Source organism: Cornus florida, unplaced genomic scaffold, assembly GCF_030987335.1.
Source record: "Cornus florida cultivar Cherokee Brave unplaced genomic scaffold, ASM3098733v1 CherokeeBrave_3.0.0_Hap2_Chr03, whole genome shotgun sequence".
Taxonomy (NCBI): Eukaryota; Viridiplantae; Streptophyta; class Magnoliopsida; order Cornales; family Cornaceae; genus Cornus; species Cornus florida.
Window position 1 is genome coordinate 38,119,641 of NW_026775573.1, and position 68,016 is coordinate 38,187,656.

General features: G+C 35.9%; 5 protein-coding genes across 5 annotated transcripts in view; 3 read left to right on the top strand and 2 right to left on the bottom strand.

Annotated features, from left to right (window-relative positions):
- Window positions 1–3,431: 3,431 nt before the first annotated feature.
- LOC132301464 (disease resistance protein RUN1-like) lies at window positions 3,432–5,059 on the top strand. The gene is made up of 3 exons (XM_059798713.1): window positions 3,432–3,716; window positions 3,765–3,895; window positions 4,051–5,059. The coding sequence occupies exons 1-3, from the start codon at window positions 3,432–3,434 to the stop codon at window positions 5,057–5,059; spliced, it is 1,425 nt and encodes a 474-aa protein (XP_059654696.1).
- Window positions 5,060–22,368: 17,309 nt separating this feature from the next.
- On the top strand, window positions 22,369–24,259 carry LOC132301465 (uncharacterized). The gene is made up of 3 exons (XM_059798715.1): window positions 22,369–22,500; window positions 23,364–23,627; window positions 23,717–24,259. The coding sequence occupies exons 1-3, from the start codon at window positions 22,369–22,371 to the stop codon at window positions 24,257–24,259; spliced, it is 939 nt and encodes a 312-aa protein (XP_059654698.1).
- Window positions 24,260–30,180: 5,921 nt separating this feature from the next.
- LOC132301466 (TMV resistance protein N-like) lies at window positions 30,181–30,573 on the top strand. The gene has a single exon (XM_059798716.1). It carries the CDS (start codon window positions 30,181–30,183, stop codon window positions 30,571–30,573), a length of 393 nt encoding a protein of 130 aa, XP_059654699.1.
- A 32,635-nt stretch (window positions 30,574–63,208) lies between these two features.
- LOC132301467 (G-type lectin S-receptor-like serine/threonine-protein kinase At1g67520) lies at window positions 63,209–64,878 on the bottom strand. Its single transcript, XM_059798717.1, has 5 exons — window positions 64,808–64,878; window positions 64,016–64,064; window positions 63,847–63,900; window positions 63,550–63,760; window positions 63,209–63,447 (listed from the first exon to the last, which is right to left on the bottom strand). The coding sequence occupies exons 1-5, from the start codon at window positions 64,876–64,878 to the stop codon at window positions 63,209–63,211; spliced, it is 624 nt and encodes a 207-aa protein (XP_059654700.1).
- Window positions 64,879–66,520: 1,642 nt separating this feature from the next.
- LOC132300298 (uncharacterized) overlaps window positions 66,521–68,016 on the bottom strand; it is an 8,837-nt gene continuing 7,341 nt past the window's right edge. The window contains exon 7 of the mRNA XM_059797321.1: window positions 66,521–67,320. The gene's annotated coding sequence lies outside the window, so the exon portion shown is untranslated. The remainder of the gene's footprint in view (window positions 67,321–68,016) is intronic.

Here is a 68,016-nt window from a genome sequence, read left to right on the forward strand (position 1 = left end):
CTGATTCACTAATATGAAGACAATTATTGTGAAAGATATTAGCCAAAAATAAATAGTGGATTATTTGACAAAGTTGTATTTTCTTACTCCCTAAAACAAGCCACTTCAAAACTAATACTCTTACTACACAGCAAAATATACGGAGTGCATGATCTAAACATAGTATTTTTCTCTAGGAAGACATATTACATAGGTAATATCAACAAATCAGGGCATACTGGCTCTTTTACCCAATTTGTTAACAAGAAAATACGCAAAAATGAAAATGTGTATGTAACATAAGTTAAGTGGACAGAAATTATATGACTATAAACCAAATTTATAGACACTAACATTATAATCATATACATGTGACAAATTTTAAATATAAACAAAATCATCACCAAGAAAGACCAAAGCAAATTATGCTCAAAACTCAACTGCAGTGAAGATAAGCAATTTAATCACTAAAAAATTACGAAATCAAATACATTTATGATTTACGATGTCGTATGTATGTTATTGCACACATGTGAATGCAAACATCAGGCACCTCATCTACTATGCTCAACACATTAGGCAGCATTATTAAACTAAAAATGGCCAATTCACACGCACCCAACTACAGAACTTCAGACTTTTGAAACATCCGCTTACTATTGATGAAAGCAGGACTCCAAATCAACAATAAATAACTTCTGCACTTTGTGGATTTTTAGGGCGATCGGTTATGAGGTCTCTTTAATCACCTAAAAGGAATGAGGAAGAAAAGGTCAGACAGAGGCTTCGGTTTTCTTGAATCAAAGAAAGAGCAAGAGAGGTTAGGGTTTTCTTCAATGTCGCAATGGTTCTCTTCACAGACCCAAGCCTCATATGCAGAAGAGAGGATAGGGTTTTCTTCAAAGGAAAATGTTAGGTTACAATTTACAAATAATTTGGGATTTATATTACGAAAATGTTAGGATGTACATTAGGAAAATTCTGTGACTCACTTTACAAAAATATTGGAATGCAGATAAGGAAGAATTTGGGATGCTTATTAGGATGAATTTGGGATGCAACTTAGGAAAATGTTGCGATACAAGCCCAACGACCAAACATTTTCTTAACATTGTAACACTCTGAAACACTCTTTTTGCGCCACACATATACTCTACAAATTCTTCCATTTTTTATCCTCACAAACAAACACTCATACCCCTAATAACTGCATACTAAAAAAGCCATCAATTCAAATTCACCAATAATTTTCTATTTCTGGGTTTCTTACCAAAAATGTGTTTATATATTCTTACTAATTATATTTGTTTCTTATGGAAATAAAACGATTCCCTTCAAAATTAAATCTGAGAATTACGATTCATACCTGCTTAGGTTTAGCAACCAAAATTTGGGTTCATTCACAGAATAATCGCTGCTTCCGAATTCTATTTGGAAGGAGAGGTTAGGGTTTCTTACCAAAAATGTGTCTATATATTCTTACTAATTATATTTGTTTTTGCCATTTAGTTCTTATGGAAATAAGACGATTCCTTTCAAAATCAAATCTGAAAATTATTATTCGTACCTGCTTAGGTTTAGCAACCAAAATTTGGGTTCATTCACAGAACAATCGATGCTTCCGGCTTCTATTTGGAAAGAGAGGTTAGGGTTTTTTTCAATGTAGGGATGGTTCTCTTCACAGACCCAAGCGTCACATGCACAAGAGAGGTTATGGTTTTCTTTAACTATAAAAGGGCAACACAGGACCTTCTTCTTTCTTTCTTCTTCGCAGACCCACGCAAACCTTCTTCACGCAACAAAGCACCTTCTTCCCACGCAAACCTTCTTCCTTCTTTCTCTTCTTTGCATTCTTTACAAATTCTGTAAAGTAAGGGCTAGGGGCTAAATGGACAATTCTATACAAAGTAAGGGCTAAATGGACAATATGACGTATAAATATAACCTATACCATATTATTACACAAATATACAAATTATTACACACATTTAATACAACTTCAACAGTGTGCAGTTACTTTTTTTTAATCCACTTTTTTAAGTGATGTGGCCAATTCTCCTCCACTCATTCCAAAATGGAGGAAATTGTGCACTATGCAACTGGAGCTGATTTTCCCCCATTTTGTTTCTACCCTCTTCTTCGTTATTACCAAAGGACCACTGTAAGTAAGTCAAGGATATTTTTTAAATGTCATGTCAAATGGATAGACCCAATCTTCTTGGTGTTGATTTTCGCTAAATTTCAAGGAAGCCTGAAAGAAATTATGTCTTGGTCCCCTTAGATTATTTAGTAGAATATAAAAAATTATCTAACATTTTGAAATTTTAAATTCAAAGAACATATATGAAATAATGTGAAATATATTATTTGAAAAAAAAAAATGAACTATTATTCTGGTATAGATAAAAAAGAAGAACATGACACTTATTTTGGCACAAAGAAAGTATTAATATAATCTAAGCAATATAATTGACGCATATATAATATTACAAAATATGAGATGAATTGGATTTACTAGTAAGAGAATTAAGAGAATTCAAGTTTGTGTTTGAAGAGTAGTTGAAATTATTATGATCAGTGAAAATTATTCTTGTTTTTTTAGAGATTATTTAGTGCAATACTTTATTTAAAAATAAAAATTATAGTCCAATACATAACATGCAATAGCTAAATACGTATAAAAAAAATTATTATTTTACAACCATACAAGATGAATTGAAGTTACAAGTAAAAGAATCCAAGTTCGTACTTGAAATTGTTATGATGAGTGAAAATCACCTTTACTTTTGTATTATAAACTTTGTTCCCTTTTCGTTGTTTTACCAAATTCAAGAAATATTTTGTAAGTATCTTTATCTATATTTGCTGATCTAAATTTGACACACTTTCTTTTATGTCTTATATTGTGGTTAAATATTTGTTTATTTTTGTCATGCTCCTGAGTTCAGTACAATAATAAGTTCATTCTATGATTTAATCCCACCAGTGCACCTAATGCAATCTATTACTTAAAATTTGAACAGTTAAATTTTACCTTTCCAAATATTCAATAATCAACTTTTAGTTTTACTAAATAACCCACTAATCTTTCTGTTAGAATAGAATTACTTACTCTATGGGTGGGAGATATTTTAAAGCATTTCCATGTCATTTCCTTGACATTTCTTGTTGATTCGAGATGCTACCAGCCAAGAAGTCAAGTGGGCAAACATTCATCTTTTTCCAAAACGAGTATTAGTGGCTCCACACGTATAGTGTGTGTGAGACTTTTATTATGTGAAGTCTTTTCAATTAATAGATGCTTGGAAAAATAGGATATGAAACTCATTTTCTGATCTATATATAAGTCAGGGCTATGCCCTCTCTCAAGCACAAACCCGACCTTTCTTTTCTTTCCTTTTCCTTTTCCTTTCCTTTCTTTTGATTTGATCAAAGCTGTTTGAGCTTTAAAAATGGCAGCTTCATGTGTTCACGATGTCTTCTTGTCTTTCAGCGGCCTTGATACTCGCAAGACATTTACTGGTCACCTCTTGGCTGCTTTGGATCAGCATGGTTTTTACACATTCAGAGATGACACTAAACTCCCAAGAGGTGAAGAACTTGGTCCTGAATTGTTGAAAGCAATTGAGGAATCAAGAGTTTCCATTATCGTATTCTCGAAAAACTACGCATCCTCAAAATGGTGCCTTGACGAGCTTGTCAAGATCATGGATTGCAAGACGACACTCAATCAGATTGTTATTTCCATCTTCTATGACGTCGAACCTTCTAATGTTTGATCACAGAGCGGTTGTTACGTAGATGCGTTTACCAGTCACAAAAAGGAGTACGACTTGAAAAAGGTTGAAATTTGGAGGTCAGCTCTAGAAAAGGCCAGCAATTTGTCCGGTTACGTCCTACAAAATGTGGCCAATGGGTACTTAAATTCTCTTTATTCTCTTCAAAAAAGCATGCTAAGTCATTTACCTGTTTGATCACTTATTTATTTTGAATTTTCACCTCTCTGTACGGTAAATTTGCTTAATTTCATTTTTTTATTTTTGTTTTTTCTTAACAATAAAAATTGGACAGGTGTGAGTCAACGTGTATTAAGTCGGTTGTTAAAGCATTGGCAGATAAATTAAATCCTACAGGCTTAAGTGTACCAGAGTATCAAGTTGGAATAGAGCATAGTGTTGAACAAGTGACTAAGTTTCTAATGTTGGGGTCAAATGGTACTAGTAATGATGTTAGGATTGTTACCGTATGGGGGATTGGTGGAATTGGTAAGACTACCTTTGCTAAAGTACTTTATAATCGCATACATCGTTTTCATCCATTTGAAAGTAGTAGCTTTCTTTATGATGTTGGACAAACTTCTAGGGATACCGACGGTGTTGTTAAATTACAAAAACAGCTTCTGTCGGATCTCCTAAATGATGAAAATGAGAAAATAGAATGCGGGGATCATGGAATTGAGGTGATAAAATGTCGAGCATGGCGTCGAAGGGTTCTTTTTGTTCTTGATAATGTGGATAACGACAACCAATTAAGTGCTTTGGCTATAAATTGTAATTGGTTACGTCCCGGAAGTAGAATCATAGTAACAATTAAAGATTTGTCTGCAATAAAGTCACTTCGAGTGGATAAGGTGTACAAGCTTGAAAATTTGAATAGGGAGGAATCTCTTCAACTCTTCAGTTACCATGCCTTTAGAAAAGACTGTCCTCTAGAAAGTTATGAGAGCCTCACTGACGCATTAGTGTGTTATGCGAAGGGACTTCCTTTACTTCTTAAAACTTTAGGTTCTTTATTGTCGGGTAAAGCGGTACCTAAATGGCAAGCTCAATTGGAGAAGTTGAAAAAGATTCCTCATCCTAAAGTTCAAGATATACTAAGGCAGAGCTTCGACTCACTTGATGATAAACAGAAGGGTTTATTCCTGGATATTGCATGTTTTTTTGTTGGAATGGACCATGATTTGCCCATCAAAATACTAAAAGGCTGTGGTTTCTTCCCGGGAACTGATATTGATGTTCTATCTCATCGTTGCCTTGTAAGCATTAAGCAGAATCGGTTGTTGATGCATGATCTAATTTAAGACATGGCGAGAGAGATCATCCGTCAAGAATTCCCTGAAGAGCCAAGTGAACGTAGTAGATTATGGTATCATGAAGACATTCTTGATGTACTGAGAAATAACATGTTAGAGCTCAATACCTGAATTAATTATACATCATGTCACATATATATTTTTATATTCTTATACCTACAACTTTTATTTTCATCAGGGGACAAAAAAAGTTCAAGGCTTAGTCTTGAACTTCCCTAAATCAAAGGAACTACAACTAAGTTGGAAGGCATTTACAAAGATATAGAGGTTGAGACTGCTTCAACTCGATTTTGTCCCTATAAGTGGAAGTTACGAATGTATCTTTGGAAGACTTATTTGGCTATTGTGGAAAGGATTTTCTTTAGAATGTATACCACCAAGCTTAATTATGGATAATCTGGTTGCCATTGACTTGAGCTATAGCAAACTCAAACAAGTTTGGAGAGGAACAAAGGTATGATCATTGATACTACTGTTTTTTTAATCATCTGCTTCAAACTACTTAAATTATACAATGACATGCTTGAAAATTTATTGTCTCTTTATGTTCCTAACAGTTTTTGTGCAAATTGAAATACCTCAATCTCAGTTATTCCTATCTCTTGATTAAAACTCCGGACTTCGCTGGGCTCACCAGTCTTGAGAAATTATTGCTTAATGATTATAAAAAGCTGGTAGAGGTTCACCACACTATTGGACGTCTCAAAGATCTTATTGTCTTGGACCTGAAGAATTGCAAGAATCTTAAGAAGATTCCCTTGAGCATTTTCAGGTTGAAGTCTCTCTCTAATTTCAATATGTCCGGTTGCTCCAAATTAGAGTGCCCAGCATTTTTTCGAAGATCGCCACCTGAATCAAGCTTTTCGTTAGAGCTGCAAATGAGCCGAGCCGAGCCGAGCTTTGGGTTACTCGGGCTCGGCTCATCATTCCCAGAGAGGTGCTCGGGCTCGGCTCGGGATCAGGCGAGCTTGGCTAAGCAAAGCTCGGGATCGGCTCGATAGATTTTTCAGAAGCTCGGGCTCGGCTCGGGCTCGATTACATGCACCTCCAATTGTTGTTTCCTAACTCTGCATAACAGGAACTAAACAAACAAGCTTTTCTTTCACGATATCAAATCTCAATCTCCAAGAAGAAGAAAAAAGAAAAAATATAGAAGAAAAAAATAAATAAATAAAGAAGTTAAAATTCCAAAGTTGTAGAATTAATTCCCGATTCAAGAAAAGAACTAAACAAGCTCTCTTTCACGAGATCAGATCTCAATCTCCAAGAAGAAGAAAAAAGAAAAATTACAATAGAAAAGAAACAAATAAAGAAGTTAAAATTTCAAAGTTGTAAAATTAATTCCCGATTCAAGAAAAGAACTAAACAAACTCTCTTTCATGAGATCAGATCTTAATCTCCAAGAAGAAGAAAAAGGAAAAAATACAGAAGAAAAAAAAAAACAAATAAAGAAGTTAAAATTAGATCTTATATGGTTTTTGCCTTCCTCTGATGACAGCAGTGAGTGGAGTGATGAGTGACTTAGGGAGGGATGCCAGCATTGGAGTTTATCGGAACTCTGTTGCTTGTGAGGGCTTCCGGAGCGTTTATGTGGTGAAGCTATGAAGATGGATACGTGGTGAAACTGCCTTCTTTAGGGTTTATTCTATCACTTAAAAAGTACCAAAATCAACGGCTAAGATGCAACCTTAATTGATGATGGGCTAATGGTCCTTGGGCCTTATTAATGAAAGGATGTAAATTGGGCCAAACTAATGTATTATATGGGCTAACACTTCGAATATAGAATATGGTTTGTTTGTTAACATAAATGGGTTAGGTCTTTAAAATGAATATGGGCCATTTTTTTTTAGGCTTTGTTATTTAGATTATAGTAATGGTTTTCAAATGGGCTTATCATGTATAATTGTAATGGTCTCATATATATGGGCTGGATCAAGAACTTATAATTAGCTACTAAACGAGCCTTATACGAGCTTTGTTCACGACCCTAAACGAGCCTTATACGAGCCTTGTTCACGAGCCCATACGAGCCGAGCTTAACATTGTTCAGGCTCGGCTCGTTTACTAAACGAGCCTATAAATTGGGCTCGAGCTCGGCTCGTTTACTTAACGAACGAGCCCGAGCCGAGCCCTTAGCGAGCCGAGCCCGAGCTGTTCATAAACAGCTCGGTTCATTTGCAGCCCTACTTTTCGTCGTTAAAATTGTCAAGCAGCATCAGGAAATTAAATATGGAAAACTACAATATAACAAATGTGCCCAGTGAAATTGGAAGTTTGGTGTCCTTGGTATGTTTGGATCTTAACGGAAACAAATTTTCTAACCTACCAGCTACCATCACTAGCCTTCCACGACTGGAGGATCTCTATGTAGAGAAATGTACTCTACTTGAATCATTTCCAGGCCTTCCAGTAAATTTAGAGTTTTTTAGGGCAGACGACTGCACATTATTGCAGAGCGTGTCAATTGAATCAAAAGCAGCAGGTTATCAATTCATGTATTTTCAGCGTTGTCCCAAATTAGTCAACAACAATGCTGCATATAATTTTAGAAGAAATGTTCTCAGAGATCAGGTACAAATGCAATACTCTCTCCCTATGCTATGTGTGTAGTACTATAAGAAACCAATTAACTCAGTTCATGGGTCTAATGTAGGTACATCAAGAAAACGCGTTGCATTTTTGTATTTCCGGGGGTGAGGTTCCGAGGTGGTGCAACTACCAGAGTGAGGGATACTTTATGCGTTTTCGAATGCCTCAGCTGGGTCGGATATTACAAGCGATTATTTTTTGTTGTGTTGCTTCTCATAGAGAGGGAGTTGATAGACTCCCAGACGAGGCGCCATACGTGGCTTACTATTACATTTTTAATAAAACCAAGACGTCTCGTGGACCACATTGTAAAGTAAATGTAATTTTGTTTGAACAAATGTGCCTCTCCTACATACCAATGGCCGACCTTAAACTTTGTTGGTTGGAAGATGGAGATGAAGTGGAAATGACAATTAGACAATGGCCACTAGAAGGTTTATTATGGGTGAAGAGGTTTGGGGTTAGTCTGATTTACGAGGGCGATAAGAAGAATCCAGAGTCATATGTTGCCTCGCGTCACTCGGTCACTACTGCCTTAGATATTATTCATCCTCCTTCAGATGACATTGGTGAAGTAGAATCTTGAATTTATAAAAGATTACCTTCAGAAACAAAACATAATAATAATAGAAGAATTTATAAAGAGAATCTGAAGAATTTATAGAGGACCTACTCTTACAGGGTGGAACTTGGACCGGCCCAACGGATTATTGGGTTGGTTTTTTTATTTTATTTGTTTTGTTTTATTTTGTTTGTTTTTCATTTTTTTAAGACCGTAGATGACCCATTTGAAGGCTTCTAGAGTGAAAGGTTGAGAGAAAGTGTGTACTTCAATAAAAAGAATGAATTTTTTTTTTTAATGGAATGAGAATTATATATATTAAGACTGGAGTGTAGTGACCTGACTTTCCTAAAATTACATTGTTGTAATGGATCCTACAAATAGTCAGCCGATTGTGAGAAGACACGGGGAGTGTCTTCTGTTAATAATATGGAAATCCATAAACATAAAAATTAAGAACTCACTCTAAAAAGCATGAGAAAATGGCTCCAGAGTACTAATGAAGAAGCAACTACTTATTTCTGGAGTATGTAGAACACAACTTTTTACATTCCTCAAAATTATTTTAAATGCTGATGATAACTTCTATTTTTTTCTTATTTTCTCTTTTAGTGTTGCAGAGTGCCTTACTAGACAAAAATTCTGTCCCTAAAAAGCCAAATTTATGCAGTATTAATAATATATTGATATAATTAATCCATCACTTCACTTTGTTTTGTGCGCTAAAATTATATACCACTGATCAAGGGGGAAAAAATGTACAGCAACCATTCTGTATGTCAGTTTAGTAATGTAAATTATATGTGAGAATCTTAAAGAACAAATAGTAAAAATAAATGTTTGTAAGTCATCTTTGCTCTTTTTTGTTGTGGTTTTGTGGAGTCGAGAAAGATTTAATTATTTGGAAACTTCAAGAGTACTGAATTTTAGGAAAAATTCAGTTTCCTAATCTATTAGGGAAAATTCAGTTTCCTAATCTGATTTGACTTCCTTATTGGTTTAAGGAAAATTCAATTTCTTAATCTGATTTAACTTCCTTATTGGTTTTGAATTCTACAAAAGGAAAATTCTTATAGGACAAGTTTGGGGACTCTATAAATAGGATGAGAAAGTTAGAGAAAAAGGGTGTGCCAATACAAGAGAGTGCAATTGAGAGAGAATTCTCCTTGTAATTTTTCATCTTTTTCATAATGAATTTGTTCGGTGTGCTCCATGGACGTAGCCCTAAGATTTGGGTGAACCATGTATATCTTGTGTTCTTGTGTGTAATTTTTTTTCTTTGTGATTGCTTGATTATTCCTCGAACAACGTGCGTTGTTATTTTGCATTTCTGCCACAACAACTGCAATCAAATTCGGTTGATTGTATAGTACAACTGGTATCAAAGCCTTTGGTTAAGAACCTAGGGCACAGAAGGTGTTTGACAAAATTCTGAAAGTTTTTTGATTAAATCTATCCGTTCGAGTGGGAGTAATGACATCAGAAGATAAGACATCCACATCCATGATCGAGAAGTTCGATGGCACAAACTTCAGTTTCTGGAAAATGCAAATTGAAGACCTCTTGTTTCAGAAAAATCTGTATCAACCTTTGGGAGATAAGCCAGAGGATACAAAGGATGCAGATTGGGAATTATTTGATAGGAAGGCTCTTGGCACCGTCAGATTGACATTGTCAAAATCAGTCGCCTTTAACTTCAAGAATGAGAAGACGATGATGTCTCTCATGGTAGCCCTTTCTAATATGTATGAACAGCCATCTGCAACGAATAAGGTGTACTTGATCAAGAAGTTGTTCAACATGAAGATGGTCGAAGGTGGTAAGTTCAACAAACATCTAAATGCGTTCAACGAGATAGTTGGGCAATTAGAGTCTGTTGATATCGACTTCAAAGACGAAGTCCGAGCACTGCTAATTCTAGGGCAGTTACCCGAGAGTTGGAATGGCACAGTTACAGCGATCAGTAGCTCTATAAGGAAGACCAAGTTGAAGTTTGATGAAATTGTGAGTATGATTCTGACTGAAGAAATCAGAAAGCAAACAGCAGGGGTTTCCACCAGTGGTTCGGCGTTGAGTATTGAAAGCAGAGGCAAGGGTTCAAACAAGAAAAAGGGTAACAATAATAGAAACAGAGGTATATCCAAGTCAAGGAATGGAAGGACACAGTCTCAAAATTTCAGGAATTCCACAGATCTCAATGACGTTGAGTGTTGGAATTGTGGAAAGAAGGGACATTACCGTGTTGATTGCAAACTTCCAAAGAAGGGAACTGAAAGAAAAACTGAAGCAAACTTTGTCTCAGAAGAATCAGATGATGCATTGATATGCTCTTTGGAGAGCAAGGTAGAGTCATGGGTTTTAGATTCTGGCACATCATTTCCTGGCACCTCAAACAAAGAACTTTATAATAGTTATGAACCGAGTAACCACGGTAAGGTGTATCTTGGTGATGATCAGCCTTGCAGCGTCGTTGGCAAGGGTGAAGTGCAAATTAAGTTGAATGTGTCAGCTTGGAAGTTAAAGGATGTGAGACACATCCTTGACTTGAGGAAGAATCTGATTTCGGTGGGACAATTGTCAGATGAAGGTTTTGTTACAACCTTCAATGGAGACTCGTGGAAAGTTTCCAGAGGCACTATAACCATTGTACGTGGTAAGAAATCTGGTACTCTCTACACAACTACTAGTGCTTGTGGGTCTATAGCAGTTGCAGAAAACAGAGAAGATTATAACCATTGGCACCAAAGACTAGGTCACATGAGTGAAAGGGGGCTCAAGATTATGCACTCAAAGGGGAAACTATCAGGCATACGGGCAATTGATATTGACTTCGGTGAGAGTTGCGTGATGGGCAAGCAAAAGAGAGTCAGTTTCAAGAAGAGTGGCATAGATCTCAGAAGGAGAAACTTAAGTTAGTTCAAACAGATGTTTGGGGGCCAACCACTGTTTCATCCATTAGCAAAAAATCATACTTCATGACTTTCCTTGATGATCACACGGAAGGTATGGGTTTATTTTTTGAAGCACAAATCTGAGGTATTTGATGTGTTCAAGAAGTGGAAGGCCATGGTGAAGAATGAGACAGGTTTGAAAATTAAGAGGTTGAGATCAGACAATGGTGGTGAGTATGAAGACACTGGGTTCAAGAAGTTCTATTTTGATAATGGGATCAAACTAGAAAGGACTGTACAAGGAACCCCACAGCAAAATGGGGTGGTAGAACGGATGAACCGATCATTGACAGAAAGAGCCAGAAGCATGCGCATACATTCGGGTCTACTCAAACAGTTTTGGGCAGAAGCAGTCAATACAGCATCCTACCTAATTAATCGTGGACCATCGGTACCTTTGGAGCATCGAATACCAGAAGAGGTATGGAGTGGCAAAGAGGTAAATCTTTCATGGTTGAAAGTTTTTTATTGTATTGCATATGCGCATATTAGTGACCATGCTAGGGGAAAGATCGACCCCAAGTCACTAAAATGCATCTTCGTTGGGTATGGCGGAGATGAGTTTGGTTATCGACTCTAGGATAATCAGAACAAGAAAATCATAAGAAGTAGAGATGTGATTTTCAACAAGAAGGTGATGTATAAGGATAAAGATGCAGCACAGTTAACTAGTCCTGTACAGAGTAAGCCTGAGTTTATTGAGTTGGATGATGATCCAGAGAGCGTTGATGCGGAGCAGACAGATGAGGGTTCTTGGCCAGAACTCACAGAACATAGTTCACTGCAGATTCCAACTCCTATGCCTGCACCTAAAAGGTCTACACGACCTCATGTACCGAATAGGAAATATTTGGATTATATGTTACTCACAGATGATGGTGAGCCTGAATGCTATGATGAAGCATGTCAGGTTGAAGATGCTAGCAAGTGGGAGCTTGCAATGATAGAAGAGATGAAGTCCTTTATCTCCAACAAAACATGGGAACTAGCCAAGTTGCCCATGGGAAGAAAGTTCTTCACAACAAATGGGTGTATAGGGTAAAAGAGGAACACGATGATTCCAAGAGATACAAGGCGAGATTGGTGGTCAAAGGCTTTCAGCAAAAGTAAGGCATTGACTACACAGACATTTTCTCCCCAGTTGTGAAACTGAGTACCATTCGCTCAGTTCGTAGCATTATTGCAGCAGAGGGGTTACACCTTGAGCAGTTAGATGTCAAAACTGTTTTCCTCCATGGTGACCTTGAAGAGGAGATTTACATGCAACAACCGGAGGGTTTCTCAGTCAAAGGGAAAGAGAAACTAGTGTGCAAGTTGAAGAAAAGCTTATATGGTTTGAAGCAAGCCCCGAGACATTGGTACAAGAAGTTTGATGGTTTTATGAAGCGACATGGCTATAACAAGTGCAACGCTGACCATTGCTGCTACTTCAAGAGGGTTAAGTCAAGTTTCATTATCCTTCTACTTTATGTTGATGACATGTTAGTGGCAGGTTCTGATTTTGAAAAAATCAACAAATTGAAGAAGCAGTTGTCTAGTGAATTCGAGATGAAGGATCTTGGTGCAGCGAAGCAGATTCTTGTGGTTAGGATTAGCAGAGACAAACAGAAAGGTACTTTACAGTTGTCTCAGGCGGAGTACGTTGAACGGGTTCTAAAGAGGTTCAATATGAATAATGCTAAGGCGGTGAGTACTCCCTTAGCTAATCACATCCGATTATCTCAAGATCAGTGTCCGAAGACAGAAGATGAGAAAAACTTTATGGCTAAAATTCCATATGCCTCAGCCATTGGAAGTTTGATGTATGCCATGGTGTGCACAAGACCAGACAATGCATATGCAATGGGAGCAGCAAACAGGTTCATGAAGGATCCGGGCAAGCTACACTAGGAAGTAGTAAAGTGGATATTGAGATATCTACGGGGTACCACAGACAGATGCCTATGTTTCAAAAGGGGCGAAGTGAAGCGACATGGCTATGTAGATTTAGACTTTGCTGGCGAGGTGGACCACAGAAGAAGTACTACCGAGTATGTGTTTATGGTAGGTACAACTGCAGTTAGTTGGGTTTTGCAAATACAGAGGATTGTAGCGTTATCTACTACAGAGGCAAAGTATGTGGCGATGACAGAGGCTAGTAAAAAGATGATTTGGTTACAAGGTTTGTTGACAGAGTTAGGATTCGAACAGGAGAAGAATGTTTTGCACAGTGATAGTCAGAGTGCGATACATCTAGCAAAGAATTCAGCATTTCATTCAAGGGCCAAGCATATAGGATTTCGGTATCACTTTATCAGATCTTTGTTAGAAGATGGGGTGTTGACACTTGAAAAAATACTTGGCACCAAGAATCCGGCTGACATGTTGACCAAGACAGTGACCATGGAGAAACTGAAGTTGTGCCCAACTTCAGTTGGTCTTCTAGCTCGAAGACAGAAAGAAGCGCACCGATATGTATGGGACATGCATGAGAAGAAGATGGAATGGGTTTATAAGTGCTCCAGACTCCAAGTGGGAGATTGTTGTGGTTTTGTGGAGTCTAATTAGATGAAAGATTTAATTATATGGAAACTTTAAGAGTACTGGACTTTAGGAAAAATTCAGTTTCCTAATCTATTAGGGAAAATTCAGTTTCCTAATCTGATTTAACTTCTTTATTGGTTTAAGAAAAATTCAGTTTCCTAATCTGATTTAACTTCCTTATTGGTTTTGGATTCTACAAAAGGCAAATTCTTGTAGGACAAGTTTGGGGACTCTATAAATAGGGTGAGAAAGTTAGAGAAAAAGGGTGTGCCAATACAAGAGAGAGCAATTGAGAGAGATTGAGAGAAAATTCTCCATGTAATTCTTCATCTTTTTCATAGTGAATTTGTTCGGTGTGCTCCATGGACGTTGCCCTAAGATTTGGGTGAACCACGTATATCTTGTGTTCTTGTGTATGATTTTTTTTTCTTTGTAATTGCTTGATTATTTCTCGAACAACGTGAGTTGTTATTTTGCGTTTCCACCACAACAACTGGAATCAAATTCGGTTGATTGTGTAATGCAACTCTAATATTTTTAAACAAGCAGCTTTTGCAGCCTTTTATTAATTTTTATTGTAAATTTGTTAAACCACAATTTGCAATAATACTAGTACTGATTGTGAGATAAGAGTGTGGTATTGGCTTAACACAAAAGAATTACATGTTGATTGTTGTGATAACATCACTCAAACTAACAGACTTGAATAGGATGATACAGGTTTTCTTTACCGCAAGACTATTTTTAGTTACTGAATGGTTGAAAATCCTTTATAATTGAGTCCAACTCAACATAAAACATAAGAAATTATGAAGAGATTTGCATATGAATATCATACTATAATCTTCTTTGTATTAATAGCTAAACAAGCAAATAAATTAAACTACAAGAGAAGTGAGACCAAATAGCATCATCTATAACAAAATAGCACCTGTAGATAACCCAGAAGCCATACAAAATGACGCAGAAATATAGGATGTCAAATACTAATAATACTCCGAGAACTTCAATAAAGAAACAATGGAGTTGGTGTACAGACAGTAATCATAAACAGAGCATTGCAGTGTGGGAGAAGTATACATTTTCATGTCATTATTTGACGCAAGAGAATTACTGATCCAGGTAATGTTGAAATGCTGATTCTTTAAGTGAGACTGATCTGGGTAATGTTAAAATGCTGACACCAAGAAAAATCAAGGGAAACCACTGAAAGAGACCTCCGTGCCTTTTCCGCCAATTCCAGCAATCAAACATTGGAATCCACAAGACTCTAGTTCAGCAATTACTTTATCCACTCCTGTTTCTGATAATACTGATTCATATAGTCAAGGAAACCTTTGAAAGACAATCAAATTTCAAGCATATAGAATATGAAAATTAAATTTCATGTGATCATGTCGGTTCAGATCTGAAAGCTTGTTAAAAAAAATAAAAAAAATAAAAAAAAAAAGAACATTTTGTATTCCTCCAAGTTATTCAAATTTTGATCACTTCAGTTTTCTTATTTTCCCTTTTAGCATTGCGGAGCATGTCTGGGCAAGAATTCTGCCCCTAAAGCCAAACCCCCTCTGCTAAAGCACTTCAAATTGGATGTCCATGGAATTCCTATGACCTCAATTCACCAAATTTCTGCAAGTCCTATTTTATCCAAACCTTACTGCAACAACATATTGATCTAATTAAAATCCGTATCTTCACTTTGTTTTGTGCACTAAAATCCTACAGCACTAATCAGGGGGGAAAAAAATGTAGTGTCCCATTCTATATATTAGTTTAGTAACATAGATTATGATCTTATTTTTAAAGATAAAATGAGGAAGGGTGAAAATTTTAGTCAAGGAATAATTTGCAGTTCACATAATCATTGTATTTAACATGTAATGCTCAAATCATCTTCATACTCTGAATTTCCAATACCACAGACAGTGCTAGTTTTTTTTAAGTTCTAAAAGACAACTACTCTAAATTTTTCATCTTTGATTCTTCTCATTTTTGTGATAGAACTCTTGACCTCCTCGTCCTCCTACACAATTCTTCCTTTCTCCTTACAATTTCTCCATCCCTGAGTTTGTTGAACATTTGTGTCTATACATCCAGCCAAAAGGTTTAGCATATGACTGTAAAACCAAATACAACAATTTCTGAAGATCTCCTAATTACTTCAGACTGTAGTTTACGCTTTATATAATAACTTCCCTTATCTTATATGCCTTACCTTCTGGTTATACGTTACAATGCTAAAATCAAATAAGCAATGTAAATTACCAAAGTACCAAGTGGTCCAACGGTATCACTCCTTCTTTCCCAAAGGAAAGGTTGGGGTTCGAATTTTGGTGGAGGTAATGTGTGTGCGTTAATTGTTTTAACTTCCAAAAAAAAAATAATAACAAGCAATGTAACTAAAATAAAAGTTCAAACCTAATGAACGAGGTTCCGCCATTGCAGGGAGGGTTTGGGCAGGGTTAGATCTAACGTAACTAAAATGACATTGCTAAATGTATTCACAAATCGCATCATGAATGGCCAACCCATTATGTCAAATGCACATAACACCACCGATTAATTAACCTTTAAATACCCTTTAGTTACAAAGTGGAGACTTGAATCAAACATATTAAGGGAAAACTTCATATCTGCCTAACAAGCCTACGGAGGCAGCAACTGGCTTCTAACAGCCATGACTAAAGTGAAATGTAAATGAGGGCAAAAAGGGCAAAAAATCATAACCATGTAAAATAAGGTGCACCTAAATAATTTAAAAGCATGCCACTCTGATATTATTCACATCAAATCACAATGCAATATAATATTTTATCTCTTTATTTCTAACATCCTAAATTTATAAAAATTGTGAAGCAGACCACAAGGAGGTGCCAACCATGAACGTAATGAGAACCCCACCCATCTAATAATCCAATATGAAATAATGTTCAGGGCCAACTACCTCATAATCTTATTGTTATCTTCTCAAAGTTTTTGTTTGTTTTTTTCTTTTTCTTTTTTACTGAAATTAAAATATGTTAAAAATATATATATAAATTGGCTTGTTATTTCTTAGAATTTGATATGCAATCAATATTATATTATTAAGAAATCAAAGCCGTTACTGACGGGGAATTTGTCTGGTAGTGACTACGGACTACTACAATAATATTGATATAGAATTGAGATACAAAGAGAAGAAAAAAATAATTAATTAACTTTCCCTAAAAAAACACAATATATGGACACAAGTAAATTAACAATGGAGTAACCTCCTCCTCACAGAGAGATATGATTGTACCATATTTAGTATTCCGAGTTTTCTTGTGGAGATAAAATAAAAACTAGAAAATTCACATTTCAAAAAAGTTATTAAATATTTTGAGTATTCTGAATACTTTCTCTATGCTTGGCGTCTCTAAGAAGATATCAATGAGTGCTTGAATTTTCTTGCGGAGATAAAATAAAAACTAGAAAATTGACGTTTCAAAAAAGTTGTTAAATATTTTGAGTATCCCGAATACATTCTCCACGTTTGGCGTCACTAAAAAGACATCAATGAGTGCTTGAATTTTCTTGCGGACATAAAATAAAAACTTAAAAATTCGCGTTTCAAAAAAATTATTAAATACTTTGAATATCCCGAATACTTTCTCCACATTTGGCATCACTAAGAAAAATCAATGAGTGCTTGAATTTTCTTGTGGAGATAAAATAAAAACTAAAATATTCACGTTTGAAAAGTTATTAAATATCTTGAGTATCCCGAATACTTTCTCCATGTTTGGCGTCGTCCTAATTCCATTAGGATGTCACCGGCCTCTATACGTTATTACTATCATTATTTTATTATTTTGATTTTTTTTTCTTTATATTTTGACTTTATAGATTTATTGACTATAAAAGAACAATACTTTCTGTGTTCACCGTATGCTCACATATAGAACGCCGAAAATACCATATATTTGTATTATTTTAAAAGACAAATGTTCGAGTTCTTATTACTACAAAAAATGAGCTAGCAAAAATAAGCATTTCACTACACTTACTTGAACTACAGGGACTTGCAGAAAAAGGTGAGTTGAATATTTTTCTTCGGGGGAGTGAAGTTCCGAGGTGGTGCAACTACCAGAGTGAGGGACACGTTCTACGTTTTTGGGTGCCTCAGCTCGTGGGTCGGAAAATACAAGGGTTTATTTTCTGTGTTGTTTTTTCTGACAGACGTTTAGGCATTGGCTATCTTGTTTCTAATAGAACCAAGATGTCTAGGGGATCAATTCGTTCATCAAGAGTTTCTTTCCATCGTCCAAGATTTTAAAGATCACATGTGGCTCTCTTATGTACCACACCGTTGCCTTGAATCTAAGTGGAGACGAGAATAGTGGACCACCACCACCTTTGGCAGGTGAAAATGTGTGGGATTAGTCTGGTTTACAAGGATCCTGTTTCATATGATGACTCAAATATTTACCCAGTTGAGGAAAATTGGTCTCCGGAACTGTCACTGTTGCTCCGCACTCGTTTAACTCAAATATTTACGTAGTTGACAAAAGTAGGTCTCCCTAACTGTCACGGTTGTTCCACAGTACTTGCTCATGTGATTAGTTTTTAAGTTTAATTAATGGGTTGCTCCTCTTTGTATGCAGTATTAAAATCTATAATTTTAATTTCTTCTCTTTTTCAATTGGCTTTTATTCTCTTCTCTTTCCATAGTTTGTAAAGATACATAAATACAACCAACCTTCTATCAATGCAATATTCTTTTTTATTTTTTCTCAATTATTTTTTCATTGTTTATATATATATATATATATATATATATATATGCTTCATATGGATTCATGCCAACCTTAATTAAATATGCTCCGTATGGATAGACGGCTATAGTCAAATCAGATATGTAATTATTGAAATAATTGTTGGAGACTCAAATAATGGCTTTACAAGCATGATAGCTCATATGATGTTCTATATCTCCATGAATTTAGGAACTTTTGCTATGTATTATTTGGTCTACGTACATGAACTGATAACATTTGAGATTATGCAGACTTATATACGAAAGATCCAAATAATACATAGCAAAAGTTCCTAAATTCATGGAGATATAGAACTTCATATGTGGCTCTCTTTAGCCATATGTCTCTTATCCCTAGGAGGTCTTCCTCCATGTTTTTTCTAAAAACTTTATTTATTCTGGCGTGAATGGCACGCCTATATTTCTTGGATTCAATAGGACTCCTTACCAGCGTTGTTTCTATCTAGTATCATCTAAAAATAATCAAGTTTTTAATGACTGGGCGAAACCAATAAATTTCTATATATAGATTCGTACTTCAGAGATGAAATTTCGTGATTGTAAGCTTCAATTGAAATAAAATTATTGATTTGAGCTTAGTTGAAGTAAAATTATTGATTTGAGTTTTAGTTAGCTTGTGCAAGAGAGATGAGGATAGTTTTACAAACGAAAAGAGAGGTATGAGTGGTGATGCATAATCACACTTTAGAGACGTGGGTGGTTTGGCAAGTGATAGAAATTTATAGATGATAAAAATAATAAATGATAGCAAGTGAAAGATAAAAATAATAAATGATAGCAAGTGATATCTGTGTGTGTGTGTGTGTGTATATATTAAAAGAAAATTGAAAAAAGATGAAGGAAAGAACCTATATTTCAACTTAGCAATACTAGTAAAATACAAGTGAGATGCTAGTGTTCAAATACTTGTAAAGTAAAAAAATTCGTAAGGGTAAAAAATATATATTATATATTATAATTTTTACATATACATATATATATATATATATATCTAATACTTAATTGTCAGGTAATTTGATCAAGTATACATTTTTGACAAATTTTGAACATTCAAATGTAACTTTTTCTATAATAATATTATAGTACAATTATGAAGAAAATTTTAAATTTTATTTTAAAAACAAGTATTGATATATATATATATATATATCATAATTTAGTGCAAAATTTAAATCATATTAATAATTGCATTTAAATACATAATTTTATAAAAGAAAATTGACCAAAAATTGATTACTTTTGCATATATAAAATTTTATTCAATATTTTGAGATTTGACTTATCACCGTATGGGGTCCAAACGAAGGATACAAATTTACAAGTTAATTCTCTCTGCAATTGAGATCTACACGTCTTGATGTAACCATTATATCTACACCATAGCAACTCCTCTTAATCCAATTTATCTTTAACTTTCAAAAAAATCAAAAAAACTCCCTAATAAATGATCTATTGACGAATAAATAAAGCTTCTTGTTTTCCATAATTTTATATATCATTAATCATTATTATTTTTAAAATGAAATCACTCCATATGCTTCAACACATTCCAACCAAGGAATCGATACAAGCTTCTTCTATAAAATCACTTTTTAGAAGATGGGGCATAAGAGGTCTCCTTTCTGTTTCCACACAAAATATGATGGGGAGTTTTAGGTCAAAGTAAGTTCATGCTCATATAGCCAAGTAGAGTGGAAGGTTAACATAGCTTCTTTGGTACCAAATTTCTGGGCCAGTTTTTAAATGACTATGTGATGCAGCCCATATTGTAAGCTCTTTAGTTTTTTCTAAGCTTAAAATCAAAATAATTCACTATATGCAAAATAAGTTGTTGGTTTGTTTATTATGATTCCCAAAGTAGAAGACTCATTCAAATGAGTTTGGGTAGGTCTATCGTTTTATGTAAGTAATATCAAATGGTTGGTTTTGTGTCAAATTATATCCAGATCAGATTACGTATTAGATTACTAATGCTTTGTCAAACTATTTTTTTTTTGGAATTGATATTCAATGATTTTATACAAGTAAATATCTAACGGTAAGTTTCTTGTCAATTACATCCATTTCAGATAAGGTATTAAATTAGTAATGCATTGTCAAACTAGTTTTGGATTTGATATTATATTTGGAGTAAGCTTCCACAAACATATTCTTGTTGAAATCTCACCATTGTCTTTCTCTCTGTAGCTACTCCACATTAGGCAGATGGTATTATTTTCTTTCATGTTTATAGAAATTATTAAATATTCGGAATACCTACAATGTAGTATTCCCCCAATGCTTACTTTCTTTCCATTTGAAAAAAAATATTGAAGGTGCCGTGGTGCACGGGAAGACACGCAAGGTGTCGGAACTACATTTCTTCCTTAGATTGGTCAGGATTAGTTACTTCATCAATTTAAAAATTCATATCATTAAATTTTTTTTTTTTTTTTTCCTTGCTTACTTTGTTAAGAAAATAGATAATATATAGTCAATAAATGGGTATTAAACTTTCTGAAAGAACACAATTGTATCATAATTTGTTATTGTTCAGTCTTGTCTCATTTAATAAATGGCTTCATAATATAGGATGAAATTCATTCATTCATAGGTAAGTTGCTTTGAACCCTGAACTTAACTCATTTACAATCTTAAACAATTGACATCGCTAGCAACATAGGCAAAAGTCATCACAGTGGCGGGGGTCATTTGAGACTTTTCCCACCGAATTAAGCTGAGAAGTCAAAGTGATTTCACATTTGAAAATAATTCATCCTTTTTCCGGACAATTCCTTTGTCCATGAGTTTGTTACGCATCTCTTTATCCAGCCAAATTTTTTTTCCTAAATTACATATGCCCTACATTGCCATGCCTTCTCCAATCTCTACTGAATATATTTTTGTAATTTTTAGGTTACAACTTACAAATATTTTGCAGCACACAACAAAAAATATAAATCAAGAGTGGTAATATTACAACTTAGGTTTATTTGTTAAAGTGAAATCATTAAGATCAATGATATCCTAAACGCGCGTGCATGCTTGTGTGAGTGCGCGCGCGCGCGCGCGTTCTATCTTTACCCTGACTTAATTACCTGCTAAAGAGTCTTGGACATATCATAAATTAAAAAGAAAGAACAAGTATGCGTTGGATTTTCACTTAGCAAGCTTACTTATTTATTTTTTTTAATATTTCAAAAATAGCTTTTGATGGATCATTTTGTCAAAATTATATTGCCAGAAAATATTATAGCTAGCTTAGTTTCTGAGAATACTCTTTCTATTCTGTAAAAATAATTTGCCCAAATTTGTTAAAATTGACAACAATGAAAATAATAATCAAGGGTGATACTCTCTAGATTACATCTCTCTTTTGCTTAATTTTTATATATTTATATATATATATATATATATGATGGATGTATAATTTAAATATCTATAATTAAGGGAAGATTACTAAATTAACGCACTATTGAGATAGGCTCTGCAGATTACGATAAGGATTACAGATTGAGATAGGCTTTACAGATTACGATAAGGATTAAAGATTGTGATAAGGATTAAAGATTACAATGAGGATTAAGTCTACAGATTACAATAAGGTAATTCTACGTGACATCTTAACCTAAGCCCTATAAAAAAGGCGGGGGAATCAACGTTTTGAGGTACGCAATAAACCCTAACTCAATTTCTCGATTTCTCCAGGGAGATTATCATTCACACTGACTTGTTCATCGGAGCCTACTCCACCGGTAACACACCGGTGTTCGTAGGATCACTTTTTCTTCTCTTTATTCAGAAAGTCAGATCAGATCCAGGTTGCGCAGAATCCATCATCAACAGTTGGCGCCGTCTGTGGGAACGATTTTAGTTCTCTAAATAAAGTATGGTTCGATTGCAATCTGGTCTGGTTGCTGGCGAATACGAAGCGTTACAAACTTCTGATCAAGGGGACTCGACGAGGCAACCCCCCGCCGTCCCAAATGATCAGGAACGCGTCACAGCGTTGGAACAACAGGTTTAAACCCTAAATAAGGGAATGAACCAATTAGTCCAGAAAAATTCAATGATTCTACAACGCTTAGCCGCCCTTAATAAGGTGGAGAATAATGAAGTACCCAAGAATGACTCCCGTAGGATTGACAACGACACTGAGCTTAGTCAAATAGGGGGTCAGCAGAGAAGCCATCACCATCGGTCTCTTGAACGGAATAATACCAGGCTCCGTGCAGGTACCTCTGGTTGTGTTGGTGACAAGATTGAAGACGTCACTTATTTCAATCTGTAGATGCAAGATCTGAGAACTAGGGTCAAAGACGTCATGCAAGCAATGAAAGGGAAGGGCCAGGCCACAGTGAACGATCTGGTACAGAAGACCAACCTAGCATTTAGCCTCGCTGTTTTGTTATGAGTTGTCCTCTATCTAGCAAATTTAATATGCCAACTCTTGAGAGCTTCGAGGGGACGCGGGACCCTCTCGATCATTTGGAGACCTACAGCCAACTCTTGAGAGCTTCGATGGGACGCGGGACCCTCTCGATCATTTGGAGACCTACAGCCAACTCTTGAGAGCTTCGATGGGACGCGGGACCCTCTCGATCATTTGGAGACCTACAAAGCTCTTATGTATTTACAAGTCGTACCGGATGAGATTATATGCAGGGCTTTCCCTACCACACTAAAGGGTTGGGCTCGTCCTTGGTTCAATAAATTAAAGCCAGGCTCCATTGAAATCTTTAATGAGTTGAGCAAACAATTCATTGGACACTTCATCGTTGGGCAGAGGCATAGGAGACAGCAACACACTTATTGATTGTGAAACAGCAGAAGGGAAAGCCTCTCCGTGGTTACATAAGTCGTTTTAACACTGATATACTGCAGGTAGAAGAGGTGGACGACAAGGTTGCCCTCACAGCCTTTATGGGAGGACTACAGACTTCTAAGTTCCTATTTTCCTTATCAAAAGAAGCCCCTACAAGCATGACAGAGTTGATGGTTAGAGCATGGAAGCACATGAATGCTGAGGATGCTATGAATGCACGAAAAAATAAAGATGGTGAAGATAAGAGGTCGGAGAAGAAGAGGCTAGCACCTAACACTAGGGAGGAAAAGGAATCGAAGTACAAGAAATTCTCAAACAACCAGGTTAACAGATCGTCTCGCCGCCCAGTGAGCCCAGGCAGGTATAATAACTATACCCCCTAAATACATCTGTAGATCAAGTCTTTCTACAGATTCAAGATGACGCATCATTGAAATGGCCACCAAAGCTAAAAGCTAATCCAACAAAGAGGTCTCTAAGTAAATACTGTAGGTTTCACCGGGACCATGGACATAACACAGAAGATTGTTTCGACCTCAAAAACCAGATCGAGAACCTTGTTCGTAAAGGTCATTTACGCAAATTCACAACTGGAAATGGAAAAGGAGGCTCCAACCCAGCCCGGGAGGGCCGAGATGATCGCCCTCCTCAACACCAACCAATGGGTGAGATCAAAGTTATATCGGGTGGCTTCGCTGGTAGTGGTGAGACGAGTTCGGCTCGGAGGGCTCATGCTAGGAGTATTCGGAGTTTTTCAGAGGTGAATGAAGTTGGAATGACAAGTCCTCCAACAAAATTACCTCGAGTTGAGGAGCCGGTCATAACCTTTTCTGAAGAAGATGACAAGGGAATTCACCAGCCCCATGATGACCCCCTGGGCATACAAGAAATTGAAAATTGGCCGAGAGAAGCTCCGACCCATGAAATCACCACTGGTGGGATTTTCAGGCGATAAAGTACATCCACTGGGGGCAGTTACCCTTCCAGTTACTGCAGGAGCCAATCCAAAGCAGGTCACTATAATGGTGGACTTTGTAGTGGTGGACTGCCCATCATCATACAATATTATCCTGGGGAGGACAACATTGAATGCCATGAAAGCAATCACGTCCACTTACCATCTCCTGATGCGCTTCCCAACTGAATATGGTATGGGAGAGCTAAGAGGGGACCAAACAATGGCTTGCGAATGTTATGTCGCCTCTCTTAAAAAAACAAAATCGTAAGAGGCATTTACGATTGAAGGGCTGGAAGGGAAAGATAGGCCAGACTTTCATAGAGCGGAACCTACAGAGGAGCTAGAAGAGGTCATCCTTGGTGACAGTGAGCCCGAGAAAAAAGTGAGTATAGGGTCTTTACTCCCCCCAGGTATCAAAGATAAACTTACTCAATTCCTCAGGAAGAATCGAGACGTATTTACATGGGTCCATGAAGACATGCCGGGTATAGACCCCACTATCATAGAGCACCGCTTAAATGTAAATCCTGACTTTAAACCTGTCAGACAAAAGATGAGGACTTTCGTTCCAGAAAGGAATCAGGCTATATCAGAAGAGGTGGAAAAGCTCTTAAAAGTCGACTTTATTCAAGAGGTGTACTACCCCGACTGGCTGGAAAATGTGGTCTTAGTGAAGAAGGCAAATGGAAAATGGAGGCTATGTGTGGATTTCACCGACCTTAACAAAGCTTGCCCGAATGACAGCTTTCCTCTCCCAAGAATCGATATGCTCGTTGAGGGAACGGCTGGACACGAACTATTAAGTTTCATGGATGCATATTCTGGATACAACTAGATATCTATGTACAGCTCAGATAGAGAAAAAATGGCCTTCATCACTGATAGAGGTTTGTACTGTTACAAAGTAATGCCGTTTGGGCTCAAGAACGCTAGTGCAACATACCAAAGGCTAGTGAATGTAATGTTTAAGCATCAAATTGGTAGACACATGGAGATATATGTTGATGACATGTTGGTGAAAAGCTTAAAAGCTAAAGACCATTTGACTGACCTGCAGGAGACCTTCGAGGTACTTAGGAGGCATAAGATGAAACTCAACCCCAGTAAGTGTGCCTTTGGGGTTTCCTCAGGAAAGTTCTTGGGATATATGGTAAGCAGAAGAGGAATTGAGGCCAATCCAGAGAAGATCCGAGCAGTCATTGACATGAGATCGACAAGATCAACCAAGGATCTACAATGACTAACAGGGAAGATTACTGCCTTGAGTAGGCTAATCTCTCGGTCAACTGACAGGTGTCTACCTTTCTTTCGTGTGCTAAGGAATGCGTTTGAATGGACCCCAGAGTGTGAGCAGGCGTTCAAAGAACAAAAGCAATACCTTAGTTCTCCCCCACTACTGTCTCGAACCATACCGGGAGAGGAACTATACATATACCTTGCAGTCTCCACGACAGCTGTCAGTTCAGCTCTGATACGAGAAGAAGAAGGTGTCCAAAGGCCAGTATACTTCGTGAGCAGAGCACTTAGGGGTGCGGAGGAAAGATATCCAAGGATGGAACAGTTGGCCTTTGCTTTAATTGTGTCCGCCAGGAAACTGAGACCATACTTTCAAGCGCATACGATAGTGGTCCTAACAGATCAACCCTTTCGACAGGTCCTACACAAGCCAGAAAGCTCTAGTCGACTGATGAAGTGGTCAGTAGAGTTAGAAGAATTCGACATTCAGTATAAGTCAAGAACAGCAGTAAAGTCTCAAGTGTTGGCTGATTTCTTAGCTGAGCTTACCCCTCCAGAAGAGGAGAAACAACCCCAATTTTCGACAGAACCAGGTTTAAGTGAGCAGATGGGCCCAGAAGTAGTCTGAGACTTGTTCGTGGATGGGTCATCTAATGTTCAGGTTAGCGGAGCCGGGCTTGTTCTTGTCTCCCCAGAGGGAGAAAGTATACAGTACGCACTTCGGTTTGGTTTCAACGTAACCAACAACAAAGCAGAGTACGAAGCCTTGATAGTAGGATTAAAAGTGGCAAATACCCTAGGGGTTGAGCAATTACACCGACTCCGAGCTGGTCGCTGAACAAGTTCAAGCGGAATATGAGGCACGAGACGAGAAGATGAAGAGTTACCTACAAAAGGTGAAGGAATTAAAGAATCACTTCCAAAGATTCTCAATTCATTAAATACCATGAGAAGAGAATGGGAAAGCAGACGCTTTAGCCCGGCTAGCTACTGCATTGAACCTGAGATCAATAAGAATATACCACTGGAATATTTGGACGAACCATCTATATCTCAGGAGAGACAAATTTAAGTGCAACAAGCAATATTGAGTGTGGAATGGGCAGATCCTATCATCAGATATATCAAGGATGGGGTGCTACCAACAGACCGAGCAGAAGCTCGAAAGGTCAAGATGCGGGCAGCTAGGTATACGGTTATCAAAGGGGTGCTCAACAAGAGAAGCTTCTCCATGCCGTATTTACGATGCGTTTCTAGCGAGGAAGCTGACTACATTTTAAGGGAGATCCACCTAGGAGTTGTGTAAACCATGCTGGGGGTAGGTCACTTGCTAACAAGGCCATCCGACTAGGATACTATTGGCCCACCATGCAGAAAGATGCACTTGACTTTGTTCAAAAGTGCGACAAGTGTCAACAATTTGCCAACATCCTGAGACAACCGTCAGAGGAGATGACTCCCATGTCAAGACCATACCTCTTTCCCCCTTAAAAGAATGAAGGGTCAGCTTCATCTTCTTCCCTCGATAAAAAGATGAGGGGTTAACTACTTCCCTTGTTAAAGGGTGAGCTGAGTGAAGCTCATATTAATCTACTTCCCCTGTTAAAGGGTGACCTGGGTGAAGCTCGTATTAATCTACTTCCCTTGTTAAAGGGTGAGATAAGTGAAGCTCATAGTAATCTACTTCCCTCGTAAAAAGATGAGGGGTTAACTACTTCCCTTGTTAAAGGGTGAGCTGAGTGAAGCTCATAGTAATCTACTTCCCTCGTTAAAAGGTGAGCTGGGTGAAACTCATAGTAATCTACTTCCCCTGTTAAAGGGTGAGCTGAATGAAACTCGTATTCATCTACTTACCTTATTACGAGTTACGTGAAACTTGTCTTAATCTACTTTCCTTATTAAAGGGACGAGCCGACTAAAGATGTCAATAAAATCAAGTATAAAATAACGGTAGTATGCCAGCAGGGCAGCTTGCCAAATAATGGGAGCATGCCAGCAGGGCAGCTTGCCAAATAAAGGCAGCATACCAGCAGAGCAGCTTGCCAAATAACGGCAGCATGCCAGTAGGACAGCTTACTAAATAAAAGCAGTATGCCAGCAGGGTAGCTTGCCAAATAAAGGCAGCATGCCAGCAGAGCAACTTGCCGAATAACGGCAACATGCCAGTAGGACAGCTTACCAAATAAAGGCAGTATGCCAGCAGGGCAGCTTGCCAAATAAAGGCAGCATGCCAGCAGAGCAGCTTGCCAAATAACGGCAGCATGCCAGTAGGACAGCTTACCAAATAAAGGCAGCTTGCCAAATAAAGGCAGCATGCCAGCAGGGCAGCTTGCCAAATAATGGCAGCATGCTAGCATAACAGCTTACCAAATAAAGGCAGCATGCCAGCAGGGCAGCTTGCCAAATAAAAGCAGCATGTCTGCCAGGGCAACTTGACAAATAACGGCAGCATGCCAGCAGGACAGCTTACCACGGCAGCATGGCATGGCAGCTTGCCACATAACGGTAGACTACCAGCATGGCAGCTTGCCACATATACGAGCTGCCAATGTGGCACTACGACAAATATACAAGCTTGCCAATATACGACAAATATACGAGCTTACCTCATATACGAGCTGCCAATGTGATACTATGACCCCCGACTGTATTCGCGAAATGACAATATAAGTCAGGCTAATGGACAAGGCTCTGTAATTCTAACTATATATTATTGTGTGATATTTTGGAATTAACGTTCCGGTGGTTTGATAAGCAATCCTCCGAAACGGGGGGCAACTGATGGATGTATAATTTAAATATCCATAATTAAGGGAAGATTACTAAATTAATGCACTATTGAGATAGGCTCTGCAGATTACGATAAGGATTACAGATTGAGATAAGCTTTACAGACTACGATAAGGATTAAAGATTGTGATAAGGATTAAAGATTACGATGAGGATTAAGTCTACAGATTATAATAAGGTAATTCTACGTGACATCTTAATCTAAGCCCTATAAAAAAGGCGGGGGAATCAACGTTTTGAGGTACGCAATAAACCCTAACTCAATTTCTCGATTTCTCCAGGGAGATTATCATTCACACTGACTTGTTCGTCGGAGCGTACTCCACTAGTAACACACCGGTGTTCGTAGGATCACTTTTTTTTCTCTTTATTCAGGAAGTCAGATCAGATCCAGGTTGCGCAGAATCCATCATCAACAATATATATATATATTAGAATTATATTATTATTTTATACCGGATCATTGCCATATCTTGTGTTTTATTTATTTTTTTTATAAATTTAAATATATATGAAGTTGAAGGGTGAGTTAGAGAGAGAAAGAGTTGCCACTGAAATAACAAAAGATTGTTTTATTTGAGCGGGTTAAAATATGTATCCACTTTTAACGCATCATTGACTATTGAATTGTATGGGTATTCACTTTTTACCCATTACTGCCCACTTAAATTTGAATATCTAAATAATTTAATTTTAGTGAGCAAGCTTGGACAATTTAATGAGTTTGAATATTACCACCCCCAAATGCTATCATTTAAAATTTTAACAATTAAATTTAAACTTTCAAAATATTCAATAATCAACTTTTAGTTTTACTAAAAAATCACTAAATCTTTCGGTTAGAATAGAATTAATGGATTATTACATATAAATAGTGTTAATAACCCATATTTACTATTTAATGAAGTAAAAATCTCTTAGTTTCGAAAAAATGAAACATGAAAAACACTGTTTATCCTCACTGAAGTACTACCTTTAGGCACACATGTAGCACTTTTTGTTATTAGGTACCACTTTTTGTTTTGTACAAAAAAAAGTAGTACCTGATGCACAAAAAGTGATATATATGTGAATAAAAGTGGTACCTCTATATCCAAAACAAAAGTGGTACCCAATACAAAAAAAGTGATACCTACGTACACAAAAAGTGATAGCTATTTGCTTAAAAGTAGCACCTCAATGAGGATAAATAATATTTTTTCATTGTCATGTTAATATTTTGGTCAACTTTATTTTTTTAAAATTATGAAATTTTAACTTTATTAAATAAAAAATATGAGTCAATAACACAATTTACATGTAACAATCCTTAAAATTTACTATATGGGTATAATGGAAGGGAGATATTTTAAAGCATTTCCACTTTATATCCTTAACTTTCCTTGTTGATCCGAAATGCAACCTCAATGAAAGTAGCAAAATTATTTGCGGTCATGGGAGGGCAAGAAGTCAAGTGGTTCATTAAGAAGTCAAGTCAAGTGGTCCAACACGTAATAGGATAAACGTGTTGTGTGGTTTTGAAGACGAAAAATAAAAAAATAATTAATGGCCCAACTAGAAGTCAAGTGAAGTGGTCCAACAAGTAAAAGGATAAACGTGTTGTGTAAATAATTAATGATCCAACAAGAAGTCAAGTGAAGTGGTCCAACACGTAATAGGATAAACGTGTTGTGTGGTTTTGAAAACAAAAAATAAATAAATAATTATAGTGTGCAAGACTTTATTATTTCAACTCTTAAAAGATTCTTGGAAAAATAAGCTCACGACACTCCCATAGACCGATCTATATAAGCCAAGGTTATGCCCTGCTTCTCTCACGCGCAACCAAATTTTCCTTTCCTTTCCTTTCCTTTCCTCTCCTCTCCTCTCCTCAAAGTGTTTGAGCTACGAAAATGACAGCTTCCTGCGTTTATGATGTGTTCTTGTCTTTCAACGGTGTTGATACTCGTAAGAAATTTACGAGCCACCTCTTGACCGCTTTGAATCACCATCGTTTTTACATGTTCATAGATGACACTAGACTCACAAGAGGAGAAGAAATTGGTCGCGGATTGCTCGAAGCAATAGAGCAATCTAAGGTCTCCATTATCGTATTTTCAAAGAACTATGATTCCTCAAGATGGTGCCTTGACGAGCTTGTCAAGATCATGGATTGCAAGAGTGCATTCAATCAGACTGTTATTCCATCTTTTATGACGTCCAACCCTCCGACGTTCGCTCACAGAAGGGTTGTTATGCAGAAGCATTTGCTAGTCACAAAAAACGGTTCAACTTTGAATCATTGAAGAAATGGAGGTCGGCTCTAGTTGAGATGGCCAATTTGTCCCGTTACGTCTTGCAAAATGAGGCCAATGGGTACTCAATTATTTTTCTCTCTCTCTTAAAAAAGAAAGGGTGAAGTGTAAAAAAAACTCCTACAGTTCAAAAGTGTCCAAACAAGGGTTTCTGACCTCAAATCGTGACATGTGCGGGTCATGTGATCAAAAAAATCTCTTTAATACTAACACTACCCTTTTAGACTTTTCAAACTGCCCCTCAATCATTTCTCCCTCATTTCTATATATAATACTCAGTTTCATTATTTCTCTTTTTATAATTTCTCTGTTTGTATATATTTTTGTTCTTCTCATTCTTTGTCTCTCTCTAATGACTGTCTCGCACATATATAAATTCTATTTCTTTAATACTAATAATAATAAATAATAAATTTATTAAATTTATTTTTCTTAAAAAATTCTGCTTATAAATAAATTAAATATATTTTTAATAAGAAAATGATTTGGCACTTGACTTTATATATATACATATATATTCCATTATATTTCATTTGATTTTTTTAGATAAAGATAATAATAAAAATTATTTATTTGATTGAAAGATATTTATATTTTACATTATACTACTCTATAATGTTTTTGATTATTTATTGATTTTTTTACATTATATTTCATTTTATTTTACTCTATAATTTTGTGTAAGCCTTTTTAAGTAATTTCAACTTCTACTCATCTTTAATTATTTTTGTAAAGAGAATATTGTGGGGCATTTTTGTATTTTTTTCTATCTCACTTTATTTAAGTGACAATAAGCCCTTGTTTGCTCACTTTTCATACTACAAAGGTGGGATTTGAACATTTGAGGCGTTGTTCGCACACTTTTCAAATTATAAAGGTTTTTTTTTTTTTTGCACTTCACCCAAAAAAACAAATCTAAAACATTACTTCTTTATTTATTTTTGTTTGGATGCACAATTACTCACTCATAAATTACTTGTATCATTTAAATGGGCATTTTAAATTTTAATTTCTTAGTTTTACCATTTAAACTCAGTGTTTCTAAAATTGCTTAATTTCACCTTTTTTTATGTAAAATTTCTTAGTTTTTTTATTTGATTTTTTTCTCCTAAATGGTAGAATTTTTTTTGGCAGGTGTGAGTCAAAGTTTATTAACACTATTGTTGGAGAAGTCGCAGATAAATTGAATCCAACAGGTTTATGTGTTGCGGTGTACCCAGTTGGAATACACGATCGTGTTCAACAACTGAGTGGGTTTCTAAAGTTGGGGTCTGATGATGTTAGGATTGTTGTCATACTAGGGTTTGGTGGAATAGGTAAGACAACAATCTAGAATACCTTAGCTTAAGGGGTTTAAATATGCACTTTTCAGCACTCATTATTCACCTCCCTAGAAAGGGAGTTAGTAACCCATAGGAGCAATGGAGGAAGGAGAAGAGATCATCATCCCCACCATTTTCGTACCTCAAGGCCACAAAACACATAAACCCTCAAGCTCAGAATATTTCTCTCTCTAAAACCTTACCAAAATGAGATATCTTTATACATGATACAAGCCACCAAATATATCTTAAAAATCTTATCTATCTCCCCCAATTTGTGGCTCAAAAATCCCTAGAAAGAAACCTAGCCATTCATTAAATCAAATGGGACAACTTTGAGCAAAATCACGGAGTGCGTGAGCAGATCTCTACAAATCGGCGGGCGCCCGCGTTGTGACGAAGCTACTGCCAAAATTGGCGGGTGCCCGCGGCTTACTTGGCCGGCGCCCGTGGCTTCACGAGCCCACTGTCCATTTTGGCAGGCACCCGCAAGTTGTCCTCAGCTCTGCGCACCTTTGGTAAAAAGACCATAACTCTCTGCTCCAAAGTCCAAATGACGAACCGTTTGATGATTTGGAAAGCTAACTCAAAGATCTAAGTACATCATATTTAATGGGAGTCTAATTCTCAAGTGTGGTAGGTCAAAAATGAAGAACAAAGTCAAACTTCACTGTTGCCAGGCTACTTTTGGTAAAAAGTCCATAACTCTCTGCTCCAAACTACAAATGACAAACCATTTGATGATTTGGAAAACTAACTCAAAGATCTAAGTACGGATTGTTAATAGGAGTCTAATTCTCAAGTGTGGTGGGTCAAAAATGAAGAACAAAGTCGAACTTCACTACTGCTAGGCTGCTTTTGGCTCGGTCCGTTGACGCACTGATCGCGGCTAGCGCTTTTTATAGGGATAACCAGGAGTTTAATGAGACACTGGCTTGGGCAAAAATGAAGGTTCCTGGCAATGGTGGGCTTTGATTCTTCACAAACTCAATAAAGCCACATTTTTAACTATCTTTGGGGAACCAACCTGAAAGTAAACAAAAACGCGCAAATGAAGCTAATATGTACAATATGATTAACTAATGGACTTAACTAATGCAAATAAAGGTGCCTCAATATGTAATATTCGGCGCTTATCACACCCCCAAACTTACATTTTGCTAGTCCTATAGCAAAACTAAAATGAAGACACTTAATGAAAGGACAAAAAATCTCCTCTTTCGTGGGAGTGACGGATGCATTTAGCATATGCAACAAGCCTTTTAAAACCCCTAGGTATCCCTAGAGGAAGAGTGAAATCTCGTGAGGGTTTAACAGAAATGTTACCCACAAACATCAAATATGGTCCATGAAGATGCACAAAGCTCATTTGATAACCTAGAACATAGAGAACATTGGAGATGGAATCATTATAAAGGTTACCTTGTGTATATGAAGCCTTGATATAACACATTTCAATTCTCATGCATCAACATCATAGTCTATATAAATACTTCAATTGTCATCTCTTTAATAGAAATCAACTCTAACTTCAATGAAAGTGAACCAGATTCCCAATATGTGGCTTTTACCTTCTTTTTCTAATTTCAAAACACAAGCTTCAAATTATTTAATTTCCCTTTTGAATGAGGTCTCTAAGGCATGAATTTATTCAGAAAATAACTTTTGTTGCTCTTATATATATATATATATATATGATACATATTATGGTCGTGTAATGCCAAAATCCCTTAAGCTTTCTAACCAACCCATGTAGCAAGTGTTAAGCTAGCAACTCCCAAACTGGATGGCTTCAGGGTGCTAAGTGTAAAGACACTCCAAAGGCTTAATAACTCGAGTTAGCAAGGCTACGAACTCCAACGAACCATATTTATTTATTTTTATTTTTGTGAATGACCGTGGAATGCCTAAGTCCCTTAAACTTTCTAACTAACCCATGTAACAAGTGTTAGGCCAGCAACTCCCAAACCGGACGGCTTTAGGGTGCTAAGTGTAGGGACACTCTAAAGGCTTAATAACTCGAGTTAACAAGGCTACGAACTTAAACTAGTCATTATCCTTTTTTTTTTCTTTTTTTTCTTTTTTTTATTCAATGCCAAAGATATCCATTCATTAGGGTCATCAATTCAAATCAACTGAGTCATGGTCAAGGTAAATCGGGTTGCATGCCTCACAATTGAGTTTCCGGTGTGCATCTGTGAAGTGTGAAGCATAGAAGAGTATGAAAACCGACGAGAGTCTAATTGAAGTATTTATACAAACCAATTTGAATCAACATGATCATTTCAAATTTTTCTTTATTTTCAAAACTATCATTTATCTCTATACACAAAGTATTAAATATATGTTTCAATCTCCAACAAGTTCCAAGATTATAGAATCATTGCTTCCCAAAAACATTATTTATTATTATTATTTTTATCGAAATATATGAACAATTAACACATGCAAACAAAAATGCAAAAAAAAAAAAAAAAATGCATACCGAAAATATACCCCCAAACTTAAATGTCACATTGTCCTCAATGTGTGAAGACAAGTAAATCAAAATAAGAGCAAAAAGGGTAAAAGAACAATAATACCAAGTGGAGTGAGGAAGGCAAAGGGTGCCAGCTATGTGAATGCGCAAATGTTTCCCCCAAACTTGGACATGAAGATCTATCAAAACATAACTAATATACATATGTAAAAGCATAGGTCTCTTAAGAAAAACTAAAACAAAATTAATAACACAAACATGAATTTTATTGAAAGATAAAAATCCACACAAAACACAAATCCGCACACATAAAAAGAAATTCAGCCACAAGTTTAAAACGGATAACAAAATAATGCCAAAAGTGGTGCCATTTAGAGAGATGAAGTTGGTTTAGGCAATTCGTCGAACACCTGGTGTGCAAGACAAAAAGGAAGAGGGCCAAAGGATGATTAGAGATGAAAAATCCCAAAAATTTTGGCCCTGCAAATGCAATACACAACCCCAAACAAATATTACACCTCCACATAATCAATCCTATCCTCTATTAAGTCGAAAATTGAAAGAAAGAGAGAGAGTAGAAGAAGCTTACCCAAAAATGGAGAACAAAAGGGCCCCTTTTCTCTTGGAGTGAAATAAAGATGGATAAGAGAATGATGGAGATGGAAGGATGTTGGAGACGAGGGTTTGTGATGGAAATAGGGTTAGAAGGGAGAAAAAGAGATGGAATAAGAGGGAGAAAGAGAAAGAGAGCGGTTAATTCGAAGGAGAGAGAGGAGGGGGAGTTATACATTTGAAATTGGCCTAGATTGGGGCCTTTTAGTGGGGCTACGAAGCATGGCGGGCGCCCGTGGAGTGTCAAGAGGTGCCCCGTTGCACGGATAAAGGCACACGGTGGGGGCCCGCGAGACATGGCAGGGCCCCACAGAATTCTAGACTCGCTGCCTGTTTTGGTGGGTACCCTCAAGGATTTGGTGGGCACCCACAAGGCTCATGGGCATAAACCTCCCTCTTGAAGTGATTTTGATTTTTAGCCTAACGGAGGCCGGGCCGGGGTCGAAAAATTCTCAAATTTGAAATTTAACCTTTTATGGACCTTAGACACCTTGTATAACCCCCGGAACGAGAATCAGAGCTCAATTGCAAAAACGATATTTTAGAGGCTCGAATTTCCCATGATTTTTGGATTTTTCGAGAAAATTGCCAGAATGACCTTGAAATTTTTCGAAAATGGTGCCAAGACCTTAAAATGACTAAGAAAACTGAATGTGACTTTTGAAATGCAATTTGAGACAATTCTGGGGAAAGTCACATTTTGGCTATACTTAGCTAATTTCTGGAAAATTCGTGGCTAAGGCAACTTGGAAGTTGAAAGAATTGCTTCCCAAGAATAGCTAATTTCTGGAAAATTCGTGGCTAAATTTAATGTCGATAGCTAGACAGACCGAGATCAAGATCCATCGGGGAAATGGTCCCTTAACGTTCCTTTTTCAACTTTCCTCCTTCATATGGTCTCAAACTTGGATCAATGAATGGTGAGGGATATTGATCCTTCCGAAGAGAAACAAGTTTGGCCTTAAAGGATTTGAGTATCTTTTGTAATCTCATTTTTTTCATTTCCAAATTTAAGCAACGGTGTTACTTGTTCGAGATTATGGAGTCTCTTTCAATGTCATTGTCTTGAATAACAACGGGAGGATCATGACCTTTCATATTTGCAATCTCCAAGTCACATACCTCGTTATACTCAAATGGTTCGTTCTCAGGTTGAGTAGCTTTGACAATGATTATAGATTGGGCCGGAATGATAGGAAGAATTTCTAGCAAGCTGTTAACATTATCCTTACCCTTGTCTGGTGGTTCACTATCAAAATGTTGAGGTAACTTTGGTGAAGAAAGGGAAAAAGATGGAAAATCCCAAGACAGAGATAGATTCGGTGCTTCCCATGAAGGAGAGGGAAAGTGTGATGGAATATCAAGCAAGGAGTTGACTTCCCGAATGGATTTGTCCACATCAAAATCCTCAAAATCAAAGTGGACCAAGCAAGCTTGTAGGGGATCCTCCGTTGAAGGAGGTGGGATTGGATTTTGAATGAGTTCATCAGCAATAGTGACAGCAAAACACTCACTGTCATCCGAAGGAAGTTGCACAACATTGAAGATATTGAGCTTAACATTTATATTTCCAAAAAAGATATCCATCAATCCGGTCCTAAAGTTAATGGAAGTATTAGCTGTAGCTAGGAAGGGACGTCTGAGAATTTTGGAAATATGTTTTCTTGGGTCATGAACTGGTTCCGTATCAAGAACCACGAAGTCTACCGAGAAGTAGAACCTATCCACCTTTATGATAACATCTTCAATGATTCCCCGTGGTTGCTTAATAGATCTATCAGCAAGTTACAACACTATCGGAGTTGGTTTAAGATCACCCATCCCAAGTTATAAATAAACTGAATATGGAATCAAGTTCACACTCGCTCCTAAGTCAATCAGGGCCCTCTCTATCTTATAGTCACCAATGACACACGAGATTGTTAGGGTGCCCAGATCCTTATACTTTGGAGGAGTGCTGTGTTGAATAATCGCACTCACATTTTCAGTTAGTCTTACCTTGTTTGGTAAATGATTCTTAGAAGTACGTTTTTTAGTACACAAATCCTCGAGAAATTTTACATAGGGAGGGATTTGCTTGATAGCATCCAAGAGCGGAAGGTTAATCGTTACTTGCCTAAAGACCTCCCACATATCCTAAATTTCACAACTTATATTCCCAAAATGTGTCAACTCTTGGAGACGTTGAGGAAACGGAGCCTTAGGCTCATAAGAAGTCTCCACATTTGGGGTCACAAGCTTGGAATTTTCAGTGCTAGACTTTGGATTTTCAGGAGTGAAATTTGGATTAGATGAGCCAGGATTTGGATTTTTGGGAGGAAGAAGTTATTCATCTTTTCCTCCATCAACCTTGTTGTCCATAATTTGAGCACTTCGAAGGGTGATGATTACTTGAACTTATTCATGAGTAGGCCTACTCGGAGGAGGGGCTTCGTCAATCACATGCATCCCTCTAAGATTCTCAAATGGTTGAGCGGGAAGTTTTCCCTTTTCTCTTTGAAGAAGTTGGTTCATTGAATTAGCTATTTGTCCCACTTGATTTTCAAGTTTAGCTATTAATTGAGTATGAGAATGAACCATTTGGAAAGTGGGCTGCAAAGATGTCAAGAGTTGCTTATTAGATTCCATCATTTGCTTGTTTAGGGATTCCATCATTTGCTTATTTGCAGCCAGATTCTCATCAGTTGGAAACACAAGAGGTTGATTAAAGACATTTGGATTATAAGGTGGATGGTAACTTGAAGAGGCCTAAGATTGCCTATTTTGAAATTGAGAAGAGGGCTGATTTTGATGCCCTTAATTTTGAAATTGTGAATTTTGTAGGGCGGGTTGCCTCCACGAAAAATTTAGATGATCTCTCCATCCCAGACTGTAGGTATTGGAGTAAGGATTGTTTTTGGGCCTTAAAAACATCGCATTTGCTTGTTCTTGATTGGGACTAGGAAATTGCTCTGACGTGGGGCAATCTTCCGAGAGGTGAAAAGGACTAGTGCATGATGCACATACCGCACTAGCTGAATTTTGAGACAAGGAATGAGAGAGATATGGTGCCCTCAATTGATAGAATTTATGAGCTATGGCATCCACTTGAGAAGACTCTTCCCTCATTGTCTTCGGTTGGCATAGGTTGGGGTTCTTTGCGTTGGTTGAGGTTGGAGTACTACAAGAATTATGTTGCAATGAGTTTTCACTCAAATTCTCAAGTTAGGTCCACGCCTTATCCGCACTTTTAGACATGACCATCCCTCTACATGATGAGTCAACCATGAATCTATATGGGTCGGTTAACCCAGCATAAAAAGCTTGCACCAATTGCCATTTTGGAATTAGGTGGTGTGGACATTTCCTAAGGAGGTCTTGTAGTCTTTCCCAAGTTTCATGGAGTTGTTCCCCATCACTTTATGAAAAGCTAAGAATGGAATGCCTCATTAGATTGGTTTTACTCACTGGATAGTACTTTTTTAAGAATTCTTGTTACAATTGAGCCTATGTAGTGATGGAATTTGTAGCAAGGGAGTTCAACTAATATTTTGCCCTATCTTTTAGAGCGAATGGGAAGAGATGTAAATGGAGAGCATTTTCAGGGAAGCCCCTCAGCTTGATGGTAGAACATATTTTAAGAAATTCATCAAGATGCTTGTAAGGGTCTTCATTTTCAAAGCCATAGAAGGATGGAAGCATTTGGATGGTGCTAGATTTAATCTCATATTGGGTTGCCTCGATGTTTGGCATCACTATGCAAGAAGGAGAGGCATAAATTGTAGGGATGAAAAGGTCTAAGAGTCATAGGAACAACATTTGGAATTTCAGCCCTATCATTATGGATTCCCTCATCCCCAACATTTCCCGCATTTTCGGCCATTGTATTAAATTTAAGTTCAATTCCTCTTATGTTTGCAGATTCCCTAAGGTTTCTCCTAAGAGTCCTTTCAAGCGAATTTATGTCAATGGGAGATTCAAGAGTTGGTAAAGATAATGACCTATGGCCAAATATCAACAACACACTTCACAACAAGCACAACAATTCATCATCATAACCTCCACATACGATGTTCCCTTTCTCCTCAATTATCAATAAGACAGAAAGTAAATGGCCACGACAAGGACCGATGCTTTACAAAACAATAAAACGGAAATAGCCCCAACAAGGGCTCAGCCTCCTTCTTTAAGGAGTGTAGATTTCGAGAATGAAATCTTTTAAGGAGGGTAGATTATAATGTTTATTATATATATATATATATTGTGGTGGTAAAAAAAATTTTAAAGGTTGGATTTTTTTTGTGGGACCTACTTCCCACTTATTTTTCTAAAAGGCCAAGAGGCCACTTTGTAGCCTCATTATCTCTCTCTCTCCCCCCGGCAGATCCCTCTCTCTCTTTACTTTTCTTTTTCTTTTATTTTGCTTCAAATTTCAAGTTTCAATTTCTCTCCAACCATTAGGAGATTTTTGGTGCCGGTTGCGGCAAAACGAAGAGCTCAGCGAGATCTTCACATTGATATAAGCAATTTTAACTTTGGCCAATCGTTGGAATTTCAAATTAGGGCTTGGAGAATTGAAGGTTTTCTCCTTCTTTGAGGTGGGGGTTTCTAATCCATAACCTCTTGGATTTTGTGAGTCAATTCCTTATAATTTGTATTATTACATGATTAATTTGTGTATATTTCATGCAAACTTTGTTGTGTTGTATATGAGATGTATTTACATGCTAAGTTGATATATGATGAAGAAATATATTTAAATGATGACGTTTTCATGCCTATTGTGTTATAAGTGATGAATTTTGTGATTAGAAAGGATAAGATATATTTCTAGAATTTTTCTTTTGAATTAAAGCATGTAATTTGTGTGAATTAATTGATATTGTATGAGAAAGTATGTTTAAGTGGTGAATTTCTATGCCTATTGTGCTGGATTTTCTAAATTTTCAATATGGAGACATGTTGGTTATTATTAAAAATTTCCTACAAAGCTTACTATATTGTGAACACATGACTTGTATGGAATTGTGTAATAGCATGCTTAAGTGAAATGAATTATGCTTTGTATGCTCGGTATACTAAAATAATGTTGAAGGGAAATATGAATTACCTATTTCAGATATTTAATTTGCAAAGCATATGTGAAATTCTATGGTTGAATTCATGATTAGGAGCATGAAGCATTCATGCATCTATTGGGAAAGGAAAATGGGAAAAATGTTTTGAAAGCAAATGAAATGATTTTGGAAAAATGTTTTGAAAAGTGTTTGCGAAAACCGGATGCCTAGGAGGCACCTTGTGGTCCGTGGTGTTAGTGTAGTTTAGAGGGGAGTATGGTTGAGCTAGTTAGGCAGGATACAACGCCTTGGAGGTGCCTTGTGGTCGTGGATAGTTAGTCAATCCTTCTCTCGCGATGCCATAGAGGTGCCTTGGGTCGGATTACACTAACGGTTTAGAAATTGAAACCGAAATGTTTCAGAAATGGGGAGCGATATAAGCATGGCATTGCACTTCATTGGCATATATAGTGTATTTGTGACTTAGATGACATTTGTATCTATATTGGATGTTGTGGTTATTGTTTACATCCCCGGTATAGTATGATCACATTCTCTTGTTTTTTATTCTATACGTGAATTCATGGGGTCATAAGAGGTGTGTCTTAGACACTTCCTACTGAGCTTACACTCACCCTATCATTTTAACATTTTTCAAGTCACAAGAAGGAGGTGGCGGACGATGTTCCTCCACAGGTTTTGATGGGTTAGTGGACTGTTTGACATATTTTGTACCTATGATCTCATTTTATATTATTATTATCATTTTATTATTATTATTAATTATAAAGCCTAGGATGACACGTATATTATGTATTGATATAAGAAAGGACTTAGTTGACCTCGAGTTCAGATAAGGACCCGGTTAGCGATTCGGATCCTCGGGTTCGAGTCGTTACACTAATGGTATTTGAACCATTGCTCTGATACCAAATTTGTAACGACCCGAACACGGGGGTCCGAATCGCAAACTAGGTCCTTACCCGAACCCGAGGTTAACTATGGACACTATCATCCTGTCTTCTGTCAATACATAATATACATGTCATCCTAGGGTTTATACAAAGATAATAATAATAATAATAATAATAATAAATAAATAAATAAATAAATAATGAAATGAGATCATAGCTACAAAGTATGTTAAAATGGTCTACTAACCCATCGAACCTTATGGAGGAGCGTCGTCCTCCACTTCCAGTCCGTGTCCTAAAAAATATTAAATATAAGGGGTGAGCAAATTGCTCAATAGTAAGTGCCTAAGACACACCTCTTATGACCCCGTGAATTCACATAGAGAATAAAAAGTATGAAAATGGGATCATACTATACCAGGGATGTAAACCAGAACCACAATGTCAAATATAACCACAAATATACCATGTATGCCAATGAAGTGCAATGCCATGCTCATGTCGCTTCCCATTTCCGAAACATTTCCGTTTCAACTTCCAAACTATTAGTGCAATCCGACCCAAGGCACCTCCAAGGCGTCACGAAAAGAGGATTGGCTAACTATCCACGACCACAAGGCACCTCCAAGGCGTCGCATCCGGCCTAGTTAGCTCAACTATACTCCCCTCTACACTACACTAACACCACGGACCACTAGGCGCCTTCTAGGTGTCTGGGTTTTCACAAACACATTTCAAAAACCTTTCCCCAAAAAATTTCATTTGTTTTCTAAAAAACACTTTTCCCTTTTCGTTCCCAATGGATGCATGAATGCTTCATGATTTCAAATGCTAAGTTCAACAACCAAATTTCCATACATTTCACCCATATATCATAACCACATTTTGTAAAGAAAATTTCTAAACATTTATTTCTACAATTATAACATCAAGGTTTTATGGCAATTGGAATTCACAAAATATACAACTTGTCGTTTCTAAGCATGCTTCCTCACTACAAAAAGGTAATTAAGCTTACAAACTCATTTAACACATAGCATATATCCACCACTTTGTATATAAGCAACCATAACCACCTAGTCAAAATAATTGGAATTAAACGTGCATATAGTCAAATTAAGAGGGAAAAATTCACATAGAACCCAAGAAATTGTGAATTAGAGCACCCCTACCTTAATGGATGTAAAAAGTCCCAATTCCAAGCCCAATTTTTGAAAATTCTATGGTTTGCCAAAGATGAAATTGCTTACATCAACTTGAAGATCTCGCCGAGTTCTCCGTTTCGCCGTAAACGGCACCAAAAATCTCTCAAAAATAAGAGAGAAATCAAGGCCTTACGGATGTAGATATAGAGAGAAAGAGAGTTTCGGTAGTGAGAGAAAGCTTGGTCACGATTTTTGGGAGAAAAATGATCAGCCAAAAGATGATATAACAATTTAATAAGTTTTTTACCTTAAAAAAAACAATGTAATAAGTTAGTGCTTTGTGGGGCCGAGCAGAAAAATAAAAATAAGAAATATTACAAGGACTTCTAATAGCTGTTGTTGTTATTACTATTCGCTGGGCAACTAAATTGTCTAGGCACTGATTGCGTTTGGCTAGAAATCAAGGGGCAACCATACAACAGAGTTAAGTTGGCAATATCAGAAGAATAGCTGAAGAGATTCCAATCCAAGGTAGCATTATAAAGATTTGTTGGACAAATATTATTCCAGAAATCGTCTTTAGCAACTGTGAGTTTCTGTGATGTGCTGTCGATTTCTAGCACTTGGAATGTTGTTGACTGAAAAAATAGAGGCATGTGACATTTCCTTGGCAACTTAGGTTGAAACCTGGGTGACCACAGGACCTAGGTCGATTCATTCCCGAGAAAGGATAGCCTATCTAGGAAAAGTTTCCACACCTAAACAACTGATCACCATAGGTCGTGAATCGTTCATCATCGGCACACACAGATCTTGGTTCGTGGATTAAGATGAAGATCATGAACACAAAGATGAGAAAGAAGGTTGGGAAGAGCTGGGGATAGGGACGGACCCAACATGGGACTAGGGGGGGCGGATGCCCCCCCTGAATTTTTAATATTTTCATTTTATACCCTAATTTTTTTGAAATTTATGAAAATGCCCCCCCTAAAATTACAATTCGCCCCCACTGGATTCTTTTTTTTCAGCATTTTATACTTCAAATTTTGATAATTTATGAAGATGCCCCCACTATAATTATAATTTGCCCTAGTGATTTTTTTTTTTTTCATTTTATACTTAAAATTTTTTTAAATTTATGAAAAAAAAACCCTATTAAAATTACAAAAATGAACCCATCATATAATCTTGTACCCACAGATTAAAAATTCGCCACCCCTCCCCCCCCCCCACCAAATTCATGGAAAGGATGGACTACTTTTCAATTTTGAAGGCACCTAGGGATACCTACCATAGGTACCAAAAAGTCATTTAACTGTCACAAGTAGAAGAAAACGAGCATCGACAAAGTAGAGCAATTTTGTGGAAGTTTTCTAAGAAATGAAAGCTTCCGTTGGAATTGTAAATATTGATTTGTCTAAATAAATAGTACAAATTTCAGACAGCCAAAGAAAAATTCAATGAAGTTAATTGTAGTATCTGTATATATATCATGTATGTACTAATGTTTATGTTTAGCTACTGTAACAGCAGATTTGTTTTGTCATGGAGCTCCTATTGTCTTTCCGGACACATCATTTGCTGGGACTCCAATTTTGTACAACAGTTGGAAACTGAAAATTAAGACTTGTTTGCAACCCTTTGTTTTTTTTTTTTTGTTATGTTGCAAAGTAAAACACAGACACGGTCTTCTCGCAGTGGCCCGGTTGGTTGGTGGTGTATTTAAGTTTCATTGACTAGAATTTTCAGTGGGCCAATGTAGAAATGAGATCACTATGCTTCCTACCAAGAAACTTCAATCAATCTCAAACCTCCATCTCAATATTTAATCATAGTCAAGCTTGACTTAGAAAGTTTTAAATTTTCATTTGCTACACCAGTCGACTAAAATGATACCCAAGATCTTAAAGAGTAGTATGTTTAATTGGCACTAAAAAAAATTTCTCTTTATAAGGTAACACTTAATTTGGAATCGGAAGAAATTTAATTCAAAACTCACATAAATATAAAATTAAACACCAAATAAAAAGCAACCATGACCTTCAAAGACATTAAAAATTATAACCAATTTTAATTTCTAACACCCTCTGCAATCTCCTCCAAGTGATGAACACAACAATGACAATCAACCAAAAATAAGCAACCGAATATGAAACTTGTGATGGCTCGAAGCTAGTACACACCCTGGCAATCGATTATGTAGGGGAATGCACTATGGGGACTCCATGAAAAACATTATTCGAGACTGAGGAAGTGAAACTTTTTTTTTTTTTCCTTTTCAGAAGGTTATACAAGTCCACTATGCTCCTTTTCTGTAGTTTTGTTGCGTTTTCAAATGAAATTTGATGCACTTTCCTCAATGATAGTCCACACAAACTAGGGTTGTTATCTGCATATATGCTCTGACTATTGTATTCTTAACAGGAAAGAGTTGTTTTGAACCAATGTGTAGACGGATTTCACTAATCCAATGGTTGTGGTTTAATCTCTTTGAAAAATTGACCTACAAACTCGACTTGCTTAGCATTGTTCTTCTTAACATGCTGCCAAACTTGGGAGGTAGAAAAATCAAACACTTCACAATGCAAGTAGTTGTTTGAATATCATATGCTTCTTTGAGTAGAATTCTTCCACCCTTTTAATAACTTGGAACGCAAGCACTCCAGAATCAAACTTTTTGAACTATTCAAATGTTTGTGAAACAGAGACCATTATATGTATATCTGTTAGAAACCAAAGTGATTGCACAACAAGTAACAAGAACTTCAGGCATGAATCTTATTAGGACAGAGCTTCACTGTGGTTTTGTCTTTTGATCTGTAGTTCAGTTTACACAAGACCTACTCTGATCTTCTAAAGTTCATTATTTGTTCATCTTTTGTCATTCCCGATATAATTAATCAATTTCTTTGAATTTGCATTACTTACTAGGTAAGGCATTGTCCAATATGCATAAACATTAATCTACAATTAGAGTGCTGGTTAATTCTACAATCACACCATTAATTTTTTTTTTTTTGAAGAATCTTGAGACCAATATAAAATTCAACTGACTTTCACCCATATATTCAAATTAATGTTTTCAATTGGCAATTCATAATGCCAAAGATCACTAGCTTCTGACCACAATGTGACCTTACAGGTTTGGTACCAATCATGATTGATGAATAAATATTAGCAAAGAAGTACAGTGCTTAAACAGAAGCATTTCAAATATACAAAAACTAATACGGATTGAGAAATAACATATCCCAAAAAAAAATAATAATAATAATAAATAAAATAAATAAAATAAAATGATGACTAATTTAAACTACCTTATAAACAGAGTCAGACACATAATGCAAATATGTTTGGTCCGGAAACCATTGGTACCTTTACCTAGCTTCCATCTCTGAAATTGTTACATCATTCAAAGAAAAAATATTTCTCGCGCCTTGGGAAGTATCTGCCTCTAGCACATTCCCACCAATGAAAAAGGCTGGTTGTTTTGGTGCAGAAAGTGGTGCAGTTTCCTTAGTGATCATAAAAACAACATCTGACATGGTAGGTCTATCTTGTAATATTACCAATTATATGTATATATGTTTAATGTATTATTTGTTGCTGCGGGACCCACCACATCACTCGCCATCACAAAAGGCCATTTTGACCACAAACACAGACAATTTATCTTTCTCGACTGAAAATCACTGTATCCCTTAAGCTTCCTCTCTCTTCCTCTTTTTCATTTTTCTTCTTTTCTTCACAGCTATAAATTTTACTTACTCTCTCTTCTTTTGAAGGTTTTTGGTGCCGTTTGCAGCAAAACGGAGAGCTTGTCGAGATCTACGCATTGATGTAACCAATTCCTCATTTGGCTAACCTTAGGAATTTCGAATTTTTGGACCCATTTACGAGTTTTTTTACAAACTGAGGTAGAGGTGCTCTAATCCACAATTTCTTGGATTTCTTGTGAATTTTTCCTTTAATTTTACTCTAAGCATGCTTAATTTTAATTATCTTGATTATGTTTGTTGTGGTTGTTGGTATTTAAGGTGATAAAGGCATGTTATGTGTTAAGTGAGCTTATGAATATGATTAAATTCTTGTGGTGAAGAAACATGCTTAGTGTTGATGTATTATATGCCCTATGATTTTAAATTACTATTAAAAGTGATGTTATAGTTATGAAAATAAATAATTTTATTTTATGCCTCATGTAATTAAGTTATTGGATTTGCGAATTGAAAGTATGTAAAATGTCATGATTTAGAAATATGAGAATGTGATATTATGTGAAAATTCATGTTTTAAACATGCCTAAATTATGTGGATGATATGTACAAAATTTTTATATTGTCATAGCATTGAAGGAATTGCATAATTCATGCATTGCCATTGGGAAAGTAAAGGGAAAAGTTTGTTTTAAAATAAAATGAAATTGTTTTTTTTGGGAAAAGTTTTCGAAAAGTGTTTGTGGAAACCGGACACCTAGGAGGCGCCTAGTGGTCCGTGGTGCTAGTGTAGTCTAGAGGGGACTAGAGATTGAGCTAACTAGGCCGGATGCGACGCCTTGGAGGTGCCTTGGTCGTGGATAGTTAGCCAATCCTCCCTTCGTGACGCCTTGGAAATGTCTTGGGTCGGATTGCACTAATGGTTTAGAAGTTGAAACAGTAGTGTTTCGGAAAATGGGGAGCGACATGGGCATGGCATTGTACTTCATTAGCATACATGGTATAATTGTGACTTAAATGGCAATTGTGGTTATATTTAACGTTGTGGTTATGGATTATATCCCCAGTATAGTATGATCCTGTTATCTTGATTTCTATTCTATACGTAGATTCACGAGGTCATAAGAGGTGTGTCTTAGGAACCTCCTACTGAGCTTTATGCTCATCCCATTATTTTAACATTTTTTAGGTTTGGGAAAAGAATGGGTGGGCTACAACGCATCGTAAATTAAGACTGGACTAGAACTCTTATTTTGTTGTCTTTTGTATAGAAACATGATCATGTACCTTTTATAAAAATTAAGTGTAACTTGTATAGTGTTGTAATGGTAGAATTTGTGTAAATAAATATATTTCATGGGTTATAACTTAATTAAAGTGATTCCTTGTTTGGATGAGATGGAGGAACGGAACATTTTATATGTATTTGTTGATTTTGGGGATGTTGTATATTATTGCATTGTGTGTTGAGACAGGATAGATTAGTTTTGAGACCCAGTGAGGCCATTGCATTTTTTTTTTTTTTTTTTTGTATTTCAACAGGTTATAGAGGGACTTTTTCTGCGGAGGTCATGTCAAAATTTTATTTATGTTATTATTATTATTATTATATTTTTGGTATCATTTTAGGTCGTTGCAAATTTGGTATCAGAGCATTTTGTTAGGATTCCGAGCGTGACAAAATGGTATCAAAGTTTTAGGTTCGAAAACATAAGGACAACGGGGTAGTGGCTTGCCTAGAAGGGTAGAAGGTTGACCTGCGTTGATTATGTGATGGTGTTTTATGAAGCATGCTTACTTGCTACTTTTTTATATATTTACAGTTTTGAAGACATGCCTATTTGCTAAGTACTTACGTATTTAAATTGTCGTTATATGTAAATGAAATGTGAAAGTATTTGAAAGCATGTTATACATAATAAGGTGGAAAGTATGTAATACATGACGGTGGCAAGCAGTAGGCACGGTTGGTGCAATTTTCTTTTATGCTAATGTGACAAGTAATAAGCCTAATATATGCAAGTATATTTCATATAGTATTGTGGGTTTCATTCATTTTATATATGTATATATCTATATTTCTATATGTTTATGTGATTGAGTATGGGATGGTTGTGTGAGTTTTGACCTGAGTAGGCGAAAAGCTCAGATGCTCCAAGGTTGTTGGATGTCAGTTCTTATCAAACTAATGGCTTGGTCTTTTAGCTCGTGGATTGACCTATTTGGTGTGCAGTCATTTTGATTTTTTTGTTGTATTTTGTGCGGTACTTAGAGCACAACTTTAGAATGGGTTGTATTTTATGGCATGGTGACTGTGAGTTTTATGCATTGGTGCATGGGTTTCTTGTGACCATGGGGGTCAAGTGTGCGAGTAAGGGTTTTGTGAGAAATGTATGACCTTATGAGGTTAGTGTTTATGACTTGGATCACGGTTTGGTGCAAAGGTTCTTTTTGAACCAGTTATGGTAGGTGTGACAGAGGTTGTTTGAGTCACAAATGCAGTATATAGGTTGTAAATGTGTATTACGGGTGTTCTAGTACAGTTTAAGGAAGTGTGTTGAGTGTGTTGGTTGCGATTGGTTGAGAGGTGATTCCCATTCCAGGAACTACGGGAGTGTGCTATAGGTAATTGACTCTCGGTGAGTTGGTTTCATGGCTCAGTTGATGAGGGGGGTTTTGGGTTGGCGCGGCTGTCTAGAAGATCTCGAGGTGAGATATAGTGGTCAATTTTAGTTGTATAGTGCGGGGTCGCATGATAAGGCAGGTAGTGTGAGGTCATTGAGGTGCTCGGTCATTTGTAGATGAAGTGATTGATGGTAAGTATTGTGTTACAGTGTGCGTTATGTTTTAGAAGTTGAAAGCTGTGAACTGAAATTGAATTTCAATTGTGCTTGGAGTACTAGGAGATAGTGCTTCCTGTTTAAGGATTCGAAGAGATGGAGTGTCGATTGGAATGATTGGGATGAGGTCGATCTTGTAGGTTTAGTTGGTTGCCCCATTTGACTTTTGTCGTAGCCAAGGATGTTTTGAAGAACATGAATAAGGAGAAGTAATGATGTTGAACTTAGGGGCATGAAGTTTTCTTGTTAGGCATGTAGATCGCCTTAGAAAGAGTGGTTTGGTGTTGTCGGTTAAGCGTTAATGATTGATGGCATCGTTGATGGTGCTGAGGTGACAATTGGGTGTTGAGCATTTTGAGATTTTTGCTCATTTTGTTTTGAGGATTTGTCAGCATGACATTGCTGTATGGAGGTTCGTTTCTAGTGTTAGGTAGTGGTCGTTGTGGGGTGTATCGAGAGTAATGGTGCTTCTTTTCTTGTTACGGTGATGTTGTCTTAAGGATGTTTAAGGAATAATCGCTTAGTTGTGGCTTGATGGTCTAGTGGGGTGATAGGTTTGAACTGTTATTTCTAATGAGTGGCAGTAGAGGCGTTATGGCGTGATGTTTAGCATTGATGAGCATAATGGTTTTAGGTGTGATCCGAGGATGGATTAGAATTGTGAGTGTTATTGTATGTTGTCAGGTAGGTGATGGGATTGTGCGCCAGTTGAGGCAATTGTGGTCGGTTTAGTCTTTAGAACCAGAGAGAGAGGTGTAGCCATGTAGGCACCTTACTCTTTTGACGAACAAGTGGATTGTTATGACTGAGGTCATGGGTCTAGTGTGCAAGGTGATCAAAGCAGTGTCACCTGAGTAGGTAGAGTTGAAGTGGATGCTAAAGTGTCATTTTGTGGAGTAGAGGTTGTCGGTTGGGAGTGACTGATTCTAGGCAAAACGGGACGCGGTATCTGTAATACCCCTGATTTTAAAAGGATAGTCTCGGTATTTATTTATTTATTTTTTATTATATTTTTTAATTGTTTAATTGATTATTTGACTAATTGTTTATGTGTTTAATTGAATTAAGTGTTACTTGATTAATTGGCTACTTATCTATGTGTTATTTGTATTTTGTCTAGGTGTTATTTGTATTATTTGTTTAATTAGATTGTGTGTTTAAATGATGTATTTGATTAATTGTAAATTAAATGATTAAATGTTTTATTTTATTTTATTTTATGGTTATAGTTAGTGGTAATGGGCTAACTAATTGGGTCCCATGAACTACTTGGATAGGAGGTTGGATGGGTATGGATAATTACCCATGGATAATTGTATATGTATATATATAGATATATATGTATATACATATATATAAAAAGGAAAGTAATTTCTTAATATTATAGTAACTTTAGTATTAATAAATAATCTGATGTATATATTTTATATATTTATATAATAAGGATATACATATATTTTATACGTAACATATTTTAAGTTACCTTTTTTAATATTATGGTAACTTTAGTATAAATAAATAATCTGATGTATATATTTTATTTATTTAATGAGGATATAGATAGATTATATACGTAACATGTTTTAAGTTACCTTTTAATATTATGGTAACTTTAGTATTAATAAATAATCTAATGTATATATTTTATTTAATTAATAAGGATATACATAGATTATATACGTAACATATTTTAAGTTACCTTTTTAATATTTTTATTTTTTTTATTTTTTTTTATTAAGTTGACTTAGATTGGAAAAAGGAATAGGGTTATTATTTAGCCTATAAATACACAACTATAGGTTGAAAAAGGAGTGAAAATATATCACGTAATATATTCTAGAGAGAGAGAGTTAGAGAGAGAAGGAGAAAGAGGAAGGAATGAAGAGAAAACCCTTTAGAGAGAAGATCAAGGAAGAAGAAGTTTAACTTTCAGTCCGAAAGTTTAAGGTAAGTTCTTCTTCTATCTCTTTTCCTTTGATTCGTGTTTCTGTACATGCCTAGGAAATTCCAGAATTTATTAAACACATAAAATTAAATAATTATGCATGTTTAATTGGGTTAGAACATAGGTTTTATGAAATTGATTCATTTCTGTTCTTGTGTTATGAATTGATAAAATGCATGATTTTGATTTGATTTCTTATGTGAATTTTTACATGTTTAAATTATGTATTTTTTATATCTGTGGAATGATGGAACGTAAAAACATGCCTAAGATTCCTGAACATTAAATAGGGATTAGGTTTGGGTTTTAATAAATTTAAATAGACTCAATCATAATTATGCTTGCTATTTGAATGTTTTAAACAAACGAATGGATTTAATCTTTTAAAATATTTTAGCAATTGAGATTAAATGTGTAGGATGAATTGGATATAGAGAATCCTTATTTAACGGTATAATAAAATATCATCATATATAAGATTCAATTTGTGTAGGACATATGATATAGGAAGTTTAAAGAAATAATAAGTCATTCCTATTATGTGATAACTTGATATCATATTTGTTATAGTTATTTATGGAATATTTGATGTATTTCCTTAATTGTTACATCAATTGTTGGATTGTGTGGTTTAATGCACCGGTATGGGACAGTGGCATTCTAGGGATGGATTAACTTATTAGTTAAGTCCTACCTATTTTATATAAGGGAATGGATTAACTAAAATGTTAAGTCCTACTTATATTTAAGTCAGGTAAGCTGAACAAGTTGAATGATTTATGGAGGATTAATTTATTATATAAGGGAATGGATTAACTAAAATGTTAAATCCTACTTATATTGAAGTCAGGTCAGCTGAACAAGTTGAATGACTTATGGAGGATTAATTTATACTAAATAGAATGGTTACTAGATTTTATATATATAAGTATGGTGCCATGATATGAGCTTGAGTCTCAGGATCAATGGTTAGGGCGCGTATATCGCCAGGGATGTGTAGCTAGATATAGTGTAGTTGTGTACCCTGGTAGGTCTAGGTACTCATGCCCACTATATGTGCGTTTTGCATGTTGCCTACTATTCAGGTTGAGACAACCCTATAGTCTAGTGAGGTTCCTTTAGTGTATATATATATATATACGGACTACTAGTTACTGTTGGATTGACTAGGATATATACGTGTATCGGATCTCTGTTTGGACTGTAGTAGAGTAGAACTTGTTTGTGGGCCTGACCCACCATTATTTTTCAGGTATTCGTCACGAGTAGAGGTTGTTCGTACTGAGCAGGGATCAGTCTACTTCATTCTTCCGATGCTACATAGGAGTTTCTTTATGATTCAGTTTCTTGTTTTTAGATTACTGTCATTTGTTTAGTTTGGATTTTCTAGGGGTCCACACAGTATGGATTCTCGAGTTGTATTTTGGAGGATCAGTTGTATCAGAAGAGTTTATTAATTAATGGAAATATATTATGAGGTTTATTAGTAGATTATCATTTTAATTTCTTGTCAGTATTTTATTTATTCTTCTTTATTCTTTTGTACTCTGTGTTCGTTTATTATCAATTTATTTTGATATCCTCGGGTATTCGGGTGTGGGCCTGGCCAACCCGCATTCGAAAATCCGGGGGTATCACGGTTGGTATCAGAGCACTCCAGGTTCAAGTGTCCTTAAGAGTGTCTTTCGTTATGTGACTTCCGCGTTGCGTCTCTTAAAACTTAGAGCCCGTATTAGGATTCGTTGTACTCTATTTATGGTTTGTTAGAAGGAGCTGATGTCAATTATATTCTGTAGTCATAGAATAGTTGGCACTAGAAAAAGGATGGGTTCAAGGCGAAAGCGATAAAGGCCCAAAGGAGTAAAGGAATACGTTATCGATTTCGTTGCCAAAAGGCAGAGTTAGGGATCGATGGTTTAGGTTCGTTTGGCGTTACTTTAAAGATATAAGCTAAGGAATGATTTAGGTGCACGTGATAGGTCACCGCATATCGGGGACAACACAACTTCAGTTGATCTAAAAAAAGAGACAAGCGAGGAGTAGGAGTCGAAGAGGATCCTAATGGAGGAGATTTTTGTGCATCCAATAGAGAGGATACTAAATCTTGAAGATGATGATCGCGCGAGGTGATCTGAATTGCTAATAGTATAGCGAATGTTATTAGTAGAATTGGGGTTGATCAATCTATAAATAATTAAACTGTCTTATCATCTCTAAAAGAGATATATAAGAAGTACTCTTCAGAAGATTGGGGATTTGATGGAGTTCTTATCAGAACGAAACGTATGATTTTGTATCATATTCAGGAAGATATTGGTATTATGTTGTGACGTTCTAATTCGCTTTACAAAGCCAAGTTAAATAGTTTACACTCAGCGTGTAGAGAGGATGAGGGTTAAGCCCTTAATATTTGCTTAGGCAAACATATGTTGCTTTTAAGCTCTGTTTAAAAGATATGTTTCGAGGTTGCCTATGAAACTATAAAAGGAAATTGTGAAACAATTTGGTAGTGTTGATTTCAAATGAGACTTTCTTTTCTAGAAGAACGATGTCCTAAGTAGGTGTATATTTTGTTTTATTGTGTTTATCATACGTATTTTATTTATTTATTTTTTTTGTTAATTACTCGGGATTTGGTATGTGGTTTAGTTGGGGACACAAGTGTGTGATCAGCCAACTATTATTTTAATAACATGGAATAATAGCGCTATTTACGCTAGATTTGTGAGCATACGGTCGTAGGATTTGGTAAATACACATAAATCTAGCCAATCTATTAGACCTGGACATGTGTCATTATGGTGTGTTTTGGGATGGGATAGTTAAACCATCACTACGAGTCAAACAATCTAGAACGATTAGTTTGATATACTTTACGTTAGGTATGGATTCGTATCATATTACAACGCCACGATATTGGTGGTTGTTAATGTTTCAGTATGCGTGAGGTGGTGGTAAATAAAGATCACTGTAACACCATGATGATATATTAGAGGTGCTGGATTTACTGAACATCTTCTTGAAAATTTCAGAAGTTGTTACCAAGTCGGAAGGAGGATTTAGTACTGGATTAAGTATTTATTGGAACGACACCGAGTAAGGATAGGAGACTGAATAAATATTCATCAGTAAATTCTTAATTAAGAATTTATTCAAGAGGGTGTGTCATTAGGCGGAATTTGCCGGTGTTGCACATGGAGGAGGAAACTAAGTCTCTTCATTTCCATAAATAATACGGAATTATTTTTTTTTTAGTCACAATTTGCAATAATTAGCTGTTGTAAGGAAATTGATGACTTATGTAGAGGATGGAAAGATTTTATATTCTTTTGAAGTTAGACAAAGAAGTTGGATTGTCATTAACTTGTCTTAAAGAAACAGTGTGTGTCAAAGACAAGATGGTGAGACCAAACACCTATATAAAGATGAGATGCATGGTATGTATGGAAAGGTCGTAGTTTGTGGACTTTTGTTGAGTTAAAGTCATAGTTGACTATTGACAATGCAATTACCGATTGATTTTCAATATCGGCAAATTTATCACGGATCAATGGTGGATAGATTTAGTTACAGAATTCGCTTTTGAAGACGCTCCAATTTAAACGTTGGGTACAGACAAAAGCTGGTGGTACTGGACTAACGGTACTTTCTATAGACAAATTGGATGGAGGATGCACGGACTAAGTTTCACAACTTTTAGTTCTTCTAATATTTATTAGATAATAGAGATGGACCATCAAAGATCACTAGATCCTTTACAGCCATTTCCTATACTAAAGTGGAAATGAGAGAGCATTTTACAGATTTAGTTGCGGGAATTCTGATTTTACACAAGGGTCAGGATTCTGGATGGGATATTGGTTGACTGATACATTAGGTCAACTTGATTCTTGTCTATTTCGAACTGGTAGGACTTTAGTTCACACGAATAGAATGGATCACGAGACGGTTTAGATGAATTACAGTGGTGATTCACACTTTATATCAAGTTCCGTCTGGTGGAAGCAATGATGTGAATGGATGCTCTCAACAAACGATAGAATATTTAAATCTTTCGGTTAGTTGTTGAGTTATTAGATGCATTTATAGCAGGTGTAATAATAACACTTGTTATTACTATGGTAGTTGAGAAGGTCAACTTTGAATATTGGAGCTGACCTTGGAGACGGTGTTACCTTACTCAGATGGAGTTTAAGGTATTCGAGGAGGATTTAGTAGTTTCTGTAAATAGTGATATGACGGTCGGGCGAATGAGCTGAAAAATTTATAATTTTTCTTGGTGTGATTAAACGGTTAGAAGGTACATCATGACATCAAATGTCAGTTTTGGTGAATAGATACGGATAAGGATGCATATATAATTGCCCTAAGTGTAAACCCTACTACAAAGGTGGAATGTTGATCATCGGATATCATAGGAATCTTTAGCTACTTCCTATCACAAATATGGAAGTTGAACTAAATAGGAGTGACGGTTGATGGGAAGGATCGACATTGATTTGGAATTTCAATTTTCCATATGGAATCCGAGTAATGGATTGAGAAATATCGCTTGAGGACATAAATTTAAGTGATGCTTATTTTAGAACTTCATAGTAGTTCTATAGTTCAGTGATAGTGGTATTATAACATGTGGATGTTCATTTTAATGGATGCAAAGTGCTATTTCGAAGGAGCTTTATGAAGATTTTGGAGCAGCAGCTCTACTTCATATCTATAGACGAAGGAATTAATCGAGAGATTAAATTAGACCATAAAGGATAAGTTTGAGGTGTATATCCTAGATTTTCATGGACAGTTGGAAATGTTTACTTCACTTGTCTGAATTTTAACTGTGATATTGTTGGCACAAGGAGGTTAGTGTGACAACTTTGGAGGTTTTGTATCTTTCACAATGCATACCTCTCATTTGTTGGTTGGAAATGGAAGTATAGGTTGTACAATCAGACCTTGACTTCATTTAAAAATATGTCGGAAAGAGATACTTCCCTTTGTATTGAACTGCGTGCGGTTGGGAGGCAACAATGGGATGTCGTAAATAGTTGAACTCGTATACTAGAATTTTTCTATCAGGGAGTAGTTTGCTCGTTCTATTTTCCATATGGGAAGAAATGCGATTTTTGGAGAAAAGTCAATTTTACTTATTACATTGACTTTTAGAGGATTGTGTTTTGCAATTGAGGCAGTCGCCTCTGAGTTGGCGTTACCAAATTATTAGCGCTGGGTGCAAAGGAGTTTGTGCGTATATTCTATGGCACTTGGAGGCATGTAGATCATTTCCCTGTCGACATGGGAGGATTACGTTGTTATTTGATACAACCTACGCATCGTATGATTATTGTGTTTCTTAAATTATAGGAACTCTGTATACCACTTGGTATATTGGAGTCAAGTGGAACCCTTATAGTGAGGTTGCATCTACTTGGGAATAAGAGGATGTTTTTCGCTCACAATTTCCAAGCATAATGGAAGAATAGTGGAAGGAAGTAAGGGCGAATTCCGAGGACGGAATTCCTTTTGTTAGGGAGGAATAATGTAATACCCCTAATTTTAAAAGAATAGTCTCGGTATTTATTTATTTATTTTTTATTGTATTTTTTAATTGTTTAATTGATTATTTGACTAATTGTTTATGTGTTTAATTGAATTAAGTGTTACTTGATTAATTGGTTACTTATCTATGTGTTATTTGTATTTTGTCTAGGTGTTATTTGTATTATTTGTTTAATTAGATTGTGTGCTTAAATGATGTATTTGATTAATTGTAAATTAAATGATTAAATGTTTTATTTTATTTTATTTTATGGTTATAGTTAGTGGTAATGGGCTAACTAATTGGGTCCCATGAACTACTTGGATAGGAGGTTGGATGGGTATGGATAATTATCCATGGATAGTTGTATATGTATATATATAGATATATATGTATATACATATATATAAAAAGGAAAGTAATTTCTTAATATTATAGTAACTTTAGTATTAATAAATAATCTGATGTATATATTTTATATATTTATATAATAAGGATATACATATATTTTATATGTAACATGTTTTAAGTTACCTTTTTTAATATTATGGTAACTTTAGTATAAATAAATAATCTGATGTATATATTTTATTTATTTAATGAGGATATAGATAGATTATATACGTAACATGTTTTAAGTTACCTTTTAATATTATGGTAACTTTAGTATTAATAAATAATCTAATGTATATATTTTATTTAATTAATAAGGATATACATAGATTATATATGTAACATATTTTAAGTTACCTTTTTAATATTTTCATTTTTTTATTTTTCTTTATTAAGTTGACTTGGATTGGAAAAAGGAATAGGGTTATTATTTAGCCTATAAATACACAACTATAGGTTGAAAAAGGAGTGAAAATATATCACGTAATATATTCTAGAGAGAGAGAGTTAGAGAGAGAAGGAGAAAGAGGAAAGAATGAGGAGAAAACCTTTTAGAGAGAAGATCAAGGAAGAAGAAGTTTAACTTTCAGTCCGAAAGTTTAAGGCAAGTTCTTCTTCTATCTCTTTCCCTTTGATTCGTGTTTCTGTACATGCTTAGGAAATTCCAGAATTTATTAAACACATAAAATTAAATAATTATGCATGTTTAATTGTGTTAGAACATAGGTTTTATGAAATTGATTCATATCTGTTCTTGTGTTATGAATTGATAAAATGCATGATTTTGATTTGATTTCTTATGTGAATTTTTACATGTTTAAATTATGTATTTTTCATATCTGTGGAATGATGGAACGTAGAAACATGCCTAAGATTCCTGAACATTAAATAGGGATTAGGTTTGGATTTTAATAAATTTAAATAGACTCAATCATAATGATGCTTGCTATTTGAATGTTTTAAACAAACGAATGGATTTAATCTTTTAAAATATTTTAGCAATTGAGATTAAATGTGTAGGATGAATTGGATATGGAGAATCCTTATTTAACGGTATAATAAAATATCATCATATATAAGATTCAATTTGTGTAGGACATATGATATAGGAAGTTTAAAGAAATAATAAGTCATTCCTATTATGTGATAACTTGATATCATATTTATCATAGTTATTTATGGAATATTTGATGTATTTCCTTAATTGTTACTTCAATTGTTGGATTGTGTGGTTTAATGCACCGGTATGGGACGGTGGCATTCTAGGGATGGATTAACTTATTAGTTAAGTCCTACCTATTTTATATAAGGGAATGGATTAACTAAAATGTTCAGTCCTACTTATATTTAAGTCAGGTCAGCTGAACAAGTTCAATGATTTATGGAGGATTAATTTATTATATAAGGGAATGGATTAACTAAAATGTTAAGTCCTACTTATATTCAAGTCAGGTCAGCTGAACAAGTTGAATGACTTATGGAGGATTAATTTATACTGAATAGGATGGTTACTAGATAATATATATATAAGTATGGTGCCATGATATAAGCTTGAGTCTCAGGATCAATGGTTAGGGCGCATATATCGCCAGGGATGTGTAGCTAGATATAGTGTAGTTGTGTACCCTGGTAGGTCTAGGTACTCATACCCACTATATGAGCGTTTTGCATGTTACCTACTATTCAGGTTGAGACAACCCTATAGTCTAGTAAGGTTCCTTTAGTGTGTATATATATATATATATACGGACTACTAGTTACTATTGGATTGACTAGGATGTATACGTGTATCGGATCTCTGCTTGGACTGTAGTAGAGTAGAACTTGTTTGTGGGCCTGACCCACCATTATTTTTCAGGTGTTCGTCACGAGTAGAGGTTGTTCGTGCTGAGCAGGGATCAGTCTACTTCATTCTTCCGATGCTACATAGGAGTTCCTTTATGATTCAGTTTCCTGTTTTTAGATTACTGTCATTTGTTTAGTTTAGATTTTCTAGGGGTCCACACAGTATGGATTCCCGAGTTGTATTTTGGAGGATCAGTTGTATCAGAAGAGTTTATTAATTAATGGAAATATATTATGAGGTTTATTAGTAGATTATCATTTTAGTTTCTTGTCAGCATTTTATTTATTCTTCTTTATTCTTTTGTACTCTGTGTTCGTTTATTATCAATTTGTTTTGATATTCTCGGGTATTCGGGTGTGGGCCTGGCCAACCCGCATTCGGAAATCCGGGGGTATCACAGTATCCGAAGGGCTGTGATTGTTTCTAATGCTAGTGTGCCGTGAGCGTCGGTGCTCTTACCAGACTGGTTCTGGTTAACAAAGGTATCATAGTGTAACATATGCGAGGTTTCTATGTTGATAGTATAGAACGGTCCGTTAATGGCGAAGTAGCCTAGAATTGAGGTCGTAGTCCCATATGTGTTTCCAGTTGGTTCTTCTCCTTGGGTGTAGGGAGTTCTTTTCATCTTAGGTGAGATTAGGTGTTCATGGTTGAACAATTAGTGAGTAGCGTGTGATAGGGTGTCGGGTACATTTGGGTACGAGTTGTCAATCTCTTGTGAGAGCGGGATCGTTACCCTTTCCGTTTGTTCTAGTCCTGGCAAGGGCGTCATTTATCGTGAGTCTTATTCTCCCTTTAGGAGTTCTGTGTGTCTGCGGCTGGGTTGAAGGTGTGTGGTTTGTTATACTGTTAGAGTTCACCGGTAAGGTTTGGTTAAATGGGTCGACTCACTCCCACGGAGGGAGGTGTAGTCTTTGGTTTTGTGGTGCTTGTTCTGAAAGTGGTCTTGACGGGTGGTATGTGAGGCACGAGTTGCCGATTAGGGATGGTATGTTTCTGGAGTCTAGTACTAGCGGTGATGGCTAGGGAGTGTGTCATGAACGGCAGTTTGAGGATGATTAAGTGATGGAATATGTGTCATGTACTAGGATGTTTTTATAGGCATTTGATTTGAGCAGTGTCTTGAGGATAAGTGTCGATATTGCCTTATAATTTTGTGATTAGAGAATGTGAATATATGATTCTACTGAGAAATAATAGGAATGATTGACTCTAGTTTTGAGATGATCTCATGTATGAGATAGTCACATTGTGTGTTTTGACGAGGTAAGAATTGAATCGAATGATCTTAGGAAGTTGTTTACATGGTATAGGTGTTATGAAAAGATCAAAGATCTTATGCGCTGGTAGATGATTATGGTACTTGGTATCCTATTGCTATTAGCTTGTCATGGGTTGTGTGATTGAGGTATGATCGAATTTTAAAGCTGGTATGCGACTGTATAGTTGTTGAGGTTATGTAGAGCGACGAATTGATTAGAGAGTGGATCTCGTAGTTGTTTTTTGGACTGTGTGGGATTGTGTTTAAGGTTTGGACCTGAGGATAGGAACGGCGTCTGTGCTGAGATCGGATCGAGGATGAAAATGGCCTGGCCAACCATTTATCCCGAATCAATCCCTCTTTAGTACGATGTTGGATCAAGGGTCAATAATCGTTTTGATTTGTTAGCGACAGTGAGAGCATGGTTTTGCGTGTTGTGTTGTTGTGGCGGTGCAGATTCAAATGACTTATCTTGGGTGACGAAGGGTGTTAGATGGTACTAAGTGTTCGATAAAGGGTTTGCGGTACAATCATTGATTATTGAGTATCTCGTTTTGAGAATTTATGTCGAGGATACAAGATAGTACGTTTTATTATTCTGGTGACCCATGATTATGTAGTCATTGGGAAATCTGTTGTTTTGTTTTCTTGAAGTTGTCTAGTATGATGATTGTCGTATGGTGCAGTTAGTGGTCGCTTGTACCGATATGTGATGGTGTAGCTGTATGTTAGATGGTGAGTATTGGTTTGACAAGGACATGTAGATTTGAGGTTGAGCTTGATTGTAAGATGGACAGGGTTCCTCGGTTGGGGTCTAGTGTGTCCTTTAAAGGACGAGTTCAGATAAGATAATGTCATGTTCAGGGGTCTTGTGACCATTCTTCTTTTGGGCTTTAGAGCCTTTCTTGGCAGTGTTGAGTGGATCGATATCCGTTTTGAGTTAAGTATTGTGTAGAGCGTATCAGTTGGTTTTATGTTGCAAAGTTGTGAGAAATGAGTACCCTTATAGGGTGGTGAGCATTGGGTTTCAGTGGCAGTGGTTTCTAATTTCCTGGTTACATTTAGTGTCTAAGGCAATAATGTTGGTAAGTTTATGGTCTTGGGGTTTTGTGAGGTTTCTTGGAAAGGTGTGTGGCTGTGAGCCTCCTTCTTTAAGGAAGGTATATTTCGAGGATGAAATCTCTTTAAGGAGGGTAGATTGTAATATTACCAATTATATATATATATATATATATATATATATGTGTGTGTGTGTGTGTGTGTGTGTGTGTGTGTGTGTTTACTATATTATTTGTTACCGCGGGACCCACCACCATCATTTGCCATCACAAAAGGCCATTTTGACCACAAACACAGACAATTTATCTTTCTCGACTGGAAATCACTCTCTCCTGTAAGCTTCCTCTCTCTCTTTCTCTTTCTCATTTTACTTTTTCTTTTCTTCACAACTTTAAATTTCAATTACTCTCTCATCTTTTGGAGATTTTTGGTGCCGTTTGCGGCAAAACGGAGAGCTTGTCGAGATATACGCATTGATGTAACCAATTCCTTATTTGGCCAACCCAAAGAATTTTGAATTTTTGGACCCATTTACGGGTTTTTCTACAAACTGAGGTAGGAGTGCTCTAATCCACAATTTCTTGGATTTCTTGTGAATTTTTCCTTTAATTTTACTCTAAGCATGCTTAATTTTAATTATCTTGATTATGTCTGTTGTGGTTGTTGGTATTTAAGGTGATAAAGGCATGTTATGTGTTAAGTGAGCTTATGAATATGATTAAATTCTTGTGGTGAAGAAACATGCTTAGTGTTGATGTATTATATGCCCTATAATTTTAAATTGCTATTAAAAGTGACATTGTAGTTATGAAAATAAATGATTTTATTTTATGCCTTATGTAATTAAGTTGTTGGATTTGCGAATTGAAAGTATGTAAAATGCCATGATTTAGAAATATGAGAAAGTGATATTGTGTGAAAATTCATGTTTTAAACATGCCTAAATGATGTGGATGATATGTACAAAAATTTTATATTGTCATAGCATTGAAGGAATTGCATAATTCATGCATTGCTATTGGGAAAGTAAAGGGAAAAGTTTGTTTTAAAAACAAATGAAATTGTTTTTTTTTTTGGAAAAAGTTTTTGAAAAGTGTTTGTGAAAACCGGACGCCTAAGGGCACCTAGTGGTCCGTGGTGCTAGTGTAGTCTAGAGGGGACTAGAGATTGAGCTAACTAGGCCGGATACGACGTCTTGGAGGTGCCTTGTGGTCGTGGATAGTTAGTCAATCCTCCCTTCGTGACGCCTTGGAAGTGCCTTAGGTCAGATTGCACTAATGATTTGGAAGTTGAAACGGTAATGTTTCAGAAAATAGGGAGCGACATAGGCATGGCATTGCACTTTATTAGCATACATGGTATAATTGTGACTTGAATGGAAATTGTGGTTATTTTTGAGGTTGTGGTTATGGATTATATCCCCGGTATAGTATGATCCCGTTCTCTTGATTTCTATTCTATACATGGATTCATGAGGTCATAAGAGGTGTGTCTTAGGCACCTCCTACTGAGCTTTATGCTCATCCCATTATTTTAACATTTTTCAGGTTTGGGAAAAGAATGGGCGGGCAACAACGCATCGTAAATTAAGACTGGACTAGAACTCTTATTTTGTTGTCTTTTGTATAGAAACATGATCATGTACCTTTTATAAAAATTAAGTGTAACTTGTATAGTGTTGTAATGGTAGAATTTGTGTAAATAAATATATTTCATGGGTTGTAACTTAATTAAAGTGATTCTTTGTTTGGATGAGATGGACGAATGGGACATTTTATATGTATGTGTTGATTTTGGGGATATTGTATATTATTGCATTGTGTGTTGGGACATGATAGATTAGTTTTGAGGCCCAGTGAGGCCATTGCATTTTTTATTTTTATTTTTTGTATTTCAACAGGTTGTAGAGGGACTTTTTCTGTGGAGGTCGTGTCGAAATTTTATTTATGTTATTATTATTATTATTATATTTTTGGTATCATTTTGGGTCGCTACAAATTTGGTATCAGAGGATTTTGTTAGGATTCTGTGCGTGACATATCTATTGGATTATCTTGTACACATAAGAGACCCACATCAATGCATCCCAGCACTTCATTACATTGATATAAATTATCCAATGTTGGGTCTACAATCTGTAATCCTTTATTTTCTCTCCAAAATTCCCATGCTTGAAATATATACAATATCATAGGAAAAATCATGGTATGTCAAACTTTAGTATAAATCAAATAATTTTGACCAAAAAACTAGACACAAAATTAAGATTCAGTTAAAGAACTTACATATACTATAAGGCTGAGTGGGCGTTCAGAATGATAGCAACTATGATTCTTCTTCCCATTTGCAATCTCGAGCAATAACACTCTAAAGCTAAAAACATCCGACTTAATTGAAAAAATGCCCTGGCATACTCCGGAGACATGTAACCACTCTATTAGTAGTTGAGGAAATTGTTAGTACTTTGAGGACATACAGATAAAATATGTTTATGTGACATTACTTGTAAATGTAATATTTACTCACTATGTTCCGATAACCCTCTTTGTGTTTGCTGCAGATTCATTCTCCCCAAATATTCTAGCCAGGCCAAAATCTAATATTTTTGGGTTCATTTTTTCATCAAGTAATATATTACTGGCTTTTAAAGCTCTATGGATTATTCTCAATCTTGAATACTTGTGAAGGTAAAGAAGTCCTTGAGCAATCCTTTCGATGATGTTGAGACGATTTTTCCAATCTAAGGATGACCTTTTACTAGGATCTGTACAAGAAATTTGTAGAGTGCATATATATATTTATATACATGAGCTTTTGATTGATAATCTACATTATGGAAAAACTCAAATTACTGAAAATTACTAACCGAATAAGAAGGAATCCAGGCTTTTCTTGGGCATGTACTCATAGATTAGCAGCTTTTCTTCCCCTTCAATGGAACATCCCAAAAACCTAACAAGATTATTGTGTTGGAGCTTGACGATGAGTAAAATCTCATTCTTGAACTCCATTAATCCTTGTCTTGAACTCGTTGAAAGCCTTTTTATTGCTACAACTTGTCCATCAGGAAAGTTTCCCTGAGATATGGTAAACAATTATGATAGATATCTAATCATTTTGATAAGAGGGTCTCCAGAATTTACCTTATAAACAGGTCCAAAACCACCCTCTCCCCGTATCTGTCATATATAGAACGTTTCTCATCGTCTGACAAAACCTGTAGTTTGTGATTAGATTAAATGCTCAAATACTCCATCATGGCCATCAGACCTACCTTTGCTCAGTTAAGAATCATATAGCAAAATAATAGGTGTGAGGATCAAGAACTCTACCTCACAAGCATTACTAATCTCCTTAAATTTTGATTCTGCTCCTGGTTCTCTGAAGAAGATAAAGAAGAACAAGAGTTCAAATAAAGCATTTTACTAATAAAATTTAATGATAAAATAGAAAAAATAAAAAGATGATGGAACTTGATAAATGAAAAGGTTTAAACAAATTGCTCAAACAGAGTGCATAAAGACATAATGCCATCCAGCTCACCGTTTTATTAAATTGGTTACCTAGTTTGTGAATTGTTAGACGGATGTCGGGTTTAGAAGAATAAATAGTATATTTTATCTATATATGCACCTAGAGAGTAAATCTAGAAAGAGAACGTTAGACAGAGAAAGAGGAAGAGAAAGAAGGAAGGAGAAGAAGAAAGACCATTAGAGAAGAAGAACAAAGAAGAAGGAATTTAACTTTCGATCTGAAAGTTTAAGACAAGTTCTATGTTCTATACTTCTCCTTTAGATCTGTGATCTATATACCTCTAGTATAACTTTAGGGTTGATAAAAGGATTATTAAAATTGGAATCCATATTTACATTGATCTAGAACATAGGTTTTTAGGAGTTTATGTTCGTGGTTATTCTTGTTGTAAGAATTGATAAATTCATGGCTTAGATTTGATTTTTAATGGACTTCTATGTGTTAAAAAGATGTATTTTCGTACTTGTGTGTTGATAGGACTTAGTAACATGCTTTAAGACCCTTAACAATGGAGAACGGGACATAAAACGGTGTTTTCGAGTTTTATTCCGATACAGGGATCGAGCACCCTTCGAAGGGTGATCGATCACCCTTCTGGATGGAAGGGTGATCGATCCCCCAAGAGACCTTTGGACGAAAAAGGGTGATCGATTATCACCATCGAGGAATTTTTCATAAAATTGTTAAATTGACCCTGATTTGATTATGGATGGTCCTGAACATTAATTAGGGAATTAGGGATGATTTTATGTGAATTTAAATAGGCATGATTACCATGTTGCATACAACTTAAATTACTTAAAGATTTGATGAATTAATCTTTTAATTTATTTTAACAATTGAGATTAAATGTTTAGCATGAGATGCATTTGGAGAATGCTTACTTGACTGTAAAATAAATTATCAGCATGCTTAAGATTCAGTTTATGTGAGATACATGACGTAGAAAGCTTAAATAAATTATAAGTCATTCATATTATTTGATAGCATGATATTTTATTATATGATGTTATGATATGATTTTAATCAATTGCATATCTGTATTTTATAATCTTGAGATATGGTATATATATGTGTTAGGATTTGTTTGGGGACCAATGTCAGGATTTGGTTCTATGGATGCCATTGCTATGATGTGGCTTTGTTTTGGATTATGTGGATGGGCTGACTAATAAGCTTAGTCTCATATCTTCGTGTCAGGTTACAGAACCATGTAAATGACATGTCATTGAAAGATTATAGTGGATAGTTTATTTTATTGTTATGGATAGGATATGAATTTATATACTTATAGATATATGCCACGATATGAGCTTGAGGTATTAGGATCCGTGGTTAAGATGGAGGCGTGTATTGCCAATTGAGATGGGTAGCTGAATTAGGGATGTGTGTGCCCTGGCAGAATGAGGACTCGTGACCACCTTGATGTGCGATTTGCATTAGATACCCACTACATGGTTGAGTCTGTCTTGATTCAATGAGAGTCTTTAATGTGTATACTTATATATATACTTATCGTCTATGTAGCTATTGCATGAGTTAGTTATAGATATGTAATTTCTTCAGGTCTCTGTTTGGGTTGTTGTAGAAAGAACTTGTTGTGAGTTTTGACCCACCATTGTTACAGTTTTCAGATTCTAGTTAATAGCAGGGTTAGCAGTTGTTCGTGCAGATCAGAAATTATATACTACAAGAAAATGGGTCTTTAGTGGCAGTCAAATCCGTCACTAAACGCCCTTAAACAGTCACTAAAAATCAAAATCATCCGTCACTAGTTAGAGCGTCTTAAAAGATCTTTAGTGATGGTAAAAATGACCGTTACCAAAAAATCAGTCCTTAGTGACAGTATTTACCGTCCCAAATAATCCCGTCCCTAAAATTTATTAGGGACGGATTTACCGTCACTAATAAGTTGTATATTAGGGACAGTTTTTGGACTGTCACTAATACCTAAACTAATTGTGACAGTATTTACCGTCACTAATAAGTTGTATATTAGGGACAATTTTTGGACTGTTACTAATACCTAAACTATTCGTGACAGTATTTACTGTCCCTAATAAGTTATTTTTTTATCACAATTTTGACAACTAAAAACCGTCCCTATTACCCTTTTTTTTTCCAACTATGTTTGTATATATATATATATTTCTTCTCAGGTTCTTTATAAGCAAAACTCAAACTCTTAACTTAACCCACAAAATATTATACCGCGCACCATAGATAAACATCAAAATAAAGACATATAAAATATAAAAATAAACTTTAAACCTCTTCCAACATGTTCAAAAATCAGAGCAATATTTTAAACTAAATGCCCAATAGAATCTGTGTAGTTCAAAGAAAAAAAAGGTTACATACATAGTCATAAGAAAGCTTCATAATTTTGTACCAAAATATATGCCCAACAGAATCTGTGTAGTTCAAAGACAAAAAAGGCTACATATATAGTCATAAGAAAGCTTCATAATTTTGTACCAAAATATATGCCAACAGAATCTGTATAGTTCAATTAAGACAAAAAGGGCTAGATATATTAGTCATAAGAAAGCTTCATAATTTTGTACCAAAATATTTGGCTCCATCATATTGGTCATTCGATTTGTGGTTGTGGTTGTGGTTGTGGTGGTGCTCGCGGGTGGTTATGATGTTGCCACCGTGGTGGCAGCGGCTGCTGATATTGCCACTATGGTGGTGGCGGCTGTCGAAGGTGAGAATTTGGTGGCGATGGATGCTCAGACCTGCTTGGTGGGGCTGCTTCTTGTTGGGAATCTGATGAGGATTGCTGATATTGTTGAAACCATGGCAGTGACTGCTGCTGCTAAAGCATCTTCTCAATTGTTTCCATATATTGCCACAAACTTTTTACTTCCTCCTTCAGTTGTGCATTATTTTTCTCAGCAATTTCTGCTCTTTTACGAGAAGCCTCTTGATAAGATGAGGATGCACGTTGACGGTTTGGAATCACGAAACCATGTCCGAACCCACAGGGATATCCTTTCCTGATCCCAAGTTGGTTTTGCACTATCTCAACATCATTTCTCACTGGATTGGTACTATCAGAATTTTGACAAATATGGGAAGACTTATCCATCATTTCATCCTGCAATTGACATATAAGTCTTAGAATTGAGAATTGAGATACAATATCAGAAGCCCAACAGAGTTCCTATCCAAAGGAACTTCAGTAAGAGCCAAACAATCATTGATAAGGTCTACTTGTTGAAATACAACCATACTCAAAGTTATGCTTCAGCTTCTCGTGTTCTTGTGATTTTAAAGCTCTCACTTTCTAAAATTTGGAGGAAACAAGTCAAGTGGAATAGAAAATTGAAAGAACTGACAAACTAACAAGACGTAAAAATTATAGATCCATTTTTACAGGTGCTATCAATGAACATGTATTATGAAAAGCAGAGCTACCTGTAGATTGAATACATCTCCTGAAGCAACTTATAACTAAGAGATAAACAAAACTATAATTTGATCCGAACACGCTGTGTTTATGATTGAATATGCTTTTACAAAAAGGTCATATTTTCAATGTCCAAAAGAAGTTCAATTGTAGCATGCTGAAATATGAACTCGATCTGCTACAAACCTCTCAAAGCCTTAATTCCTCCTTGTACATGTAAAATAAAACAATCTCCCATCACAATCATCTTAAAGGCTCAGTTACCCCTTGTGTGTGTAAAATAACTAGGACTCTAGTAACATCCACCTGTATCTTTTTCCCAATAAAAAGGTAAACCCAAGCAACAAAAACAACAGATGAAACAAACTAAAAATTATCCCCAAA

What these genes read in the sequence shown, in the direction of transcription:
- LOC132301467 (XM_059798717.1), bottom strand. Translation starts at nt 64,878, where the DNA reads ATGGTGATAATCGATCACCCTTTTTCGTCCAAAGGTCTCTTGGGGGAT. An exon ending in TCACCCTTCCATCCAGAAGG is followed by an intron (nt 64,065 to 64,807) that starts GTGATCGATCAC and finishes TATCTTCTTCAG; the next exon opens with AGAACCAGGAGCAGAATCAA. An exon ending in AGATTAGTAATGCTTGTGAG is followed by an intron (nt 63,901 to 64,015) that starts GTAGAGTTCTTG and finishes CACAAACTACAG; the next exon opens with GTTTTGTCAGACGATGAGAA.
- LOC132301465 (XM_059798715.1), top strand. Translation starts at nt 22,369, where the DNA reads ATGGTTCGATTGCAATCTGGTCTGGTTGCTGGCGAATACGAAGCGTTA. An exon ending in TCACAGCGTTGGAACAACAG is followed by an intron (nt 22,501 to 23,363) that starts GTTTAAACCCTA and finishes GATATACTGCAG; the next exon opens with GTAGAAGAGGTGGACGACAA. An exon ending in AGAAATTCTCAAACAACCAG is followed by an intron (nt 23,628 to 23,716) that starts GTTAACAGATCG and finishes GTCTTTCTACAG; the next exon opens with ATTCAAGATGACGCATCATT.
- LOC132301466 (XM_059798716.1), top strand. Translation starts at nt 30,181, where the DNA reads ATGACAGCTTCCTGCGTTTATGATGTGTTCTTGTCTTTCAACGGTGTT.
- LOC132301464 (XM_059798713.1), top strand. Translation starts at nt 3,432, where the DNA reads ATGGCAGCTTCATGTGTTCACGATGTCTTCTTGTCTTTCAGCGGCCTT. An exon ending in AGACGACACTCAATCAGATT is followed by an intron (nt 3,717 to 3,764) that starts GTTATTTCCATC and finishes GTTTGATCACAG; the next exon opens with AGCGGTTGTTACGTAGATGC. An exon ending in CTACAAAATGTGGCCAATGG is followed by an intron (nt 3,896 to 4,050) that starts GTACTTAAATTC and finishes AAAATTGGACAG; the next exon opens with GTGTGAGTCAACGTGTATTA.